This window comes from Microtus pennsylvanicus, chromosome 18, assembly GCF_037038515.1.
Source record: "Microtus pennsylvanicus isolate mMicPen1 chromosome 18, mMicPen1.hap1, whole genome shotgun sequence".
Classification (NCBI taxonomy): Eukaryota; Metazoa; Chordata; class Mammalia; order Rodentia; family Cricetidae; genus Microtus; species Microtus pennsylvanicus.
Window position 1 is genome coordinate 33,844,173 of NC_134596.1, and position 72,089 is coordinate 33,916,261.

Genomic DNA, 72,089 nt, shown 5'->3' on the forward strand with positions numbered 1-72,089 from the left:
CTCACTGGAACTCCCTCCCGATGCCATTTTATTTATTTCTCCATTTTAATGTTTTCATTCACGTCTTCATATTATTTGCTATATTTCTAAATCCCCACATCTCTACCCTGGTGAGAGGTATTTTTGTCGAGGCTGGTCCCCGACAGGAATTTAATGGAATTCTCATATGCCAACAAACAAGACAAGGCTTCACATGCTTTCCTTTGGATTAAAGGCCTGGGATTATTGCCAGTCTGAGCTTTCATCACATTAGCACGTCAACAGTGATCTATGAGAATCCACGATGAAACAGAAGATACAGCCATCGGAGATACTATAGTGACTTTATTCCGTTTTCACACTATACCTGGGGAAATACACGTGTGATCAAGATCAAAATTAAAGTCTGCGCAAAATATGCTGAGGAAGAGATGCTCAACAAGAGGCTAGCTGCCTAAGAATATAATTTATTGCTGGGCAGTGGTGGCACATGCTTTTAATCCCAGTACCTGGGAGGCGGAGGTAGTCGGATCTCTGTGAGATCGAGGCCAGCCTGGTCTACAAGAGCCAGTTCTAGGATAGTTAGGACTGTCACACAGAGAAACCCTAAGTATAAATCCTTATATATACACTCTTAGAAAGCCATTGGGAATCCACCTGAACTAACAAAACCAAAACAAAAGATAATGATTCATTTTCTAAATGTAAAGAACGTCTTTGTAAGTTCTTCCATCACGATGGCCCCCCATTAACCCCCATGGCTTGTACAATCCCTCCTTCATGTCTTCAGAAGGACTCGCAGAGCTAGGCCCAGTGCTTGGTTTTGGATCACTTCATCTGCTTCCATCGGTTACTAAATGTAGGTTCAATGGTGATAATTAGGGTAGTTATCAATCTGATTAAGGTAGATGGCCAGTTCAGGGATCCTCTCCACTATTGCTAGGAGTCTTACCAGGGGTCATCCTTGTAGATTTCTGGGAGTTTCCAGGCACCAGGTTTCCCCTGACCCTGAAATACTCTCCACATCAAGAGGTCTCTTTGCTTACTCCGCACAACTCTCAGTTCTGCCCCCAACCCACCTCCCATGCCCAGCCCACCCAACAGGCTCCTCTGCCATTTTTAATGAGTAAAAATGACTATTTTTATTCTCACACAGATTTTTAAATATTGAAAAGTAGCAGAAAAGTGAGGTAGATCCTTGTACAAGTGTGCAAAAGACTGCATTACTGAATAAAATAAATTACAAAATTATAAGTAAAAAGAAATATACAACCTCCTACAAATCAAAAAGGAAGGGAAAATACTCAATAGAAAATGCAAAAAAGCAAAAACAGAAACAAAACAGTTAATATAGAAAAGAGGATTTCAAATGAATAGTAGACTTTGGAAATCTCCTCAATTATAAGTGAAAGGGGAGTTCTTTGACAAGGGTATGGAGAGGCAAGACTTTCGTTAACCTGGACTGTGAACATTGTGCACAACACTTCATGCGGTTGACTAAAATTTTTCAAGAGAGAATTTATACCTAGCTATGACTTCAAGATATATATCCTGAAATGTAAATACATGTAAACTCCAGATGATAGGGATAGAAAACTTCGAGGCAGCACAATTACTAAGGATTAAGAACTAGAGATATTAGACAACACTTACTAGAGGAGGAGGGGAGAGAGAGAGAGAGAGAGAGAGAGAGAGAGAGAGAGAGAGAGAGGAAGAGAGAGAGAGAGAGAGGAAGAGAGAGAGAAAGAGAGAGAGAGGAGAGGAAGAGAGAGAGAGAGAGATCTAGTGTTTAACACATTGTATGGTATCTCCCAAACAAAATTCTGGAGAAAAAGCCATATAGTATCATAAGTATTGGATGATTCAATTATATAGTCTTTGAAACTCTACAATATTAAATAAACTTTGGCAACAGAATTAGAAGAGGAAAACAGCTGATATTTTTCATTATGAACGTAGTGAGAGTAAGATAGAGGTGTTCTGGAGGTCTTTGAATATCCTGTTTTAACCTTGATTTTGAATGAGCAATGTGTTTATTTATCACTCTTTTAATCATGTTAGTTATATATGTGTACAATAAAATATATATTTTAACTCATTGTTATTGCTATATATTATAAAATAAATGTTTAAAGAAACATAAGAAGTAAAAATCACTGCTCTTTTTGGCGTATTGTAACTCCCTCCAGAGATAGGTTTCACATTCATTGAGATTATTTCTATTCCTATACAACAATTTGTAAGTACAAAATATCATGCTATACTAATATTAATTAGTATTTTAAGAAAATTTTTATTGTACACCCTCATCACCACTCTTGGGGTTCAAAAGCCTGTGGTGGACATGGTGTCCTGGAAGCCAGCTACTCGAAGTCTGGTTCCTGCTCCACAGTCCAGTCATCCAGATCCCAGAAGCTTCTGTGACTTTGCGAAGCTCCCCTCACTACAAGTAGCATTCCATGAAACAATTAAAGCCCAATATGGTCTCTGTTGGAGTGTAGATTGGAACAAACATCCATTCATCTTTTACTGCCATGTGGGAGGCTACTCCTGGCATGTGGGGACTGGATCCAAGACCTTGAAGACCAGAACTAGACAATCCAAGAACCAGTGCCCACAGAAGGATCACTGCCACCCAAGGACACTTAGAAGGTTAATGGCTGGGCTATGTGTGGGGCCAGCACTCTTCTCTGTATCAGAATATTCTAAAAGGACAAGGACATGCCTCATCTCTTTGCCAATGAACCAGAGTCCTTATTTCCCATGTTCTCCCACAGGTTTTTCTAGTGATCACTGCCTCTTCCTTCCTAACACAGGGATGCTCAATGCCAAAAGCACCAGGTGGCACCACTGATGGTCTCTGACTCCAGGCTTAGTGCCTGGGCTTGGCAGCTGTCTATGCTGTGCCCATAGCAGCTGAAGGCTCTGCTGGTACCTTTTTCTACCAGTAAAAACTGGGCAACACCATAACCCAGTACTCAGGACATCGTGCCTCAATTTTCTAATCAGAAATGATGATATAAAGTCCACGCCTTTCTGGAGTAAAAGTATTTTTCTTTATTATGTTAAACTGTTTTCAGGAGCAAATTTCCTTCTGAAAGAATAGAGATAAGACACAGTGAGTTCAGTTTGTCCTTTTCTCCAAGAACGGAACAACACAGAGGATAATCCCTTGCCTTAACTAAGTAACGTGTGTACAAAGATTTTCATTTCAGCTGATGCCATCTCTTTGAATTTGTGTGTATCTATTGCATTTTGTTGTTTGGAATGTATTTCTTCATTGTTCTCACGACAATTGCTTTCATTCAAGGTTGGTGAACATAATGTAGTTTGTTGGTTTTAAACAAAGGCCACTACTAGATATATATGTGAAGCTGAATTTGAAAAGACTTGAATGGTAAATAGTAATATTTTTTGAAAGAGGAGGATGCAGCATGCTCCATCCAGATTCATTTCTAGGGGGTCAGAATCCTATACTAAGCCTCTGACACCAGTATTAGACAGAATCTATTATTATTCCTGTTGTCTGAGTGAATTGAATGGGTGAGGGTAAAGAAGCAGCAGCCAAGTGCATGGCAGTTAATGGAAGAGCTCCTGGGAAGAGCCTAAAATACAGACAACTTTCGTGTGTTGTCCAAGAAGTTATACTCATCCCACCGTTAACTGGGAACCACTGTAGTTTCCGAATTGGGAGATTGAGAACCCAAAGCAGAATTTTTGAGAATTATTTTGACAGTAGTACGCTTTTATGTCTTCAAGTCTTCTGAGTCCTGTTATAAGTCTAATTCCAAGATTTCCTGAAGAAAAATCATTTTAAGACCAGACACAGCAGCACATGACTTTAATCAGTATGAGGAGACAGAGATTCTCCAGAGTTTCTCTGTAAGGTTCATACCAGTCAGAACTACACAGTGAGGGTGAGAATCCATTTCAAAAAGACTTTTAAACCATTTCATCTGAAGAGCATATTTACCAACTCCCAAATGCTGGTTAGCTAATATAATTGCCCCCTTTTCATTTCTGTTTAGTCAGTGCAAAGCAGGACCAGAAGGGGATTGTATTTCCTACTAAGTAATGTTTTGTATATAACATTATAGTCTCAACAGTCAGAAAAGCCAACTCAGAAAGGCTTGGGAAAATAAAGACTTGGACATGTGTGAGTTACTTGCCAGTGTTTGGTGTTAAGACTAGATCCCACACTAGATAAAATAAATAGGAAAATACTTTCTGCTAAAGGACGGTGTGATTTATCTCCTCATGGGTCAGGATACTCAGCACGCAGTATGGGAAGGAGATATGCTACAGTATGGTTATGTCTCTTACCAGCTGAGAACTGAGAGTTATTACCCAATTAGAAATCGCTGTCAAGGTTGCAGTCAGTGGAGAGGAGATTTCTTTCGTATAGAGTTTGTATGTTTATAGGTATTTACTATTGAGTGACAATGAACCAGGCTAAGGCCTAAAGAGGTAAGGCTTTATTCTATAGTCTGTTATTTTCTGCAACTCTCACAAGCAAGATGAGTAACTTTGTTTACAATGAAGATATTCTAAGTTCCTATATCCTACTGATCTGTGCTTTAACTTTATCAATCATAATTCTGTCAGGTGGATGACAAAAACAGTCCTATTATATCTTTTATGTGTGTTAGCAACACTCTGAAGTTTATAACTTCTAAATCCACTCAAAATCAATCAGAAATGACATATAATGCAATGGAAAGGAAGAATTGGCATTCTTTTAAAGAAGCCAAATCTACGCTGGGGCGTTACTTCCTTCTGTAGATCCTCCATTGTCTTATTCCTGGTGATTAAAAGCATATATTGAGACTGCCCTTTAATAAACTTGAATTATGCCTTATACTGGCTTATTCTTAAAAGTCTTTTCTGTGTAAAAGCCAAAGATACAGCTTTACTGGGGTCTCACTTTGTAAAGGACTAAGGAACTCTTCAGGAAGCTGTGGGCTCCTGCATGGAACTGTCTCTTGTTTCTGTTACAGGTGAAAATGACCAAATTAAGTCTCTATATTTTTGTTATCAGTGGTCAGTGTCTTATTTCCAGATCTTTGTCTCCTATCCAAAATACTGAAAATAAGATCCCACACCTGTTTGCGAAGTAATCAAGATAACTTTATTCAGATTACTGACTCTATACTGTCAAGAATAACAGTAGCTCACATGAGTGAGGATACCCAAAGGTCAGAATGTCTACCCTGGTGTTCTTTAATGGAATCTAAAAGGTGGGAAGGCATGTAGTTTGAGTGTTCTCTATTTTGACTGATTGATGATGTCATATATTTTTCTATTACTTATGTTTCTTCCTACTATATATTTCAGTTGAGCTATATGCATACCCAATTACACATAGGCACAGAATGATATTCTTTATAAAAGCTATTATGGGAACTAATTTTGCTTTACAGAGCATTCTTCCAAAACCAGCTTAAACTGGTTCCACTTCTAATCTTCATATTTAGGAACATTGGGAATACACTGTAGTAATATGAGCAGCGGGGCTGGGTCCCCAAAACCCCAGCCGCCTGGCTCGGCTCGGCTAGCTTATGCCCCGAAATAATTACACAGACACTGTATTCTTTTCATCACTGCTTGGCCCTTAGCTCTGGCCCTTACTGGCTAATTCTGATATCCCAATCAACCCATCTCTAATAATCTGTGTAGCGCCCCTAGGTGCGCTTACCGGGAAGATTCTAGCCTAAGTCCATCCTGGGTCGGAGCTCCATAGCGTGCGTCTTCCCTGGAGCAGGTAGCATGGCGTCTCTCTGAAGGCTTCTGCTCTGGAGAGGAGAGCTGTCGAGTCTGACCTCACTTCCTCTTCCTCCCAGCGTTCTGTTCTGTTTACTCCACCCACCTAAGGGTGGGCCTATCCAATGGGCCTAGCAGTTTCTTTATTGCTTAGTCAATGAAATCAACAGATTGACATATGACACTCCCACATCACTTCCCCTTTTTCTGTTTAAACAAAAAAAGGAAGGCTTTAACCTTAACATAGCGAAATTAATATAACAAAAGTTATCAAGTAAAAGTTACATCAGAAACATTTATACATATAACAAAATTGACAGTAAATCTCTATCAATAAAGCAAAATCTATACTAATGCAAATTATTCATATCTATATCATATCCCCCTTTAAATGTAAAAGAACATTTATAAACTATATTTGGGAACATGGGCGCAGTTTTTTCTCTCCAAACTGCTTCCTGCTGAATGGGGGCGTCGTTAATTAGGTCTTTCATGGTATAACCTGTGTGCTAGTTTCATCTCAGCTGGCAGTTGAGCGAAGCAATTTTCTGAAGATGTTCACAGCAACCCTTCAGGAGGACGTGGTCCATCATACCAAATCGGGATAAATGCAATCCACAAGGTCTGATCCTCTGTGAAAACAAAAGCAGAATCTCTTTTCCAAAGTATCATATCCTTAGATCCAAATTTTGAAATCATACCCTCATGATATCCGTTCTGGTTCCATTGGGCAGCCCATATAATGAAATGTCTCTCTGTACTTAGCTCCTTCACAGTCAAAAATTTTAAAGAAAACACAATAATACAAAGAATCCAGATTCTCTGTGAATTTTTCATTTTTACGCGGCTTATTTTTCTTTATTTCTTTTAATCTCTTAACTATCTGTACTCTGTCTCTTTAAAGACTTTACTTTTACTTTTTTCTTTTTAAATCATTAACTTTATTCTCTATATTCTTTTTCTTCTCTCTCCCAAGCCAACGTACATTCATCCAACAGTGTGACTCATTTAGTAGTCTGAATCTGTCCTATTGTAAGTCTGCAATTTTTTACTATCCAGGAGCACTTTTGATTTACGCCTTTAAATCACTAGGCGCTTAAGAATCTAAGCTGTGACATTTCTAGGTTAACTTTTTGCTTTTTGAGAGCACATCTTTGACCAGGCTGTCTTTGAACTCTCAGAGATCCGCCCGTCTCTGCCTCCCAGGCATTGGGATTAAAGGTGTTTGCAACTACACCTTGAACTCACAGAGATCTGTTCGTCTCTGCCTTCTAGGCACTGGGATTAAAGGCATGTGCTACCACACCTCGAAGTCACAGAGGTCTATCTCCCTCTGCCTCCCAAGTGTTGGGATTAAAGGTGTGTACTAGGACACAAAACAACTCTCTTCCTTTTTTGTTTTTTGCTTTAAGAACTTCAACTTTCAGCTTCCATATATTTTTAACACACAGTAAATCATTTGAAATTTTGCTTTGTCTTTGACGCTCTCTTTACTGTATATCTCTCTTTTTCTGACCACAAGAGCCTTTAAATTACTGAGCAATATCAGTAGGACTAAAGGCGTGGCTTTGCCGGCTGGATCCTTAGCTTTCCAGCCTCACGGCTGAGGTACTGGCTGTAGCCGTGTTTATAGCCATACCTCTATGGCATTTCAAGGTCCCTGCCAGCCAGCAAGCTACAACAAACAACACTCAAGTCCTCTCTCAGTAGCCGGCCCTCCTGCCTCAAATAGTCAGAGTTTGCCCTGGCAGGACAGCCCAGAAAGCCGGCATTTTAAAACAACACAGGTTTGTTCCTGCTGCTGAGTCAGGAAAATTTCAAAATGGAGGACGTACCATTTTGTGCTAGCTCTGGGGCCGCCAGGTAGGAGCGGCACTCAGCACTTTAATTCTGAGACTGAGCATGCAGCACAGAAATTCTTTTCATCCAAGTTACATCCAAATCTGACACGCAGAGCACTATGCAGTCTGAAAACACGTCTCTGTATGGCAGCAGGAATCCGCCATGCTCTTCCGCCTGCCTAAGCCTGATTCTGCCTTCTTCCCAGGAGCAGGCGGGGAGCTCTGAGTCATCTTCAAGGTCTCAGAGCACTCTCCTTCCTATCCCAAGCGGGAACACAAACATAAAGCCAGAGTTTGCACTGGCAGCACAGCCCCAAGGAGCTGTGCTTTAAAATGACACAGCGTTTTTTCTGCTGCTGTTGCCGAATCAGGAAATCTCTCTACAGCACGCCACCAACAAACAGCAAAAATCTGTGTTAAACTCTCTCTCCATTATTTTTAAGCCTTCTCAGGTTTTTTAAGTGGGTTTAGTCCATCACGTGGGGCGCCATTTGTAGTAATATGAGCAGCGGGGCTGGGTCCCCAAAACCCCAGCCGCCTGGCTCGGCTCGGCTAGCTTATGCCCCGAAATAATTACACAGACACTGTATTCTTTTCATCACTGCTTGGCCCTTAGCTCTGGCCCTTACTGGCTAATTCTGATATCCCAATCAACCCATCTCTAATAATCTGTGTAGCGCCCCTAGGTGCGCTTACCGGGAAGATTCTAGCCTAAGTCCATCCTGGGTCGGAGCTCCATAGCGTGCGTCTTCCCTGGAGCAGGTAGCATGGCGTCTCTCTGAAGGCTTCTGCTCTGGAGAGGAGAGCTGTCGAGTCTGACCTCACTTCCTCTTCCTCCCAGCGTTCTGTTCTGTTTACTCCACCCACCTAAGGGTGGGCCTATCCAATGGGCCTAGCAGTTTCTTTATTGCTTAGTCAATGAAATCAACAGATTGACATATGACACTCCCACATCAATACACTTGAATAGAAAGTGTCTAAATACGGTTGGTACTAGGAGCACAGAAATCTAGACTTACTGCTTAACCATGTGAGTACATGTGTTCTGCTACCGGTGGGGGCTCAGTGAATTTTGAGGTTTCAGTGTGCATTGGTTGAATGGACTGTGCGTACATTTTTTTACATGGATGTGAAGGAACTGGCACACCAATTGCATTATTACAAAAAGTGTGTGTTGTAAGTAACCAAAGCCAAACTGGGTCCCAGGGTAAACCATCTCATGTGCGTGCCTGCCTGGCTTTTACCCTGCATGATTTGCTTTATTACCATTTAATTATTTATTTATTTTGATTTTTCAAGACAGGGTTTCTCTATAGCTTTGGGACCTGTCCTGGAACTAGCTCTTGTAGACCAGGCTCGTCTTGAACTCCACGTGGCTCTGCCTCCCGAGTGCTGGGATTAGAGGCATTGCATCATCATACCCGGCTTTTATTACTTTTTAAAGATATCTGTATTACTATTATTCTTGGGCAGCAAAAGTAGCTCTGTACGGTTGATTCACCTCTCTGTGTCACGTGCATATTGATATTGTTTGCCAATACTTGCCAGGAGCAATCCTCATCTAATAGGAGCTTTTGTGGAGTCCTCTAGGTACTGATGACCAGGAGCTAATAAAACCATCTATTCTTTACTCGTTGTTTCTATTTGAATTTATGACTCCTTCACTAAGAAAAGAATGATGATATTCAAGTCAGAGTTTAATGTACCTACCTAACCAAAAATAACGTGGTGTGTGTGTGTGTGTGTGTGTGTGTGTGTGTGTGTGTGTGTGTGTGTGTGTATTTAGGAGGGCAAAAATATTAAGGAGAGGGGGGCTGGAGAGATGGCTCAGAGGTTAAGAGCATTGACTGCTCTTCCAAAGGTTCTGAGTTCAATTCCCAGCAACCACATGGTGGCTAACAACCATCTATAATGAGATCTGGTGCCCTCTTCTGGCATGCAGGCAGGCATGGAAGGAATGTTGTATACATAATAAATAAATAAATATTAAAAAAATATTAAGGAGAGTTGGAGTTTATCAGGAAGATAATTTAACATAGACATAAGCACAGGGTTAAAAGAAAGAGAAGTTCTTAGGGAAAGACCAGTGCACACTCATGTGTGCAAATGTTGGCCTTTCAGGATGAAGTCTCTCCCATCCCTCAAACAAGGTTTATTGTGGTTAATACGGATCGTTAAGCAAGAATAAGGAGTCCTTAATACTTTTCTGAATACAGGCTGTGTTATTTGGCACATTATCTTTCCTTGCCGGTGTTGTTTATCTCTCTAAGTAGCCTGTCAGTAAAGTTTCAAAGAGAACCGCAAAGTATCACTCAAAAGAGGCCAAGTTTTCTTTTTAGGAGGTAGACATTCCCTTAGCGTAACTACAATTGGTTTAGAGCAAAAGAGAAATATATGGGGGAGGAGAGAGTCTTGGGAACAACTTCTATTCCCCAGGGCAGTAGTGGGAGGAAATTTTGGCCAGCAGAGGCGCTGCTGTGGGGCCACAAGAAACCCGAAGAGCGAGCAAGCCCACAGTTGCCCGAGATGTGGAACCCGCTGCAGGACAGCGACTCTGTGGTGGATCCGGGACGCCGCCAGCGCTGGCTCTGCGCCGGGACACTGGTGCTGGCTTTCTCCGGAATCTTCATCATTGGCTTTGTCTTTGGTAGGATGATCGCGGGGCAAACCATAGGATCCCGACTCGTCCACCTCCCTTTCCTTCCCTTCTCTACTCTGCAGCTCTGTCTGCACCCAGAGGCGATCTTGTTGTGGGTCTCCCCCAATGTCCTGATTGGGGGCGGTGGGAGGAGGAGGGAGTAATCCCTATGGGTTAAGCGGTGATTTGCTGGCCTCTGTACCAGACTGAGTTTTGAATAAACTGCTTGTAGGATTGCGCTGCACAGATTAAAGTCAGATTTAAAAAACAAAAAAGCGGAACCTGAGCTAGGTTTGAGCCACTGGAACCCTGCAAGACGCCACACTTCTTAGAAGAGCTCCCCAGTGGCGGCTGATGCAGATCAACCAGCAGGACTGGCATGGAGTTGCTTTTGCCTGCTTGGGATTTCTTCTAGCTGGTTCCTGGGCCGGTTTCTTGGGGGGGGGGGGGGGGGGGTACCACCGCGTTCAGGGCATGGCTCTGAAAGGAGTTCCTTTCAGTTGGCATTCTTCCTTAGGCCTAACAGTGGCAAATGCTGAAATGTTAATTGCTGTCAGCACTTTCTCACCGTATTCTTACCAGGTCTTTGAGCTTAGTTCAGATTGAGCCCAACTCCAAAAGAAAACTTGAGCAACACAAGCTAACACACTTATGCATTCAGAAATGCATCACGAATCCTCGCTGTGAAATAGTCACTGTGCCTCTTTTCGCCTTAGATTCTCTATCTTTACGATGCAGCTAATATGACCAACTTACAGAGAATAGAACACGAAACAGCATGTGAAGCTGTCCTAGAACAACGCTCAGGTCTTCTTTGTAACAGATTTTAGCACACAGGCTGGTCTAAGATGTTATCCAAGTCGGCCCTCTTGGCTGTGAATTCGGAGTATCCTTCGTAAAACAGGTTATGGAGCAGTTGGGTAGCATTAATTCATACCCTCCCATCTTAACTAATATAAAGATATCAGTAACCACCTATGATTGTTGTGGGACTTCAGTGAGGTATTTGCTTAGAAAGACGACTTAAATTGATTTTCCCTTATTTCAGTTTAAAAGTGAGAAACGAGACTTGGGAAGGCTAGCTGGGGATTAAAAGGCTGTGTGTCCTAAAGGCAATTCATTGTTTCTGCTTTGTAACTCTCACTGTAATCCTTGGTTTCACTGCTCAGTGAGTGAGTTTGTTTGTGTTCTGTCTCCCCCACAGGACTCTATCTTCTTCCTGTCGAATTCTCTTCAGACCTTGGTTCTAATCTATCATTCTCGGGGTGTTCTCCACTAATCTCACACTCATCTCCAGGTCCCTTAGTTTTATACACAGGGAGGATAATATATTCCTTTCGGTCCATCCGTGTGTCTCCACGTGCTTATTTATGTGCTTCCGTGTTTGTGCATATGTGATCAAAAACATGAAAAGTTCCATGAAGGTTGTCTGGGTAACCTTCTATATTCCCCGACCAGGTACTCAGCAAACCCTGAAATGATGCCCTATTCCTTTCAGATTAAAATAGACTCATGGGACCAGGGGCTAAGGAGCTGGTTATAAAGTGTCTCTAGTTTTCTGGGCATTGGATTTCTTACAGGGCTATGGAGTACATTGTAGTGCATTGTGGTTTCCCACCTTTGAGTTCTCAAGTCTGTTTCAATGGGAAACAAAAATGTCAGTACATGTTGCTCTAGTTTCAAATTCAAAGCAGACTAAAAGTTTGGGTTTTATTTAATGCCTTGAAATAATTTAAACACTTGAAATATAGTCATCATCAAGATTCTCCTTTTGAGTATCTGCAAATGTTCACATATGTGGGGATGTCCATGTATAGGATGAGAGAACGAGGTGTCCACAGAGTTAAATAGAGGGAGTTACTTCTTTCCTGGGAGCTTAAGTTACAGATAATTGTGAGCTGCCAGATCTTGGAGCTGGGAATCAAACTTGGACTGCAAGAACAATATATGCCCTTAACTGCTGAGCAATCTCTCTAGTCAGTGTACTCATAATTAATTCATTATAATCATTTGTTAAATGCTTATTCTATTCTAGCTCTATAGAAAAGCAAGCAATTATGGGCAAAAAGAAGATAATGTAGAAAAGGATACATTCTCAAAACATCTTATCTACAATAGTTTGCACAATACTACCAAATCAATCTCCTTATTAGACTTTTCTGAGAAGTAACAGCAATGCACATAAACTGAAATTTGGTTAAAATACATTGTGCTTGCTTTGAAATTAAAAAAAGTATATACTGATATGCTCTTTCCCACATAGAAGCAAGCAAGGGAAAGAAAACATCAAAATTCTAGCTAGTACAGAAGATAATTAACTGTGACTGACATAAAAATAAGACCCAACCCTAAGTTCATATCTCATTCATATCTTTGTATTTTTCAGGATGGTTTATAAAAGCTTCCAGTGAATCTACTGGTATTGTTTCCAATGCTGGCATGAAGAAGTTATTTTTACAAGAATTGAAGGCTGAGAACATCAAAAACTTTTTATAGTAAGCATGTACTTAAAAGTTGGACATTATATAAAAAAACATTGTTCTGTTTAGATGGTTTGTTACAGCATTTCATATACAAAATTTTCGCTTTTTTCAATGTTTTGTTTATTGAGGATCTTGTATTCCATTTCATAGAGGAATATTACAGCTTCAACTTTAACTGCAGATCATTAGAAAGCTTCCGGAGTGGAGTCAACAAATATTCCATGTAAAAAGACTAGCCATGGGGCTGGAGAGATGGCTCAGCGGTTAAGAGCACTGCCTGCTCTTCCAAAGGTCCTGAGTTCAATTCCCAGCACCCACATCGTGGCTCACAACCATCTGTGATGATGTCTGGTGCCCTCTTCTGGCATTCAGGCATACACACAGAAAGAATATTGTATACATAATAAATAAATAAATAAATAAATAAATAAATAAATAAATAAATAAATAATGTTTATTATAAAAAATAAAGACTAGCCATTGCAAGCCAGCAAATATCTGTCACAACTGCTTAATCTTGCTCCTGCAGCGCAAAAGAAGCCAAAGGAAGCATGAGGCAACTAGCTACATGTGCCAGTTCATGAGCACTGAAATTTGATTCTTATATGTTGATGCATTGCAAAGTCCGTGTGTTTACTCAACTACTTAAAATGCAAAGCTGTTCTTTGCCTATGGGCTGCACAAAAACAGGTCGTGACCTAATTTGGACTGAAGAACTTACTTTGTAGATTCGTCCTTTAAAGAAAGATAGTGTGTTTTAATCAAGAAAAAGTTGACTTTAAAACTGCACAGTTGTTCAAACTCCATCGTGGCTCATTGATAGGGCAGTAACTTTTAGTGAATAATGAACCTTCTTAAGCTTTTATTCTCATATCTATGAAGATAAGAGTAAAGATACTGTGATAAGGATGAAATTGGAAAGCAGATGTTTTGAAAATTTACAGACAAATTCTATTCTTATTGAAATAGTTTAAAGCAAAAGAGATAAATAAACTTAAAAGTATTGTGCCTTGCACATTCTAGACAAGACCTCTACCACTGAACATATACAAGGCCCTGGTTTGATCCTCAACAATGCAAGAAATTAAAAGCTAAAAGTTGTCACAAAGTTAAATGTATACTTAGTTAAAAATAAAATGTGTGAATGTATATTTAGTGTATCCAACTACTACTAATGGTTTATAGTTTTCAGCGTTTAAAATAAGGTGTCAAAATTGTTTGTAAACCCCCTAATGATTGAAGGATTTCCTAATGAATACAAAGCGATTTGATATAAAAATACGATTAAATATTCACATATGGATTGAGTTTTATATTAGTAGGCATATGCATATGTGCCTGTATCAATTACAATGAGTTAAAAACCATAAAAACCATTGCTTCCACTGATTTCAGAAGGACCCTGTTAAATGAGAGGCTTGGGTTTAAACTTCTTTATGGAAAACCCTCTGCAGATTGTATTTACTCCACTATATTCTGCATTGGAGGCGTGATAATAGTAGTTTTGTATTGTTCCTTATTGGAGATTAAAACAAAATAAACATTAATGTTTAAACATTTCCAATGTTTCTTCAACAGTAATTTTACACGCACACCACATTTGGCTGGAACAGAACACAATTTTGAGCTTGCAAAGCAAATTTATGCCCAGTGGAAAGAATTTGGCCTGGATTCGGTTGAGCTGTCCCATTACGATGTGCTGCTGTCTTTCCCAAATGAGACTCGTCCTAACTACATCTCAATAATTGATGGAGACAGAAATGAGGTAAGAAAAGGAGAGAATATAGGAAACATTCCACCGTAATCTTGTATCATGTTCACATATATATCAAACTCAATATTATTGACTTTTGAGATTTGCCTTTAAAATCTCCTTATCAATGTCAGTTTATTTCTTAGAGTATTTGAACTTAGTGTGATTTAGGGAAGATTGTTTTTTTTATGAATGCTTTATTATAGTTACTTTCTATTTTTTAGTATTATATGCCAATTTCAAATACAATATATAGTTAAGATTCTGAGCAGGTAAACAGACTCTCATGGGTTTAAAGTATAAAGATATCACACAGATTTAGTGTTAGCCGGGATATTTACAGAGCCAGTGTGGGTTTGAGCTAGCAAGGGTCTGTTAGGGTGACAGAAGGGAGAGAGGAGGGGAGGGCATAGGAGGAGAAGAGGGAGGGAAAACTGTGATTGGGATGTAAAATAAATAAAAAATTTGAATTGATTAAAACATTCTCTGCAAAGTTATATATTCAAAAACTGTATTATTCTTTAATATTTCAAACTCAGTGAAAACCAGTTGGTCTTGATAAATTGATTGCATAGAAGAACTAAAACAAGTAGTATAGCTTTTAATTGCCATAAGGCAATTAATACTTTTAAAATATGTATTCTTTATATCAACTTTCACCTTTTAAATCATACTTTTATTTAGTTTTGATAGTGTCTGTCTCTAATCCCAGCATTAGGGAACCTGAGTAAGAAAGATAAGAGATTCAAGGCCAGTGTGGACTCGTGAATTCTTGACCAGCTTGGATTACATACTGAAACTTTTGTCTCAAAAAATAATAATGTTACAGCAGTGGTGGTGGTATAATGAGAAGTTATATCTTACTGATAATATAACTATGGGCTGGTGCACTGATGTTTTGTTGACAAAGTACTGCAGTGAGATACAGGAATACAAACTTAAAAGACTAAAAAATAAGCATTTTTCTACTTTGAATTTCAAGGTTTTTTAACCCCCATTATTCTTTACATATTGCCACATTTTAAAATTTATATAATATCTAAATATATACCTAATATTGATTTTGCTATTTTGTCCTTATTGGTTTTGTCAGAGATATGTCATGTTTGCTAATGTATTCAAATAACTAAGCTTTGTCTTTAGCAGTCTTCTGTAACTTCATGTTTTATTAATTACTTTCTAACTTTAGATTTTCTTTATTACTGTCTTTGTGTTGACTTTGCTATTCCTTGCAGCGTGTTCTGAAGAATACTCAACTTACTGCTATCCAGTCTTTAATAAATTGTGAGATTCATGTTCTCTTACAACTGCTTTAACTAACTCTCACAAGTTTGGATAAGAGGTATTTCAGTAATCACTGATGTGTAATTGCTTTCTAATTTCCATTTTTATTCTTAAATTATTTTTATTTGTTTGCCATTTTTGGAGGTTTTTAATATCCTTGATATTCCAATTCAATGATGACATTCTCAAATAGATACACAGATTCGTATTTTGGTTAGTGTTTTTTTTTATTTTTTCAAGTATGAATGTTGGGGTCATTGTCTCTGAGTACTATTGAGGATGGATCTCTCAACTATGTAACCTTTTTGTTAAAGTAAATTTGATATTCAAATTGTTATAGCCTTATTTTAATAGTTTACTCCCTTTAATATAGCAAGGCTATATTTCTCTTTGAGGACTTTAAAGCAATGTCTGTGGACATTATCTCCTTAAGCAGAAATTGCTGCTTAGAAGCTTTTATAGACCCCTCAAGAGGCTGAATCTCTACTAGCCTACTGTGGAGCACCTGAGTGTCTGGCCTGCTGTTTTCTGGGATGCTCATGAGGCTGAATTTCTTCTAGCGTATTGAGGAGCACCCGTGTATCTGGGATGTTGTTATTAGGAATCCTCGTGAGGCTGAATCTCTACTAGCCTACTGTGGAGCACCTGTGTATAACCAGTGTGATTACTGGCAGGCGAGATGGAAGCATTTTCTGGCTTGTTTGCTTGTGATAAACTTTAACTGATTTGCTCTTCATTTTCTTGTTTGTTTCTCTAGATTTTCAACACATCATTGTCTGAACAGTCACCTCCAGGGTATGAGAACATCTCAGATGTTGTGCCTCCTTTCAGTGCCTTCTCTGCACAAGGGACACCAGAGGTAACAATATAGCACACTACAATACAAATGTCGAGCAGGAGTCCCATTTTCTCATACATTCAGGCAATAATTAAACTGTAATAAGAAGGATTTACAGATAATTCAAATTTATTCCTTTTCCACACATAACAAACTAGGCTATCTGAGTAAGAGAGAAGTATAGAATTCTTTTGTTGTTGTTCATGGTGCTTTTAAGAATAAAATTTGCTTTAATTAGATGTGCAAACTTACATATTTTTGAATTTTGACAAATACACATTTCTGTGTAACCAAAATCCTATTGATGTACATAGTGTTGCCATTAGTTCAGAAAATTTCCTTAAGCCTCTTCTCAATTTTACACATCATGAAGGCAATCCTTGCTCATCTGTGCGTGTGGGCGTGTGTGAGAGAGAATGTGTTTGTGTGTGTGTGTGTGTGAATGTGTGTGTATTTGTGTGTGTTTATATGTGTTGTGTATCTCTGCATATTTCATTACTATGTCAAAATTAAAATGCTTAAAATAAGCAACTGGAAAGATAGAGGATTTATTTTGATTTGAAATTTTAGAGGGCTGGGTTCATGGTCACTCAAGGCCCATAAGGTAGGCCATTATGATAAAAAGACATGTTTTAGTAACACCATCATTGTGACTGGGAAAGAGAGGACAGGGAAAAGAAGATCCCCAGGGATAATATATGCTTCTAAGGGTCCCAGGGGCCCATTTCCTCCAGTCACATTTACCTTCCAGTTTTCCCACCTCCCAATAGTCCATTTCATTGTGAACTCATTTGTGACTTATTTTATTCTTTTTTATTTTGAGGCAAAAATCCTCTGGAATTGTCTGAGCCAAGTTCCCTAAATGTTTGAAGGAACTCATATTTGGCCTACTGGGGAGACAGGATGGAGCTATGCCTCCACCATGTACCACTGATCCCTGAACCAGCCCAGAAGTCCTTAGCAAAAACACAACACCAACCAGTTTGGTGAGAACAGAAAACATGAAAGAGCCCTCTCTGATCTAATTGAAGTATTTAAGTTAAAGGGAAAAATCACTGATTTCTGTTTCAGTGTCTCTGTTTATTCCACACTGTTCCCAGATTTTTTTTATTTTTTATTTAGTCTCTCTCTCTCTCTCTCTCTCTCTCTCTCTCTCTCTCTCTCTCTCTCTCTCTCTCTCTCTCTCTCCTCTTCTCTCTCTCATGTGATTTTCCTTTAAAAATCTTTTGGATGATTCTTTCTTTTTCCATTTCTCAGGCTTTCCTTTTATTGCATTTTAGTATTTTGTTATTATATTCCCTTTATTGCATTTAAATCTCTTAATGTATTCTGTCTGTACCTTTGTTCCTTTCTATGACCATCATTTTACAGTTAACTACATTTTACTGTATTCCTACATATGACTTGATTTAGTGGTGTTGCTATGGCTTGTTTGTTATCTTGAGTGGTACTGGGTATTGAGCCCTAAAGAGGTGACTACTGCCTGAGAAAACCCTTGTTTATAAGTGGAAGAGGTGCTGGAGAGATAACTCAGTGGTTAAGAGCCTTGGTTTCTCTTCCAGAGAGGACCTGAGTTCAGTTTCTTGTACCTACACGTGACTTACAAATGTCTGAGAGATCAGTTGTCATAGTCATTTGGGCAGTTAGTTGTGGTGTTCATTATGGTCATCTGTGGTTGACAGCTATATTGGTTGGTTGTAGTAGCCACTATGGATGTTAGTTGTCTTGCTCACTGTGGTGAAAAGCCATGGTGAACACTATGGAGGTCAGTTGTAACAGCAAACTATAATGTTACTATTGTGGTCGGTTGTGGTCGTCACCGACAGTCATAGTGTTCAACATGATGACCTGTTGTCACGGTAACTGTGGTGCTCTCTTACAGTGTTCATTACAATGGTCCGTTGCGTTGGTTAGTCCTCATGAGTCCTCATGGGCTCTCAGCAAGTTAACTACCCAGTATTTTAGTGTCAAACACATAATTTGTTACTTACTCCACATGTTTTGCAGCAATGTCATACTGTCTTTGAGTGTTTCTTTGTGTACAGTAAACAAAGAGATTGCTACATTGTAGCAAATAGAGAATCTTTCAAGATCTATCCTGTAGCAGTTTATATGCCTATTTTTAATGTGTGCATGCCCCTCTTCCCTCAAATTTTCATAAACATTCAAAATTATATAATTTTGTTTATTTTAATTTGCTTAAACTGGAGTTTTTCTCCATTACCAGAGAGGTCATTCATACATATTCATTATGAAATCTGGGCTTTCACTTTGCAAATGACTAACTATAGCCATTTTCCTTTTCTGGAAAATTTCTGACATTTTTTCCTATTAAGTTTTATCAATTTCTTCAGTCTTTTAAGTATAACATACAACCCCAACAATTTTAGATGTCACAAATATCTTCTAAGTTTCCAATTATTGGATCTTTTTGCCTGTATTTTGCTTTTTACAAAAAATTCCAAATTTTGATTTTTTTTCAATTATTTCTTTATATTTTTTACTATGAACATTTAAATAGTTGTCATCATTATTTATAATATTTCTCTATAAAGAGAAGTATATGACATACAAGATGCATAGCATACAAGACACTGACTAATAGAACTTCATTTCAAACAAATGATTAATTTGCCTTATCAGAGTCCAATATATGGACAAATTCCATGAGATAATAGTACTTGTAGAAATGAAATGTAGTTTAAAATTACTTAAAAAACATAAATTACTTAAAACTACTAAAAAAAATCTTAGAGCATTAGCTTAGTGTGTGTCAGTTGGAGAGCACTGTGAAATGTACTGTCGTTAAAAGATTTTTATGTCAAAACAGATTATACTTCCAAATATGATGAAGAGAAAATTATAACCATACCCAGCTAGTTTGTATATAGATTCAAGAATTAATGATGGAGAAATGTACTACATACACGTAAGAAACCTATATAATTAGTAGAGAATTAATTCTACTCATAAGAAAGTACCCCCAGAACTCTGAAGAATGAGGCAGGGATATTGCTGTGAGTTTGAGGCTAGTCTGCACTACATAGTTTTTTCCCTTCTCTTAAAGGAAATCATAACCTTCATTATTTTTATTTCCTTCAAACATGCTTAAATTATTCTGCAATATAGAAGGTTTCATTCTCTGTGCTATCACTATTTGCATTAAAATAGAAGGCCATGTGCTGACTATAGTGATTTGCTGGGTGATCTGTAACCCAATCACGAGAGTATTAATTCTCTACTAATTATATAGGTTGCTTACGTGTATGTAGTACATTTCTCCATCATTAATTCTTGAATCTATATACTCTGAATCCTGTGGAAATTATAACACTGGCTCATACACTGGGCTATTTTAATTAACTATTGCATGTCTATAAACCTACTGTAGCATTTCTCAGGTTTTAAGATTGGTCATAAGTGGAGATTTTGAAAAGCCCAGATTCTGGATTTTAGCCCATGAGTTTCAGCAGGTCTGAGGATGTACCAACGAGCTCGTGGGTGTTTCTTTGAGAACCACTGTTTTTTGACCCAAATTCTCGTATTGATAAGGGCAAACAAAAAGAAGCCTGAAGGAATCAGGAAAAATTCCAAGCCAAGGACGAGATTATTTTGCAACCAGAACAACAGCACAGTGTGAGTCCTACAAGAAAGCCATTGTTGAAGACAAAATGGTTTTTCAACTGAGAGTACAGCTTGCCTAGAGAGTGTATCTATTGGTTACTTTTGTTTGCAAAGATTTTTAAACTTATTTGATTTTTATACCAATCCCAGTTTCCCCTCCCTCCCCTCCTCCTGCTCCCCCATCTTCACCCCATCCCCCATCCTTATACACAGGGGATAGGGCCTTGGTCCTGCCTCAATGTGAGGTGACAGACTTTGTTTGCAAATTTTTAAGTCAATTCCTTCCCCAGTCTGTTCTCTAGAATAGTTTATCTTATGATGATTGGCAGTTGATCAAAAGATAGCTGTCATTTTGCAATATTTAAGGGGGGAATCTCCCCAAAATTGTGAGTTTCTCCCAAGTGAGAACTTACTAGTAAAATCAAGAAATGTGAGAAGAGCAATTTAATCTCTTCTCTCCCTCTCTCCCTTCCCCCTCTCCCCCTCTCTCTTTGTCTATCTCATCTCAGTCTCTGTCTGAGACTCTGACTTTCTCCTCTCTTTCTTTACCTTTTTGCTCTTGGATGGTAACTCTAGTTAGTTCTGCCCATACATGTATGGTTATGAGGCCATCTACTGACGTATAGGGAAACCTACCAGTGGCCACTCCATGAAAGGATGATTCTCCCTCTTCTAGCAGTTAACAATTGCCAATTTTCTAAGTAAGGAATGGGTCCTCACCCATCTGTGCAGGAATTTTGATTGGCTTGATCTTCTGGTAATCACTGGGCTCTGAGATCCTGAATGCAATAGCCACTGTGTCTAGGAGACAGCGTTTCACAGTTCTTATCCCATCCTTTGCTCTTACATTCTTTTGAAAAGCCTTCCTTGAACTTAAAGCTGATCATTCACTGAAGAACAACCTAGGCAGTGTATCTTTGTGCCAGACCATCACAAAGGTTTCTAAGTTAATGCTTAAGGAAAAGAGAAACTGAAAAAAAATTGTAAAAGTACAGAAAATACAGTCATAAGTAGATTTGAGGTTTTGTACATAATCAATATTTTTGTGGTATTGTTCATTGAGCCTGGTAATTCTAAGTACATATTATTCCATGATGCTACATTCTCAGACTGTGTTCATATATTTTTTTTAAACGGAAGAAGTTAAGTGGTATAAATGTACAAGTATTTAAATCCTTCAGATATAAATTAATAGCTGTTCATTGCTTCTGAAATGTTGCCATTTATAATATGTTGGAATTTATATTCCTTGTAGACACTTGGTATCATAAAGGTATGATAAACCTGTTTTAGATGCCTGTGTAAATAAATAATGTATACATTTCTTTTCAGAATTTGTTTAGATACTAGATTAGAGGAGGAAACATTTCAGAAAATGACTTTACAAATGACAGTGTTGAGACTTAGGAAGGGGAATGCGCTTGATTGTGATCATACAAACGACTGCAACTAAACCTTCTGTTGATGACATTTTTTGGTCTCTGATGTTTGTGAAGTCCTGTTATGCTCCTATTTGATTGTGCAGTCTAAAGGATAGAAAGCCTTCTTTCACCAAGGGTTTGTCAACCTATGGTGACTGAACTTTTTCAGATTTCAGCAACTTGTATATCGAAGCAGTTAGGTGGATATTTCCACATTTTATTGTTACTTAGTAACGGATTAAAATTTGTCTTTTAATCCATATGTTTCTCTTCACCTGTCTAATTATGTTTTCAATTTAAGTTAACTTCTCTGTTGTCTCATTTGAGACTCATCTGTCCCGGGGCTCTTGGAGGTTCTTGCTTTATCTGCATCTCTTTCGGTGTCACACGTCCATCATTTGTAGATGCCTCCATATGCTACGTCTTCTAGCTAATTGCTCTTGATCTCAACAGGGGGATCTAGTGTATGTTAACTATGCACGTACTGAAGACTTCTTTAAGCTGGAAAGGGACATGAAGATTAATTGTTCTGGGAAGATTGTGATCGCCAGATACGGGAAAGTGTTCAGAGGAAATAAGGTAAGAAAATGATGTCCATACAGGAAAGTAGAGGAACTGGAGATCATCATATTAAGATAAATAAGACAAATACTGCATTTTTTCTCATAAGTGGGATCTAGATTCAGAAAAGCAAGATCAAAATTACAGATGGAAATAGAAGGGAGGTGATTGATTTGTAAGTAAGAAGGAGAGGACCAGGAAGGATGATGGGAGAAAGAAGAGTGTGAGAGGAGGAGGAATGCAGCGCATGCGATGCCCGTGTGTGCATTTGCTCTAATGAATCAGCTGCATTGTGTGATGCATAGGTGCCGAGGTCACCTGCTTCCCTCATCTAAAACGTGGGTGGTATATATTTACATGTGTAGAACCATCTCCTTAAAATTTCCGAGATTATGATTCTCTTGCCTTCATAAATTCTTGCCTTATAAGGAAAGACGCTCTCACATATAGAAAGTGTTTTTGATTTGTGTTCTTGGACTTCTGAACTTATTGGCACAAGCGAATGCACCAGGTTTTTCTGTTCCTGCAAGTTTCTGTGACTTAAAAAGAAGCATAAAAAAAACCGACTAATTTTTAGTAACTTTATTTTAATTATTATCTCCAAAGACCTACTGGAATTAATTTAATGTGGATTGTTATTATAGGTAATGAGAAAAGTCCAAAACTTCCATTTCTGACGTAGATTTAATAATTTGGCTTGGGGATTCTACTTGGTTATTATGTTTCTAGAAAGCCAGAGGGATGAACAAATCCTTGCTCCCACTGTGATGGGAATATTCCAGGTCTGCCATTCTGCAAACCCATCACTTTTCAGATTGTGAATTAGGATCTAAGCCTAGGATCACGTAGTTGTAACCCCTTGAGAGGCCAAGGCAGGGGAATTACAAGTTCAATGCCTTTGTGGGCTATAGTGTAGATTCAAATTCAGCCTTGAAAATGTAGTGAAACCTGATCTTTAAAACAGAAGATAAAGTTTGGCTATTCATTTAATGTAATCTTGGTGTCTGCAATTACTAAGTCTGGAGCAACTCAGCCTAAACTGAGAAGAGAAACACCATGTCTTCTAGGTTAAAAATGCTCAGCTGGCAGGCGCGAAAGGAGTCATTCTCTACTCAGACCCTGCTGACTACGTTGTTCCAGGGGTGAAGTCCTATCCAGATGGCTGGAACCTCCCTGGAGGTGGTGTCCAGCGTGGGAATGTCTTAAATCTTAATGGTGCAGGTGACCCCCTCACACCGGGTTACCCAGCCAATGGTGAGTGATTAGACACAAACCATAATAAGAAACTGACCATTTCAAGTGATTTTTGCAAAAGTTTTTATGACAAAATGACTAAGGGTTAATTTTTTTCTCATTCTTTTTGAATCATAGAAATAAGAACGTTTCAAATTCTGAAAAATCAATGTTCCTTATGTCATATTTTAAAGCTTGGACCTGAGGGGTTTGGGGCTCAGACTTTTTTTAAGATACTGAAATGTAATATGGTTTGTGTATAATATAATGCATGACACATAAGGATATAGACACAATACAACAAAAATAACTCTGCAGCAAATTGTGTGATTAACAACAATGAACATGTGTTAAAAGGAATATAAGTAGATTCATGTCTGTTCTATTCTGTCTTTTTCTGCTCATGTGTTTGGCCAGGTTGGCTTTTCTTGTCATGGAAATTTACTCAAAACCTATAATTCTCATAAATATAGGTTTTACTTTTCTAGTAGTGAGCAGAAGAGCAAAATGTCTTATTAAGTAGTTTGATAGTACACTAAGGATACAGATACAGAGCCCAGACAGTGCACTAAGGACACAGCAACTTTTACTGCTTTGTAAAGATAAGTAATCACACTAAGTAGTGTTTCCTAATTGATAGCTTCTGCAAACCTTAGCAATCTTATAGGAACCAGAGTATTATGGTCTCTGGCTTGGAAGAAAATGTGTAAGATGCAAACCATCTGCCCACAATCATCATAGCACTAAGTAGGCTACTGGAGTTCAAAGTCCCAGGGTGGCCTCAGAGTCCACATTCTTGTCTTTTGCTGACATGTAGCCTGGTCAAACATTAATTAAACAGATAAATTGTTTTCGATGCATTCAACTATCAGATGTTGTCTACAAGTTCTGTGTTCATTTAGTTTGCATAGTTTGGAACAGAGTGAGTTGTTCTCTTAACTTCGATAAAGGAGTTTGTCAAAGTACCCATGACACTTACATATTTATTTTTGACCTCTGCTTCAATGAATCTTGTATTTCTCTAAAACTAATGTGTCTGGAGGGTATAAAAACCTTCTTTAAAACATAAGGAACTGCCATCACTGTTTTCATTCTTTAAAACCACTTTATATTACTCTACCATAAATAGAGTCATGTTGTTGATGCATAGTCATTGTTAGGTTTATCATGCTCCAGTATATGACCCCAAACCCAAATCTAGATATGAACAGTATTAATTAGGCTTAGTGGATTTTTTTTTCTTTTTTTTTTATTTGTATAAACTTAAAAATAATTAAATTTACAAATTTCCACCTCCTCCCACCAGCCTCCCATTTCCCTCCCCCTCCTCCCACCCCTCTCCCCTTCCCCCCACTCCTCTCCCCCTCCCTTTCCAGTCCCAAGAGCTGTCAGGGTTCCCTGCCCTGTGGTACGTCCTAGGTCCTCCCCCCTCCATCCATATCTAGGAAGGTGAACATCCAGACTGGCTAGGCTCCCACCAAGCCAGCACATTGCATAGGATCAAAACCGCGTGCCATTGTCCTTGGCGTCTCATCAGCCCTCATTGTTCGCCATGTTCCGAGAGTCCAGTTTTATCCCATGCTTTTTCTGGTAACAGTCCAGCTGGCCTTGGTGAGCTCGCAGTAGATCATCTCCACTGTCTCAGTGGGTGGGTGCACTCCTCGTGGTCCCGACATCTTTGCTCATGTTCTCACTCCTTCTGCTCCTCATTGGGACCTTGGGAGCTCAGTCCAGTGCTCCAGTGTGGGTCTCTGTCTCTATCTCCATCCATCGCCAGATGCAAGTTCTAGGATGGTATGCAATATATTCGTCAGTATTGCTCTAGGGTAGGGTCATTTCAGGTTCCCTATCCTCAGCTGCCCAGGGAACTAACTGGGGACCTCAGCTTGGGCACCTGGGAGCCCCTCTAGGGTCAAGTCTCCTGCCCACCCTAAAGTGGGTCCCTTAACTAAGAATTGTGGTTCCGTGCTCCCCTATCCAACCTTCCTTTATCCCGATCCTCCTGTTTCCCCAAGTCCACCCTCCTTCCCTTCTACCTTTTCTCTCCCCATCTCCCCTAACCCCCATCCCACCCCACCCCCAAGATCCCACTTTTCCCCCCGGCAATTTTGTCTACTTCCCTTATCCAAGAGGATAACTATGTGTTTTTCCTTGGGTTCACCTTCTTACTTAGTTTCTTTAGATTCGCCTTAGTGGATTTTTAACAAAATACATAAAATAGGTATAGCAATGTGTGTGGAGGGTTCACGGGGAGCTGGAGAGAGCAGGGATGGATATGATCAAGATACATTGTGTATATGTATGAAAATTTCAAATAATATAAGAAAGAAAAATCCTCAAATTTTACACAGAATATTCATCATATAAATGGAAATAAAATCCACAAATCTGCCCTGCATGACTTTTATTTACTCTTGCCTTTCCATTTCCATATTAAAAAAACATAAACCTCTTCCAACTCATGTTCATGCTAATTTAATATGGTGAAAATACAATTTAAATTAGCTGGAACTTCTGTTCACGGTAAGACCTCCTGAAACTGAAAAGCTTCTATAAAGCAAAAGACACAGTCAACAAGACAAAACAGAAGCCTATAGAATGGGGAAAGAACTTCACCAAACCCATATCAGACAGTGGTCAGATCTCTAAAATATGCAAAGAATTCAAGAAATTGGTCATCAAAAGAACAAAAAAAATTCAATAGAAAAAATGGAGTACAGACCTAAACAGAGAACACTCAACAGAGGAATCTAAAATGACTGAAAAACACCTATAAGGGAATGCTTAACGTCTTTAGCCATCAGGGAAATGCAAATCAAAACAACTCTGGCCAAGATCAAAAACACTGATGACAATTTATGCTGGAGAGAAAGTGAGGTAAAGGGTGCGCTCCTGCATTGCTGGTGGGAGTGCATATTGCTACAGCCCCTTTGAATATCAGTATAGTGATTTCTCAGAAAATTAGGAAACAACCTTCCTCAATACCACACTTCTAGCAATAGCACACTTGGGTATATATGCAAAGGATGCTCAATTGTTCCACAAGGACATGTGCTCAACTATGTTCATAGCAGCATTGTTTCTTATAGCCAGAACCTGGAAAACCTTAATGTCCCTTGACCGAAGAATGAATAAGGAAAATACAATGGAGTATTACAAGCAGAAAAAAATTAATGACATCTCGTGATTTGAAGGCAAATGGATGGAGCTAGAAAACATCATATTGAGTGAGGTAACCCAGAGCTAGAAAGACAAATTTCATATGTACTTACTCATAAGTGACTTTTAGTCATAAAGCAAAGAAAACCATCCTATAATTCACAATCCTAGAGAACCTAGAAAATAATGAGGACCCTAAGAGAGACATACATAGATCTAATCTACATAGGAAGTAAAAAAATATAAGATCTCCTGAGTAAATTGGGAGCATGGGAACCATGGAAGAGGGTAGGAGAGGAGAGAGGAAGGGAGGAGAGCAGAGAAAAATGTATAGCTCAATAAAATCAATAAAAAAATAAAATAAAATGATTGACTCTTAGGGAAAGGGCATGCAATCTCTACAGATAACATTTATTACTTCGTATGCCTTATCATTTGTTTTAGTGACAAATAAGCTCTTTATTTTTCTCAGAATATGCTTATAGGTATGATTTGACAGAGGCTGTTGGACTTCCAAGTATTCCTGTCCATCCAATTGGATACGATGATGCACAGAAACTCTTAGAGTAAGTTTGTCAGAAAAAAAGATAACTGTTTTTGTATTTCTCATTCTTGAGAATTTTCAAATGTTTTATCGTAGTCTTCAAGTTTTGATACTCTATACTCAGTGATGGGTGCAATCTAGAATGTTTTCACAATTTTAAAGAATTCTGTTTCAGATTCTGGAATTTATTTTGTGCTCTCTTTGTCTTTTACCCTGTTTCAAAATAACTCCGAACCTGTGGATACTTTCCCAAACTCCTCTAGCTTCCTAGAGATAATCTTAATGATATTTTATTGACTGAAAATTCCATGCATCCAAATACTGTTTTTGGTGAAATCCACCCTCCCATTCCTTTCCCTTTAGATCCTCCTCTATCTCACCACCACTTCCCCTCTAAACTTCAGGTGATTTTTTTCTTATTTTATTTTCTTTGAATCCCCAGAGCCCCGATTAGGGCTCTCTGTATGTGCATAAAGTATATGAGCACACATAGACTTTCTGGAGTCACATTCCTAAGGAATACGGACTCTACCTCCCCCAGCAATCTACTACAATAATTCCTGAGCAAATAGGGCACTCTTCTCCCTTTCACTAGATCCTGTGTAGGTTTACTGCATGTAGTCACAATTGCTGTTAGTTCTTTGATATAGCTGTCAAATTATGCCCAGAGATGAATTTATTTTATTTGTAATGTTTTTAAATTTTATGTACAATATTTTTACTTGAATTATGTATGTGCACCATCTGCTTACCTGGTGTTCACAGAGGTCAGAAGAGGGCATTCAGTTCCTTAAAACTACAGTTGCAGATGTTTGTAAGTCGTTATGTGGCCCTCTGCAAGAAGAACAAGTTCTCTTAACTAATAAACTATCTCTCTATCTCCCTGAGTTATATTTCTTTCCTACTGAATTTTTTTTCTTGCAGTATATGGTTATCATGGTTTCCCCTCCATAATTCTTCTCCCAGATCATCTCCAACTCCAAACCCATCCATCAAATTCCATGTCTTTTTCTCACTTTTTAGCAAAAAGACTGAACAAGAGATGGCTCAGAGGTTAAGAGCACTGACTGTTCTTCCAGAGGTTCTGAGTTCAATTCCCAACAAAAGCATGGTGGCTCACAAACATCTATAATGAGATCTGATGCCCTCTTCTGGCCTCCAGGAAGGCAAACAGGCAGAACACTACACATAATAAATGATAGATAGATGATAGATGATAGATAGATAGATAGATAGATAGATAGATAGATAGATAGATAGATGATAGATTGATAGATAGATGATAGATAGATAGATAGATAGATAGATAGATAGATAGATAGATAGATAGATAGACAAAAAGAAGAGAAAACCTATAAAAAGAAATTAAAAAAAGAATCAAACAAAAATCAGAGAAATACATGACTTAGCTTTGTATAGTTAGTTATACTTTTTTGGGGTTCTTGAAGTAATTAGAATAATATCAACTGTATCTCTTAGTACCATAACTTTGGCCATTGCTATGAGTTCACTTTGTCTTCAAGTTTCTCATATGCAGAGTAGAATGGATAGTGGACACTGCCTTACAGGAATGGCAGAAAGGCTCAGTGGGTATTACATGCAAAGCACTTTGCTCTGTCGTTCATTCATAGAAACTCTCATGAGAAGATGCTCTAGACAGTAGATTACTTGGTGTTTTAACTTGCTATATTAAAGTTTACCCAACTAATCATTTTTTCATGTTTAACAGACACATGGGTGGCCCAGCACCCCCTGATAGCAGTTGGAAGGGAGGCCTCAAAGTGCCTTATAATGTGGGACCTGGCTTTGCTGGAAACTTTTCAACACAGTTAAGTTATTATTATAATCCTTTTATACAGACGGGTTTGAAAGAAGACATTTATAGACGAAGAAAAACATGTAAGGCCTAGTTAGTACCATCAAAAAATCAAACTAAAAGTTGAATAGGACAATGATTTCATATTATTAAAATTAGTAATTAGCAAATGTTCTTTTCTTCCTCTGTACAACTAAAAATATTTGTACCTAATGATGAAAGAGTTAGGAAGTGTGGGTGTTAAATCCGTAACCACCATTCTCAAAGAATGTGTTCTTTGTCTTTGAATTAGAAAAGTCAAGCTCCACATACACTCCTACAGTAAAGTGACAAGAATCTATAATGTGATTGGCACCCTCAAAGGAGCTACTGAACCAGGTAAAAGGAGCATTTGTTTGGCATATACTGGTCAATCAAATATCATGTATGTCTACTACTCTGGGTGCAGAATGAACTAAGAATTCAAGTTGCTGTCCTAATGAAAGTCACCTAAACAAAAAGTAAGACATTATGGGTATAGTATATCATCATATACATCACAAGAAAAGAAACATGAACGTCTGAGGATAGATGAGAGTAATAAACTGCACTGTTTACTTGTAGAAACAATAATTTATACAATATATTTTAATCACATTTCCCCTTTCTAATTTCTTACTAGATTCTCCCCCACCTTCCTATCCATCCAACTTCATGCATTCTTTCTTTCTTCCTTTATAAAACAAACAGGCAAGCAATCAAAATAAAACAAAAAAGGAATAAAACAAAATAAACAGAGTAAAGAAGAAGTCAAAGAAGAAGCATGAGCAGTACGTTTGCACACACACACACACACACACACACACAGGTAGGCACACACACATATACACACACCAAAACACCACAAAATCAGAAATAGTGATATATAAGGAAACAATCAGAAAAGTTTAAAAAATGCACAAACAAAACACTATGAGACAAAACAGTCACAAAACTACCAACAAGTTTGTTTTTGTTATCTATTTACTGCCAGGAATGGGGCCTTCCTTAAGTGTGATTTGTATACATTGTGATTGAGAGTAGGTTGGTGAATTCCACCTATTTCATTATATCTTTTGATTCTTTAAAATTTAGGTTTTGATTACTTACGATTTAGTTGATTATTATTATTTTAACATAAACAGTAAAATTAAATCAAATTAATTTTTTCACAAACATGCTGCTTATTTTTTTTCTGAACAAGATCTCAGAGTAGAAAGATTAGGCTGGGTTTAGGCTCAGTTTTATGTTATCTCCTCCCAAATTCTGAAATCGTCATTATGTTCTGTTCTATGCTAAGAGTAAACACGGGCTCTTCTTTAAGAACCAAGAGTTTTATAAAATTAAGTCTTGTAAGTACTAAACCACATATTCATGTGGATACAAACATCAAAGATTTATTGAATCTTACTAGATGATTATTTTGTGCCAGGACTGTGGTAAACTTTGGATTTGTGGGAGGTGGTCAAAACACACAGAAACTAGCGACAAGGAGATTATGATTTAAAAGAAAAGCTCAACATTTAAGGATGATGAATATCTAATCAAATATGAAATGGTTGCTACCAAAACTTTCAATACAAGCAGTTTCTTCTTCCTATAGTAGACAGAAAATGTCATAGAAGAAGAACACTAATTGATTGGGTTATAGACTAGAACTAGGAAGTGGAGGGCTGTGTTCTCTGTGGTGGACACAGAGAGGTAACAGATATTAGAAAATTTTGAGGAGGTAAACAGAGATAATTTCATATCTTCCTGTTATCCATATGCTTATTACTTTAATAATATATTGAATTAATTTTTTTTAATTCTTTTTTTCTTTTTTTTATTGTTAAAAGGAGAATAAAAAAAAACAAATTTCCACCTCCTCCCAGCCTCCCATTTTCCTCCCCCTCCTCCCACTCTTCTCCCCCTCCTCCCACCCCTCTCCCCTTCCCCCCACTCCTCTCCAATTTTTAAGTCACATTTATAATTTCATCAGATAGTAGAAACCAATACTAAAATCTGAGCAGAGACTCTAAGCCTTAGGAAAGCTGGTATTTTTATTTTGAGTTGTGAATGCCTTTGAGTAAATTTCACTTTGCTCTGTTTGTGACCCCTGTGCTGCTGTTGTATAGACAGATATGTCATTCTTGGAGGTCACCGAGATGCCTGGGTCTTTGGTGGCATTGACCCTCAGAGTGGAGCAGCTGTTGTTCATGAAATTGTGAGGAGCTTTGGAGCACTGAAGAAGAAGGAAGGTAAGAGAAACATGAGTGAAAAACCAAATTCTAGAAATTTCAGTGTAATCTTTTGAAATGTGACTGTGAAAATATTTTAGGGGCTGTGAAGTTGCTCCATGTTAGTGTACCTTGTGTACAAGAAGCCCTCTTCTCAATCTGCAATACACAATAGAAAACCAAATAAATTAATATGGACTCAATAATGTCAATAAATTAATAACAATAGCAGCGCAAGCATTAAGGATGGCTTATTTTTTATTATTTTTAATTACATATATATTCTGACAATCTGAAGTAAATTACAGGATTACTTATTGCTCTGTCAAGGATTGCCTTGCTAAGTGTTTGCTGGACAAAGAAACAGAAAGAACATTGCTAAATTCTTTTTATGTGTCCACAGTCATGCTGATGCCCAAACCACACTAAGACTAAGAATCATCAAAGAAAGAGAATTACAGACCAGTTTCCCTCATGAACATTGATGTAAAACTTCTCAATAAAATATTCACAAACCAAATTCAAGACCACATCAAAAAGATGTAGGTTGTGTTTGACCTCATTAGAAAAGATTTCGTAATTTCGTAAGAAGATTTCTACAGTGAATGCAAACCAGCATTGTCATAACTAAGGGGTGCGCTCAAAAATGAAATGATAAGGAATGAATGAAGATGGGATTTGATTAATACCATAACACATCAGACGAAAAAGAAAGCATGGATCCAACAGTTATAGGGAAAGCATACTTAATCAGTACATCTGAAATATTTATCAGCATTACAAGGACTTTACAGCATTTACTAACTTTCATTTAATGCTCCTGACAATCAAACAGTGTCTCTTCTTTATTCTGCTATGCTGTCTGTTAGATGAAGACATGAAGAATTAGTGTGTGTGGCACAGACTTATTAGAATATAGGAAGTGAGGAAAAATTACTCACTTTAAAACTTTGTCTTTCTTCAACTCCATAGGCTGTGTTTATTACCTTCAAGCCATAAGACCTACTTACCAAACTGCATGGTTTGCAGTATCAGTACCTGATGCTATCTCAAAGTGAGCCACTAGTAACAAATTTTAGAAGACAATGGAGGAGAAATCACAGAGTCAGATGGCCTTTATTCACAGAATAAAGATGTGATTTGAGGACATCTTGGCAGAGTTCTATCTAGTTTCCACAGTGCTCCCTGCCACTGCAGCACTGGCTGTACCTATGCTATCTCTTTCTGTATCAGTCACCTGCCAATCAGAGTGGTTTCCTACTATGGCCAGTTGTAAAATATTTGGAATATCTCATGACTTCTCTTGGCTTTCATTTCTACATTCTTCCTTTTGTACTATTTGATTTTTAGCAAAACTCTTTTTTAAAATATACCAAAAAGAAATTGTGGAAGTAAGGATGTAAGCCACGTTACTACTTTTTAAGTTGAAAAAAAAAATGACAACAGCACTTTAGGTTTTCCTATCTTGTAGACTTTTCCATGTCTTGGGTGTGTGATATACTTTATCAGAATTTATGTGTTATCCACCTGTATTTTAGGATGGAGGCCTAGAAGAACGATTCTGTTTGCAAGCTGGGATGCAGAAGAATTTGGCCTTCTTGGTTCTACTGAGTGGGCAGAGGTAGGTTGACAATTTGCTTCCATATGAATTTTTCCAAATGGCAAAGCAGTTGAGAATTTTTTTTTCATGCAGTTTGGAGAAATAACAAGTGATCCCAGTCAGGCAATGCTTCCAGTGTTTCTAAACGTCTCTCGTGTGGGTTCAACCTTTTGATATTGGGACATAATGTCCTGTAGGCAAAATTCATCCCAAGGAATGACACACCAAGTTATTCTTAAAAACCACTGAATGAAAACCGTCTCATAAGTTTTTAAGTATGTAGACAACATTGTGTTGGGATTCATTCATACCTATACTTGGCCGCACATGACTCATAGGTACACGTTGGACACGCCTAATTATTCTAAATGATTGTAGCATTGTTCAAATGTCTACAAGAGGGCAACAAGACCACTCAGCTGGGAAAGGCACTTACTTGCTGCCAAGCTGATGATTTGAGTCCAATTCTTGGGACCAGATGGTGGGAGGCGAGAACCGACAGCTGCAATCTGTCCTCAGATGACTACATATGTGTCAGGGCATGCGGGCTTACATAACATGCAAACAAGCACTGAGTCAATCAATCGATACGATTTTTTAAAAAAAAACAGCAAAATTATCTTAAGAATTTGCATTCATTTGATTTTTTTTTGAGAAACATCTAATGTCAACTATTGAAATTAATTTACTTTTATGACAATGAAATACAGTTAACAAATCAATGTACTGGAAACCAAATTCAAAATAAAACTACATGGAAGTTTCTGTTGTGTTTCTCCCTCATCACCCAAAATAGCTGCAAGTGGTACTTCCACTGAACTCTCAGTTTCTACAGTAAGCCCCGGTTTGCATTTATCTTCTTATCCCTGTGGTCTCCGCTATATTAAATATGGTAGACAGTGAGGCAGACAGAGTACTTACCAGGAGTCCTGAATAATAACCCCACTGGAATTACTGGCTTGGTGTGAACGAGAAGTAAATCCGTGCAGCATTGGTATCTGCTCCGTCAGCTTTCCCTTGCTGCCCTGAATGCTCACGTGACTCGTGTTAAACACAGGTATTACAGGTTTCTCTGGAAACCTGCTGTATTCCTGTTGACCAAGGTGAAGTTTTTCTCCACAAGAAAGTTTCATCCTGGTGTCAGGCAAACCTATGAGTATTCAGGAAGCAGTTTGTCTCTATACGATTATTATTGTTGTTAATATTGTTTTCTTGGTTGGCAGCCTCTTTATTTAGCGCAGGCTGCCTCGGAACTCCCACCTTCTTCTGTCTGAACCCCCTTACTATGATCATATTGTATTTTATAACTCAGACTGGCATATGCTTTTCTGATTTTTTTCTTACAACCAAAATTCTCAAGAAATGTGCTGTTTTAGAGACCCAAAATATCTCAGCAGCGCTTTTTGCTACACTTTAGTTAAAAATGTGCAATTAGTGAAAGTTACCAGTAGGGGGTAATATACTACAAGAGAAATTGGCTTTATGGACAGATTTCCTTCGTAAATTTCCCAGCCAGTACACTGGAAACAGCTGGTTTACTAGATTTGTGAATCTAGCAAAACACCTTTGCTTAAATAATGATAGTATTTTTTAAAAGTATGTTTATACTGAAAAGACTCCTAAAGTGATGTTTACCAAGAAAAATTATGATGGACAGGTGTGTATGTTCAAAAATCCCAACTCCCTTTTCATCTACTTTGTCTGAGCAGTCCATCCTCTCAGATGAGTTCATCAGACATTGCTCTTGTTTCTCAGTGGCGACAAAATCAACATGTTCTCAGCCCAAGAATCTTTTGAGACTTTTATGTGCCAAACTTGCGGAACACATGGTCTAACTTCATTTAAACATCTATATCTGAGAAAGGCAGATGTACCTTGGGTGGGAAGGAGTTATATTACACTTAAAATCTTAATGATTTTTTTAAATATCTTGTTATAGGAACATTCCAGACTCCTCCAAGAACGTGGTGTGGCTTACATAAACGCCGACTCTTCCATAGAAGGTGAATATTGTTGCCCTTGATAGAGAACATCTGGTTACTCTGGAGTTCACAATTTAGTTGAAGAATTGCATCCCAGCACAGAAGGCAGACAGACCATTAACATGGAGTTAGGATACCTCTGGGTGTTTCCACACCTCTCCCCTTGATTCAGAGCTGACTGCATAAATAACTCAGAGATATTTTCCCCACTCTGTATTGCGGTGCCGGTCCAGAAAGACAGTGTTTCTTACTTTGCCTCCTCTATCAGATTCTCTTACACATGGTGACAGTTACCCATTGAGTGTCTAAGTCGTGAACCTTAAGAATCTTTTGTTTTTGAATGCCATATTTAAGTATAGAGATTACAGAGATGCCAAAGCCAGCAAGGCACTTTTAGGCAAGACTGACAAACTAAGTTGTATTCTAGAAACCCATTTAAAGATGGATAGTGAGAACTGACATTAGCACACATACACAAACACACATGCACACATGCTTGCACGCACGCTTGCACACACGCAATGTAAATTCTCCATACCAACAACACAGTGCATTGATGGTATCACATTGACGTTTGCATCTTCTTCTTCATCTGAATTTCTATTTTTGAGCACTATTGTTTCAAAGTTTAGCCATTCTGGTGCAAGTCAATTCTTCTTCCTCCTATCATTTAATGGTCAAAGGCATTGCAGTTCACAACAGATTCCCATCTCCTTCCTTTGTGATTCTTTACCTCTAAAAAGGTACCTGTCTCAAAGGTTCTTATCATGTTTTTAAAAGGAGTTGGTGTTTCCAAACTCCATGATATCTGACTTGCATTCAGTGACTATTCAAAAATCACCAATGTGATCATCACTCTTCCCTTGCTTAAATCATAGGCTTGGGGGAGTTGGAGATGTAGCTCAGGGACAGAGAAGTTACCTAGCATGCCCCATTTATTCCCCAACGTTGCAAAAATACAAGTACAGATGTGATCATACTGCACATGTGTGCCTTATATAATAAAAACTACAAATAAACAAATTTCAAATGGTGCAAAAATGATGCTGTTATTCTTATTGATTATTTCAAATGTTATATATCTTTGGTGTTTTAGTATATCACTGAGTTTAGATAACTATGTTATATTTGGAATTTTTTAATTTTTAGGATCAAGAACAAATACACATAGGTACAATGTGATTGAGATACCATATTCCTCACTTTATTGCATTTTTGGGTTAGATGTTCATTACTAACAAGATGAAATAAACCACATGTTTATGAATTTATGTAAAATGCAATCACATACATAAAACAAACAACAAATATGTTTTTTTAATGTTTTTGTAAATAATAAAATTTATTATATTAAAAGAAAGTTGAAAGCAATACGCAAGTAGCTCTTATTGTTCTCTCCAAAAGAACTGTCATCTTCTGTTTAGAGTGTTTTTATTATGTGAACTCTGAGACTATTTAGCTGATACATGCTCCAGAAGTGATTTAGATGCTGTCTTAATCGCTTTCCTTCTAATCTGTATGCAGTGTAACCATCATATGCTGTAAGTACTTATATTATCTCTATTGTACAAAGGGAAGCTGTGATTTAGAGAAATCAAATATCTTCCCATAAGTTACCTTCTAGGGAAGGGTTGAGATGAGAGCCATCCTAACCATTATACTTTTTACCTCCTGTTAGATCCGACAGGACTTTGGTTTAATATCACACATATATGGTTCTAGATCCCACTTTTCACTCAGAAAACATTATATAAAACTTCTGTATGTGGAATATACATTGTCTTACTAGACTTATAGAGCAAGAACCACAGTAAATCCCAATGCCAAAAAAGACAAAAATAAAATGATAGAGCCACCTTTGTAGTGTATTCAGTAGAACAGGTACAGTTTAGTTCTGTAGCTGATCCTGCAGCAAGGGTCCTTTAATGTATACACACTTTTCTAAAAGAAGTTTGAAGTGAACATAGAGCTACAAGTGTAATTCTTTGGTACAAAAAATAGCGCATTTAAATGGCAACAAATGCCTTCAAACCATCTCCCTTCAGGTCGCCTTTATATAAATGCATGTGAGTATCCAAAATTATATTTTCTATTTATATATGTAGTCTATGTTTACTGAGTTAAAGTTCTTACTTTGTAGTCTTGTCTGGCATAGAGCTCATGAACATCCCGCTTCAGCTTCCTGAATGTTGGGATTGCATGTCTGTACCATTTAGCCTTCGGTGACATGGGTCTTTTAATTTGAGAGTAAAAGATACATAACATTCTTGGAAGGAATCTCATGATGCGGACACATATGTGAAGGCTCTTCTTTTGTAACAATGCATTTGGAGGAAAGAAATGATAAGACAGTTAGGCAATGTGTGAGGGAGGTGAGTGGTGTGAAAAACAGACCAAGGGCAAGTGTTGACGACAGTAGCTTGTCTGGGGTGGAGGCAGCGTGCAGTGTCACATAGAGGAGTGAGGGAGGTCGCGCAGAAAATGTAACCTGAATCCAAAGGGTGAAGAAGTCATGCAGATATGACGTAGAACACTGATCCGTACTGAGGTAACAGGGTTTGTCAGGTCCTTAACGCTTTAAGTCTTGGGTAGAGCCAGGTGAAGATTTGGAGAGCTGATTGTCAATTTAGTTCTCTCCCCAACCTCAGGCCTACTTTCAACCATGTCAATGCCAAAGATGTTGGATTTTATAGTTTAAGGTGGAGAGCATTGACGAGATCATGCTATGTAAAGTTTAGCAGCGGTCTTTGAAAAAAGTAACAAACAAAACAAGCTATTCTATCCTTTCTGTTACAGGAAACTACACCCTAAGAGTCGATTGCACACCCCTGCTGCACAGCTTAGTCTACAACTTAACAAAAGAGGTAAGGAGAAAGGCAACCCATCTCGGGAACTCTGCAAATGATATTGCCTGGGGTGCAATTATTATGCGACACATTGTATTGTTTATAGCCAACCTTATTTTCATCTGATACATTTTCCCTTCCCTGAACCGTCACAGTTAACCAACTCTTTCTCTATATACTATCTCCCATCTCCTAACTTCTGTGAGGCAGCCTTTAGGCTGCTTTCTGCCTACAATTCCCACTTTCTCATTGAGGGACACACTTTAGCTTATGCATCAGATTTGTGAGTATTTTATTCTTTTTAACTTGTGTAGCTCCAAAGCCCAGATGAAGGCTTTGAAGGCAAATCTCTTTACGACAGCTGGAGAGAAAAGAATCCTTCACCAGAATCCAATGAAGTGCCCAGGTACAGAAACACCCCAGCCATTCTAACCAGTTTGGTTGTTTTGTGGATTGTGTTGGAAATAAAAGAGTACTTTAAAAAAAATTTTGTAAAAAGGAACTTTCAAAATTCTCTGACATCTGACAAATGAATTTAGTGCTTAGATTTACAATAAAATATTACCCTGTGGCTTGAAATTAAATCTGTGTGTTTCAAATGCTGATTTTTGGACAATCGATATGCAAGAGGCAGCTGCCAAGCTTTTAATGACATGCTCCCTACAAAGTATACTGTGAAAATCAATTTTAATATTTTTAGAGGAAAGGGAAAATAATGGTGCTTATTAGGATACATGATGCTCATACGTGGTTCATGTAAAAGGTCACAATGGAGAAAATGGAACACGATTCATGACAAATATCTATCCCACCTCAGTCTACAGTTAATCATTTTCCTGAGCATCATGCAGGTGACACATATTTTGTTTGCTCTGATACATTAAAACTATGACTGCATGATTGTATCTTTACATGCAAGAGAAGGGAAATAAGTATCTCAATAGTTTGTAAATGAAGATCTCTATAATATGAATAAATTAAAATTTTCAGGCAGAATTTATATTCTAATTATCTGAATATGTCTGATTCCTTTCATTAGCATATATTACAGACACAGATGAAACAGATAGTTTGAATGAAAGTATTCTCCAACCTTCAGAATGCTCAAATTAAACAGTGACTTATAGAAGTACCACTCCATAAAATTGTATTACACAGTAAGCATATTTTCAGAACCAGAATAAGTATCTTACTTTAACTGTATATCTAAGGCTATCACATTTTTAATACTTTAACTATAATTTAGTAATTGACCTTTGATCTTTATAGAATGAACATAATACTTTGAACTAATTGTGCTAATTTTAAATCTGAAAGGATTAGCAAGCTGGGGTCTGGCAATGATTTTGAAGTGTTTTTCCAAAGACTTGGAATTGCTTCAGGCAGAGCACGGTACACTAAAAATTGGGTAAGTCTAAATTAATGAGTTCTTAAGTATTAAGTATGGGTACATTTAACTAAATTAATGTTTTACTTCAGTAAATACCTCTGGCACTAGAGGAACAATTGGAAAGCCAAACAGCGATGTCCTATTGGTTGTCTGTCACTGTTTTTATGGGCATGCATTCACAGCCCACTTGGCACTCATACTGCTTTCTGCAGTCTAGAACTTCCAAGATAACCATTAAGTGTATTCTGTTTTACTGATTTGGTGACTTAATATTCACTTCATCATTAAAGTTAATGAGAATTATCTTGGACTCATCTTTCTCTAGTTTCTCTCAAAATTCATCCAAATCAGCAAGACCTGACAAATATTTGGATTTTTGCCTGTTATATTGTAGTTCAGATCATTAAATAAACATCAGATCACTGAAAAATTGGCATAATACAACAAAACCGTAAATAATTTTCCATACCCTTCCTTGTTGTGAAAGATAAATTTTTAGTTTTAGGTTTTAAATGTGTTTTTTATAAAATCTCAAGTAGTTTTATGAAAGCTCATAGCTAGAGATTTTTGATTCTTATGTTCAAACTACCATTAAGTTCTGTTTTACAGTCAAGTCTTTTGTATATTTGTTTCCTAATCCTTACTTTCTTCAATACTTGTAAGTAATAAATTACATTTCTCATATTTTGTTTTTCAGATTTGTATTAGTAAGAGAAAGTGTCAGAGTTATTTTCTTATTTAGGTTTGATTGCTGTGATGAAACACCATGACCAAATCAACTTGGGCAGGACTGTACAATATTGAAGGAAGCCAGGGCAGGGACCTCTAGGCAGGAGCTGATTTAGAGGCCATTGAGCAACGCTGCTTTCTGACTTGCTTGTTCTGACTTGCTCAGTCCAAGGATGGCACCACCCACAATGGTTTGGACCCTTGCCCAATAATCACTAATTAATAAAATGCCTTACAGATTTGTTTACCAACTCTGACTTCCTATTGTGCACCAATCCTTAAGCCACCCAGCATTGAACTTTTGTATAATTTTTTACTCATTCCTAAGTTATTTGCCCCCAGCCAGGGATCTTTCGGGGTTAAGAAGTTATATGGGTTCATGCGGGGATTTTGATGAAAATGGATACATTTGACATATAAGAAACTAAAACAGCCAAAGTTCAGATGACTACCAAACATTCTTGGTAATGAATTTTGGACTAAGAATGAAACTCTTCTCTCGTTAATAATGCCCGAGTCTCCGTCCCTTCATCATGATAATAAATAGCATGTTCTTTATATCAGTGACAGAGGAGCATATTGAGAAAAGGTGAGAAGACATTAGTCAGCAGCTCACTGTGTGAAAAGTCCTTGGTTTGCACATATGTGGCTTTCTTGTACCTCAATGAGCATCACTTCTCTCTCATTATGTTTCTCAGTTCTCCACTGTGGTCCTTGCTGCTTTGTTTCTCCACTCTGCAGCAGGCTGCTTCTCAGATGTTTTTCTGTGGAATTTTCAGTGGTAAATTTGACATAGTCACCTACATTCTAGGCTGTACTATTGCTTCAATTGTCTAATAATTTCCCATCTCTCTTCTTGAATCATTTCTCTTCTAACGCAACATTGTATATAGTCTAGTCTATTCTTTGGATTCTCAACACATCTGACAACTCTCTTTACTGTCTCCCAAAGAATATTTTCAGGTTTTTTTTTGTAGCATGTCTACACGTGTTTTCATTTGCCCATAGCTAAAGTAGCAGAATTCTAAGTTCCCAAGTTTACATGGTTCCTGTTCACCAGTGATCAACCTTAATAATGTGCAGAGTAAATGCCGTGTTGTGGGTCTTATGGACTATCTTACAAGAGATGTATTTTATTTCTTCCTCCTAGAAAACAGACAAAGTCAGAAGCTATCCACTCTACCACAGTGTCTATGAAACATATGAGTTAGTGGAAAAATTTTATGATCCAGCCTTTAAATATCACCTCGCTGTGGCCCAGGTTCGAGGAGGGATGGTGTTTGAACTGGCCAATTCTCTAGTGCTTCCTTTTGACTGTCAAGATTATGCAATAGCTCTGAAAAAGTATGCTGAAAATATCTACAACATTTCAATGAACCACCCCCAAGAGATGAAGGAATACTCGGTATCATTTGGTAGGTTGCAATTTATCTTTCACATTCAGTCTTGTGCTTTTTAATGATTTCTCATCATTGTTTCTATTGCACTTGATAAGTCTTTTTTCCTAAAATACCTTTTAAAAGCATAGATGTGTTAAAATATAAAAAGACCTCATAAAATACAAAATGGCTTCCTGTGTTGTTTGCACATTTTGAACTGTACAGAAGCCATGCATTTTTCTTTTACTGAAGTGGGGTTTGCATACCTTGCACTGGCTGATGTTAGACTCTCGAATGGAGGTGCCGCACCTGCTCTAGCTTTCTGAGTACTGAGACTGTAGGCATTGCCAACTTACTTGCTTTAGAAACCATGTTCTCAAAGCTTTTGCTAATTTGAATTTCCATTTCAGAGTCCCTGTTTTCTGCAGTAAATAGTTTTACAGAGATTGCATCTGAGTTCAACAAAAAACTTCAAGGCTTGGATAAAAGCAAGTATGTCATATATTAAATTATATCCATATGAGATAATTATGTCTAATATATGTGCATAAGTATACAATAAAAATAACACTACTTTACATTTTTGTCGGAGAAATAGCTTTGGAAATTCTTTCCTGTTTTCTGTCTTCACTCGAATGCATCTTGTTGAGGGTTCTGTAGCATCCAGAGATTTTAGTTCTTACATGAGTTGGAACTGGACCGTAGTGCCTCCTTCCTGCCATGTAGTAATAAGAGTGGTGGGGCTGAGTTCCTAGCACCCGTGCTGCCTGCTCGGCTAGCTTATGCCCCGAAATAATTACACGGACACTGTATTCTTTTAATCACTGCTTGGCCCCTTAGCTCTAGCCCTTACTGGCTAATTCTGATATCCCGATCAACCCATCTCTAATAATCTGTGAGCACCGGTCTTACCGGGAAGATTCTAGCCTAAGTCCATCCTGGGTCGGAGCTGGGGCATGGCATCTCTCTGAGGCGTCTGCTCCGGAAAAGAGAGCTGTGGAGTCTGAGCCCACTTCCTCTTCCTCCCAGCGTTCTGTTCTGTTTACTCCACCCACCTATGTTCTAAGCTATGAGCCCAAGCAGTTTGTTTATTACTTAACCAATGAAATCAACAGATTGATATATGACACTCCCACATCACTGCCAGCCTATTACATACCACTTTCCTACTTTAGTACTGACTCCAACATGTTTTGGTTTCTCTTGTTCTTTATTTCATCCCCTGTGCATCATAATCCAACTAGATTCTTTTGTTCTTGGAGCAATCTTTTCTTTACTTATGCTCAAAGTCATTATATGCATACCCATATGATCCTTTCCAATTCCAGTAAAAAAAGAAAATAGTTTCAGGAATAATAAATACTGATAAATCATTGTTTTCAGAAGTGCTGAACAAATAGGAATAATTCTGTGTAAAGCCAATACCATAAGCCAAATTTGATAAATGCTGCAATGTTTACTATTTAATTGTAAAATTATAACCTTTGCCAAACAAATCCTTATTTTATGAAATGGAGTCATAACCCTGTATAATGTTCAGGATTTCTCTGAAGTTAAACTACTATAAAAGCATTTACAAGAGTGAGGAACTATAATTATTATTAAAACTAATATAAAATGAAAATCTTGATAAATTAATGGATAAAACTATTTATTAAAACTATAACATTCACTAATTATATCATAACATAGTTAGAATACTGTATTCCATAATTAATGATTGAGCTATTTGGGGGTTGATGGTAGATTTTTAATTGCATTAACTCACTTTTATTAACAATGATAACTTCCTATATCAACCCTATAATCTCCCTTAAGAATATGAACTCCGTAATAGTGTGTTTGCTACATGATGTTTGAATACTGAAAAAAATACAAATTAAGAATTATATATTTGACAAATTTATTTCAAACAATAAGGATATTATATATTGTCACTTATTTAATATTTTTAATTTTCATAAAGTTAATTATATTAGTAGATTTTCACATTTCAATGTTTTTGTTAATTTCTTGAGTATACTGTTAGGTTCTCTAAGGTGAAAAAGAACTTGACAATAATTATAAACACAGGGTTATTAATTCTCATCTTCCTGTGCATCAAAGTTATTGTCATGTGTTACCACCAGTGTCTTACTGTTTCACAACTCATGTTTTATTTGGGTATTATTATACTAATATCTGTTTTATTCCTTTTATTTTTTTATTTTATAATGTGATTAAATCATTCCTACCCTCTCATTCCTCTCTCCAATCCCTTTATACCCCTCTTTTTCTCTTTCAGATTCATGCTTTCATTTTTCACTGATTGTTGTTTACAATAGTTCTGAATAAATAAGTACAACCTGTTCAGTCTGTGTAATGTTTCTGGTATTCTTAATTTGCATATTACAATGATTTAAAATGCATTAGTGAGTTTGATTTTATTACAGACTTATAGTTTGCCAGGTAGTATTCATAGCTTCCTGAAGGTATAACTTTATCAATTTCTGTTTTAGCCCCATGTCACTGAGAATTATGAATGACCAGCTGATGTATCTGGAACGTGCATTCATTGATCCTTTAGGGTTACCAGGCAGGCCTTTCTACAGGTGAGGAAAAAATATTTTCTAGTATAGTATCACTTTGTGTAAAAAAATCATGGCTTATTTATTTTAATGTTCAAAATACTTTTAGTGAGTTAATTTTACTGTACACAGATTTAGGTTCTGTAAAATATGTTTGTTTCAAGTATGAACATTTTGTCCTTCATCCCTGTTTCATTCATTGCTCTAAGAACACAGTCCGCTTGTCCTCTCTAACTGGCTTTCTTCATTCCTCCAGTGTCCTTTCTGTACTTTACTGGTCTTTAAGGAGTTCTAGGCCCCACAATTAAAGCGAGTGTAACTTATCCTTCTGTGTACAGTTGGTTTTGATTAACGTGATGATCTCTAGTTGCATCCTTTTTCTAGCAAACAGCATAATTACATTCTTCTTGGTTGCTGGACAAAATGCCATTGTTTTTCATACATACACACATATATACACATGTTCATGAATATATATATTCATGAATATATATATATACCACTTTTATATGAATTCACTGACAGCTAACTAGGCTAGTCCTATGAGCTGTAATAAAATAGTGCTACAATAAGCACTAGAATGCATTTTTCTCAGACATAGATAGAGAGTCCTTCAGGCTTACACCCAGAAGTGGGATAGATGAGTCATATGGTAACTCTGTTTGTAGTTTTATTGAGGCACGTTCATATTTATCCTTATAGTAATTGTTCTAAGTACACCGCAACCGTTACTGTATAAATGTTCCCTTCCCCATACTTTCTCATCTGCATTTGTTTGTGTTTGTTGGTTACTGGGGAGAGATGGAATACCAAGGTATTTTAATTGAAATTTTCATGATAAATATCCAATAAACATATAAAAATTATTTTTTATATGTTTAAATTACCAATAAACATAAAAATTTCTTTTTTATATGTTTATTGGATATTTATGTTTTATCTTATGAGACCAGTGTGTTTATTTCATTTGCTCATTTGTTGACTGTGCTGTTTGGGTTTGGAAGTTAAATGAGTGTATTCTTTATATATTCTAGATAAAAATCCTCTGCCAGATGTTTAACTAAGAAAGGCATTCTCCAATTTCATCAATATTTCCTTCATTAGGATTTTCTCTACTGCACAGAACCTTTAAATTTTCCTTAATTCATATTTGGCAATTCTTGGCATTATTTATTAGCAACTGGAGTCCTTTTCAAATATCCTTGTCTATACCTATACCTTGAAATATTTTTATATATTTATCATTATCAAGGTTTCAGGTCATACATTATGGTTGTTGATTCATTATAAAATGCTTCTTCTGTAGGGTGAGAGACAGAGATATAGTTTTATTCTTTTTATCTAGTTTACTTAACCATTTGCTTTTTCTCAGTGAATATTTTTGACATATTTTTAAATGTGAGGTTTTATTTCTGATTCATCTCTTATATCCCATTTATCCATGGATTGTTTTGTGGGCTCTGTAGTGTGACCTGAAATTAAGTACTATGATACCTTGAGAATTATTCTTTTTACTCAGAATCATTCTGAATTGTTGAAAACTGTGGTAGTTAATCTTAGAGTTGAGTTGATGAGCTTTAGAATCACCTGAGAGAAAAACCTCTGGGTGTGAGGTTGTTAACAGAGATGTTTAGCCAATTCAAGAGCACACATACTTAGCTTAGGTATCATCATGACACAGGGTCTGGATGGAATGAAGGGGGACTGTAATTGGACCATCAGCATTCATCTCTCTGTTTCCTGACTATGAATGCAATATGCTCAGCTGTCCCACACTTCTGTTGTCATGTGTCCTCCACCATAGCAGACTTTGTTAGCATTCAGGCATTATGCTGGTCTGCCCCCTGTCACCTGGCTGCATGCACTTGCTAGTACTCAGGCAGTACTCTGACGTGCTCAGGGTCCTGACAACATCAGCTGCATCACTACAGCTATGCTCACTTTTAAAAGGTCGGTCACCTGCCTCCTCTCTCTCTGCCCCTCTCTGTCTCTCTGCCTTGCTGACTCTCTCTGTCTCTCAGCTACTCTGTCTCTGTCTACTTTGTCTCTCTGTCTTTCTCTCTCTCTCTGCTTCCATCTCTCTTTGTGTCTCTTTACTCTCTTCTGCTGCCCCTTTCTGCAGAAGTAAGTCTCCCCTTTCCCCTCCCTTTTTTCCCATTCTTTTCCTCTAATAAAAAAACTCTCCAAGTGAGCTCTGTTACATGATGACTTCCCTCCCTCTTCCTCTCTCTCTCTCTCTCTCTTTGTTTTTTAAATTATAACACACTGTAATCTTAAATTGTGAGACAAAATATTCCATTCTTTCCTTATGCTGATTTTGGGAGGTATTTTGTCACAGCAAGGAAAATGTGAGTAATACAGGAAACCTGTGTTGAGCGTGGGTTGCTGTTGTGATAATCTCACTGAGGCTCACGGTTCTTTGGCATTAGTTTGAAGGTTGAATGTGGGAGAGTTTGGTAATCAAGCCTTAAAGTAAGCACACTTTATTGAGTTTTAAAACCCTATCTGATAAGGGTTGGGAATACTAGAATGCTGGGGGGAATATGGAGACTAGCTGTTTAGCTCACCAGTTTTAGGGGAGCAAGAAGACTCTACTAGAACCTGGGCCAAGTGTATTTGTGTTTATTCTAATAAAGAATGAGAAGAATCTGACATTATTCTGATAGGCCAGTAGTTCTCAACCTGAGTCCTGACCACTTTGGAGTGTGAAGGATCCTTTCATTGGGACCACTTATCAGATATCCTGCATATGAGATATTTACATTTTGATTCATAAGAGAATGTTATGTTAACCCTTATAAAGTATGGATCCATCTTACCAAAAGAATAAAAAGTTGAACCTAGTGTACAGTAGGCTGGTTACAAGCATGATGTCATGATGTGTCTTAACAAGGAGGATAATGTAAAGTTCATCACTTACTGGCAGTGCACTTGGAGACTACTTCATTTATCAATTATTTTCTTCTCAGATAACTTTCCTCCTCTGAGAACACTGTTATCCACATTATACAGTTTATTTTCAGTGCTTGTAAAAGGTGTACATCATCATTTTAAAACCTTAAAACAGTTCTCAATGGCTATCCTTACTGTTATTTGTTTAGCTCTGAAGCACTTTGAGTTGTCCATTAAAAGTAAAAATCAATGTGCCTGAGGATTATAAAAGTTTAGGTAACAAGTGAATAAGTAAGAAAATAAGGAGTATGCAGTTTGAATATAATGCCCTCATTCTCTTGCATATTGTTTGTGCAACGAATGGACAGAAATCTGTTTTTTTTTTCAACAGGCATATCATCTACGCTCCAAGCAGCCACAACAAATATGCAGGAGAGTCATTCCCAGGCATTTATGATGCTCTTTTTGATATCGAGAGCAAAGCAGACCCTTCTAAAGCCTGGAGAGAAGTGAAGAGACAGATTTCTATTGCAGCCTTCACGGTGCAAGCTGCAGCAGAGACTTTGAGAGAAGTAGCCTAAGGGTACTTCAGAGAGTCCATATTTGGTAGGTATGATATTATTGGAAGAACCTATATAGAAAAATAAATATATGACATTTTATGATTATGTGTAATATCTGTATGTGTATATATGCATATATTTCTTTTATTTTTCCTTATGGATCAAAAAAGAAAAATGGAAATTTTTATTTTATAATTGTGGAATTTATTTATGAAATTTGAAGTTCAATGGTTAAGTGATTAAAACTAAGGTGAACAACTGAATATAACAACTCATTTACCTGGCATCATCAGATAATTATTAGAAATCTAATTCAGCATCTAACTCAGTCATTTCAATGTAAACCAGCACCAGTTCATGTCACACCTGTGACAGTGTACAAGGGTGCTCTGCCCCATAGGCTTAGGTGGTGCCTGGCCACCAAACCTCAAAGGTTCATTTAAGACATAGTAGCTGAAATCATACCACAAGGGCATGTGCTCAACTATGTTCATATCAGCATTATTTGTCATAACTGGAACCTGGAAACCACCTAAATGCCCCCTACCAAAGAACGGATAAGGAAAATGTGGTACATTTGCACAATGGAGTACTACACAGCAGAAAAAAATAATGACATCTTGTAATTTGCAGGCAAATGGATGGATCTAGGAAACATCATATTGAATGAGGTAAACCAGAGCCCGAAAGACAAATATAATATGTACTCACTCATAAGTGTCTTTTAGATATCCTACAATTCATAATCACAGAGAACCTGGACAACAAAGAGAACCCTAAGAGAGACATACATGGATCTAATCTAAGTGGGAAGTAGAAAAATGCAAGATCTCTTGAGTAAATTGGGGGCATGGGGACCATGGGAGAGGGTTGAAGGGTAGGGGAGAGGAAAGGAGGGAAGCAGTGAAAAATATATAGCTCAATAAAAGCAATTTACAAAAAGACACAGTAACTGATGATTTCTTGTCTTTTCATAGTTCTAGTAAACCTCATTACTCTGTATTATTAAACATAACTATTTATAGACTTAAAAACATTTTATTTTTACTAATACTATGTACAGCATACATGTACAATTATTAATCAGACATTTGTATTTTGCAGTGCCCGTCTTTTCTATTTGCCTTTGAATTATTCCTGTAATTCATCAGATTTCCTATGGCACTACACAAACTGGAGTAATGTCATATTTATCAGTAAGGGTTGAACAAAGAAACAAATCGCATAGTTATCTGAACAAGCAGAGACATCAGAAAGAATCACAAGTTATGTCAGTATTGATTCTTTGTATCACTGGCATCAGAAAAGTAAAGGGACGTTTAGATATGTATACAAGCTATAAGAAACGGTCACTATACTGACTATCTCTATCTTCCCAGATACTCATCACCTTTCTACCCATCCAACTTCATGGATGCTCTCTTTCTCAAAAAAAAAAATAGAAATAAATTCCCAAACCAAAATTCAAAACAAACAAACAAGCAAAAATACTAATAAGGCAAAAATGTGGAATTGTGTTAGCATGCAAAAGCCCTGCACATGTTCAAGGCAAACATCTCCCAGATGGGAACAAAGACCCATCTGTAACCAAGGAGATATTTATTTGCAATTGATACCTGCTAGGAAGGAAAAATCAGTTTGCTCCAATACCATGTCACTGAGTCTATCAATCACACTCCACGGCAGGCCACAGGTCCAGGAGTAGTTGGCCAAAACAATCAGAGTCCATGTTTTCCTTTGTCTGTTTTTCGCTTTGATTTTAATTATTTTTCCTATTGAAGGCAATTCTAAGAGACAAGGTACCCATATTAGAGAGAGAGAGAGCGAGTGAGAAAGAGAGAGAGAAGAGAGAGAGAGAGAGAGAGAGAGAGAGAGAGAGAGAGAGAGAGAGAGAGAGAGATCATTCTAGTAACTTAACAGCACACCTGAAAAGTTCTAGGACAAAAGAGAGTCACACACCAAAAGGAGTAGATGGCAAGAAATAATCAAAATTGGGGTTTAAATCAACAAAATAAAGGAATACAAAGAATCAATGAAACAAACAATTTTTTGAGAAAATCAATAGGATTGACAAATTTTCACTCAAATTACCTAAAGTCCATAATATACAAATTAGCAAAATCAGAAATGAGAATTAGAAAAGACACTGAGAGAATCATAGGACATCCTTTAAAAACCTGTATTCCACCAAGCCAAAAAAATCTAAAAGAAATGGATAATTTTCTTTATAGGTAACATTTACCATAGATAAATCAGTATCATATAAGCAACTTAAACATATCCATAACCCCTACTGAATAAGAAGTAGACATTAAAATCATAGAAAGTCAACTAAATCCAGGACCAGGTGATTTTATTGCCTTATTCTACCACACTTTCAAAGAAGATATTTGCCAAGTTAGGTCACAAAATAGAAAAAGAAGGACCATTGTTCAATTTGTTTTACAAAGACTACAGCTTCCCAGACATGGGAACCAAATAAAGAACAAATAAAGAAAGAAAGTAACAGACCAGTTTCCCTTATCAATATTGATTCAAATATTCTCAATAAAATACTAACAAACTAAATCTAAGAGCACATCTAAAAGGTAATCTACCATAATTAAATAGGCTTTATTCTAGAGATGCAGGGATGGTTCAACATATGTACATTAATAATTGTAACATCATATAAGCAGACTGAAAGGCAAAACATACATGATCATCTCATTAAGTGCAGAAAAGGACTTTGAAGAAATGGCTTTTAAATGATAAAAGTTCTGGAGTGAGTAGGAATACAAAGAACATACCTCAATATACTAAAGATTGTTTCCAAGTAGTCTAAAGCCAGCATCAGATTACATGAAGAGAAATTCAAAGCAATTCCACTTAAGTAAGGAACAAGACAATGTTGTCCACACTCTCCTTATCTATTTAATGTATTACTTGAAGTCTGAACTAGATCAAAAACACAGCTAAAGTTGAACAAATATATACAAATTGGAAGAAAAAATCAAAGTATAATCATTTATATATGATAAGATAGTATACGTAAGTGACCCTAAGGATTCTGTTTGGAAACCCCTATTGCTGGTACACACTTCAGCAATGTGGCTGACACAGAATTAACTCACAAAAATCAATAATATTTCTCACCTTTCACTGAAGGTGGAGAACTCATACTGGTGTCTACAGAGTGCCTTATCTCTTATATTCTATTGTGCTTGTACAAGAAAATTCTTTACATGTAGAAATGTAAACCCCAATCTAGCCACAAATGCTTAGATATACAGTTGTGTCCTGACCTGTAGAATACTAGCACAGTGATGACTCGAAGTTTGTCTGGTTTGAGTTAAGATCTACACCTCAAGCTGGAACCCATATACACCACTGCATGGGTGACCAAGACCCTGAGACTACATAGCCCTAGGACCTAGAGAAAACCCAAATGCTACTGTTTTAAATAAATTAAATTTAAAAACTTAAAAACAACCAGTGTCTTGTTCAATTACCATTAGAGAAATTTCCTCCTGTAGTAAATGGGACCAAATGCAAAGACTCACTGCCAGACATTATGCAGAGAGTGAAAGCACAGAGACCTCAGAGCAGTCCGCCCTAAATGGGATGCCTCCTAAAAATCCTTGCCCTATGGGCTCAAGTAGCCTTGTACAAAGGAATCTGGGAGAGTATGAATCAGAGATGAATGAGGAAAGCAAGAAAACAAGGTCCTCTAAGTCATCACAATCTGTGCACATATGAAGTCACAGAGACTGAGGCAGCATGCACAGGCCTACATGTGTCTCATTAGATGGAGTACTCGAGCTGAAAGAAGAAGTGGACACATACCCCTTCCTCTAATTCAGAAACAATCTCTATTTGATAACCACGTTCAAGTGCAAATTTAGTTTCATCCAAAGGAGTCTCACTGGGTAAACAAACTATTCTTAAGAGTAGACTGCACATCCAGCCGTAAATGGTCAGGAGAAAACAAACTCAATGATTTAATTAGAGAATCCTTGCCTCATAATTTCATTTCAGGGCTTTTTTTTAATTTATTTATTTATTAAAGATTTCTGTCTCTTCCCCGCCACCGCCTCCCATTTCCCTCCCCCTCCCCCAATTAAGTCTCCCCCCAGCCCGAAAAGCAATCAGGGTTCCCTGTCCTGTGGGAAGTCCAAGGAACCCCCACCTCCATCCAGGTCTAGTAAGTTGAGCATCCAAACTGCCTAGGCTCCCACAAAGCCAGTGCGTGCAGTAGGATCAGAAACCCATTGCCATTGTTCTTGAGTTCTCAGTAGTCCTCATTGTCCGCTATGTTCAGAGAGTCCGGTTTTATCCCAGGCTTTTCCAGACCCAGGCCAGCTGGCCTTGGTGAGTTCCCGATAGAACATCCCCATTCCCTTGTCCCACACACTGAGACAAGGGCTATTTTTTAAATCTTAAATTTTCAATATATATTATATAGATTTCTTTCTCCCTCTTTTTACTATACAAGTCTTCTGCATATATATCATTGCTTTCAATTTAGTATTTTTATGGGCTTTTTCAGTGTTTGAATGAGTGGGACTCTACATCTATTTTTTGGGCTTTTTCTTCATCACTTTTCCATCTGTTTTTTCATTTTGGGTTGTTCTGATGTACTGGCTTTGTTTTATCTTATAATACTTTATTTCATTTTATTTTATTATTAAATTTAGAAGCCTTTTTGTTTTCTAATGAGCGATAGGAAGGGGGTGAATCCAGATGGAAGGACAGGTGAGGAGGAACTAGGAGGAGAAGAAGGAGGAATAACTATAATCAGAATATATTATGTAAAAACAATTTCTTTTTAGTATGTGTGTGTTTGTTTATTTTTCTCTAGAAAACCCTGACCTTCATAATTTCTTTTTATGTTCAACTCTGAAAAAATATCTTTAATGTTATTTTCCTCACAGCCTCCTTTATCTGTTTGTTTCTAAGACAATAGATAATAGGGTTTAAGAAGGGTGGAACAATGGAATATAATACAGAAAGAGTCATCTCCTGAACTACTTCTGAGGTTACTGGAGTTCTTAGATACACATAGGCACCAGAAGTAAGGAACAAAGACACCACCACAATATGAGGGACACAGGTGGAAAAGGCCTTACCTCGCTCCCCTTTAACAGGAACCCTCAACACAGTTGATAATATGTGAATGTATGATACAGCAATTAAGACAAAGCAGCTGCCACTGATCCCAATAGCAGACAGAAGAATTAAGAGTTTGTTATTAAAGGTGTCTGAACAGGAAAGTCTCAGTAAAGAAGGGATATCACAGAAGAACTGTGGGATCAAATTAGACTGACAGAAAGACAACTGGATGGTTTTGACAGTGTGTACACCTGCAACGACAAGAGAACTAAGTAGGGAAGCCAGTGTCATCTGAACACAGACTTGGTGGTTCATGATCACAGGATAGAGGAGAGGCTTACAGATGGCCACATAGCGGTCATGAGCCATGACAGCAAGAAAGAGAATCTCTACACATGCGCAAAAGAAGACCAAAAAGATCTGCGCTGCACAGCCAAGCACAGAGATATTTCTGTGGCCAGTGAGAGAGTTGACACAGGCATTGGGGACAGTGACAGAAACGTAGCACACGTCTAAGATGGACAAATTCCTTAGAAAGTAGTGCATGGTGTGTTCAGGGCCTGGTCAACTGTGTCTAAGATGGACAAATTCCTTAGAAAGTAGTACATGGTGTGTTCAGGGCCTGGTCAACTGTGTCTAAGATGGACAAATTCCTTAGAAAGTAGTACATGGGTGTGTTCAGGGCCTGGTCAACGGTAGTAACAATGATGATGATCAGGTTCCCTAACAGGCTGCCCAGGTACACCAGCAGGAACAGGACACTGAGTAGGAGCCTGAGCTCATAAGTTTCAGCAAAAACCTCCAGGAGAAACTCAGTCACCAGGGTGGAATTGGTCATGGTCTCAAAGTACAGGTTTATCTGTAAAAGAAAAGCAATGACAGAGAGTAACCCAAAATAATTGATAGATCACTAACATTTCTTATAATGCCCTTTACTTCTATTTTCTAAAACTGACTTTATGCATTAAAAGTCAAGTATTTATTTCTTTGATTTGCGTATGTTTTTATCATGCATATTTGTTAACACACAAAGATAGCACAGTCTGCCTAGTTTTACAGTATGATGCTAAGTACTTTGAATTAGTTTCCATAATAATGTTTCCTAACTCTATTAACAACAAATATTAAATCAATTACATATGGCAAGTTTCTATTCCAGGTAAACTACCTGTATTTTTAGGAATGGCAAGAGAAAATCAACGCGTGGGATATATTTTTAAAATGGTGTTTTTATATTTATTGTCATATATTTATTTACATATAAAGTGCGTTTATATTCTATGATTATCTATATACATACACATAAACACACACACACACATATATATCAGGAGGAATGGGGAATGTGAGTGGAGGTGAGATACGTGGACATAAGAGAACAGGTTGCAAGAGAGAGAGAATGAACACCGAAGAAGAGAATGTTTAAGAAAATATCTCACTTTTTAGAATGTCTGAGACCTTCAGAATAGGTCATTTGCCTGGAAACTCAGGCACAGTTTAACTTTCCGGCTTAAGGAAGAATTTTCTCTTCTTGGTGAAACCTTAGGTTTTCGTGAGATTCGCTCATACTAAAGATGATAATCTCAATTTCTTAACACAAAGTATTTAGAATGTGAACAATATCTATATACATATCCACACCAACGTTTGGAATATTATTTGGCTAGCTGGGTCCTGGAGCAAACACAAATTTATACATAAAACTAAACATGATACAATGCATGAAAGCTTTTATGTCCATGGGAGTTGGGCTCCAAGCTTGATTGGGCAGCGATCTACAGAATTAAATGTCATACCATGTTCTTCCAATAGTGATCAGCATACTGTTATATTCCCTAAATAATGTACAATATGAAAAATTAAGTTCTAAATTTTATACTTGTGTACAGGGGTGTTAAAGTGCATAATTTTATGCCCATGTCATTAAAGGTAAGCTTTTCTCAGATTAATAAAATAATGTAACAAGTTTTATCAAATGTCATGGTGACCACCAAAGATACTACTTAGATATAAAACATTAATTAATTAAAAACAAAACAGCAAGAAAACAGACATGAAGCAGGTAACAAAGGAATGGCAAGTGGTGAATTAGCTATAGATCACTTTTTCTTTAAAGTATATGACGCATTAGAAATGTCAAAATACTAACAGCATCTCATCAGCCCTCATTGATCACCATGTTCAGAGAGTCCAGTTTTATCCCATGCTTTTTCAGTCACAGTCCAGCTGGCCTTGGTGATCTCTGAACATGGCGATCAATGAGGGCTGATGAGAAGCCAAGGACAATGGCACGGGGTTTTGATCCTGCTTAATGTGCTGGCTTTGTGGGAGCCTAGCCAGTTTGGATGTTCACCTTCCTAGATATGGACGGAGGGGGGAGGACCTAGGACTTACCACAGGGCAGGGAACCCTGACTGCTCTTTGGACTGGAGAGGGAGGGGGAGAGGAGTGGGGGGAGGGGGAGAAAGGTGGGAGGAGGGGAGAAGGGTGGGAGGAGGGGGAGGGAAATAGGAGGATGGGAGGAGGCAGAAACTTGTTTTTTTTCCTTTTCTCAATAAAAAAATATAAAAAAAATACTAACAGCATGAAATGTACAAAAGTTACATTTACTTAGTGACAGTAGTGAACATTAACTACTTTAAGCATTATTTACATAATTTATTTCTTTTCCCAAAATCGTAGTAAATCATTTCTTTAAGATGCAAAGACAGAAAAACTATTCTTCCAAAATATATATTTTTATGACATCTATTGAATGTATCAGCATATCTCTATTATATGTAACAAGTGTCTATCAAGATGGTAGTCTAAAATCCCCACAAATTAGTTTAGAGCAATAGTAAAGCGAGCATTGAAATTAAAACCTAAGACTCAGTTAAAGAATACAACAGCTAACAAATCACTGACTGAAATGCAAAAGATACCAGATGCAGGTTTTATCAGAAGATGACCCACCTTGCAATGGATGAACAAAACTGGAGTCTATGGTGTGTTCAGTGTCACCTTTGGCAGAAGAGCAAGATGGCAATTCGGAAGGAGTAACTCAGCATCAGATCAGTCAGGAATTATGGCTACAGAAAAGGAAAACTGGTCACCTACAAAGTTAATTCTTTCACAAAGGTCCACGATGGCCACTCAGGATAATTATATAGCATCATATTTTGGACAAAGTACAGGGTGATATTATGTTGAAACTCCACAAGTTATTGAGAAGCTAGACCTAGCTGTTGTTACCAGGTGTAGCCTACAAGTATAAATGTAAATTGTCAATATCTTCGCAGGGATTTTAAAAACTCTATTCATATACTTTAAATATAAAAACAATGTTGGAATTTAAATGGCAATATAGTAAGAAGAAGCAATGCACAAGGTAATATTGTATGACATCTTTGCCAAGATTGCAAGACATCCCATCTGTAAAAAAAAAAAAAATCATACAACTGCAGCTGAGGTGAATGGCCAGAAGGAGCAAGTATAGCTACACAAGACTACCTTGCTTGGGGATCTATTACAATCGCTCTAAAAAGTTGCCTAAAAGAAGTCAAACATCATTAAGTTACAGATACCTGTGCTTCACATATGAGTATATCTCAATATAAAATGCAAACTAAAAGTTTTTTAAATAAATGCCACAATAGAAAGATAAGATTTTAATAATCAGCCTTCAAAATGCCCAATAGCTCACATTGCAAATAGATGTTAAAAATGGCAGATGTGCACACCATGTACCAAAAGGATCTCACAGAAATATATGGAACATTCACCACAAAAGTGTTGATATAGTTATGCGCTGAATATTCTCCAGCTATAAGATTCATGAATTCTTTAGCCTGATAATCACTGATTTTGAACACAACCACATTCCGCCTTTCATCCATTTGAAGCAGCATGGATTGTCCTGTATGACACTCTTATTTCATATCTTCCACTGAACATACTAGTGGGAAATTTTCCATAGCATGTAGTCCAAAAAATAATAAGTAAAATTAAGGAACCTGGACTACTTTATTTAGATTCAGTGTGATTTGTTATTGTGTTTATTTTTGGTTTTGGATAATAATATAATTACATTTCTCCTTTATGTTTTCTCCCTTTAAACCTGTCCATAAATCTCTCTGTGTTCTTCAGATTCATGACCTGTTTTCCAGCTGTTATAGCCCTCATAAATGTATTCATATGTACATATTTATTCCTAAGTAAACTTGTTCATTTGGTATATAATGAATTGACCATTTATCACTAAATGACCAATTTAAAACTTCACTTTAGAAACCAGTAAGCATTAATATAATTTAAATAATACAGTTTATGTTTTTCAAAATTAAATATTCATGTTTGAAAAAATAAGGTGATAATACTTAATATCTGCAGAAGTATGGAAACTATCTTACTACATCCTGAGGTTCATAATGGGTTTTTCAAAGCTGAATATTCATAATTGTTCATTTTCAGAACGGATAAACCAATACACATGCATTCAATAACATTTCTTCACTCAAACTATTAAAAAACTGAAAAGATATTCAAGAGTATTTTGTCAACATAATATGTAGCAATGTGTTAAAATACTAATGGCAATGAATACATATCCCCTTTTGATGAAATATGCCAAGTTTTTTATAAGCCTAGAGCAAAGAATTAATCCTCTGGGAAGAATATAATATATTGACATGAATATAATTAAAGACATATTTATTTATAATTACATATTTTTAATACATAAATATATTTTAAACTTCCAGTGAGATCTGAAGACAGGTTGAAAGTCTTTCTTAAAGGTTACCATTTAACTTTTATATATAATAAGTTTATTTAATGTTTATAAATGATTTTATATATCTATTTTAAATTATATTTCTTTGATTTTAAAATGGTTTATTCTTAAGTTTTTGCTAAAAGTTATGCACAGTTGAAATGGAGCTTAAAGAGTTAAGGTTAGAGAGAATGAACACTTTCTTTATCAGGTAAGTATTTTTAAGAGTTGTATCTTATACAATATGCGTTAAGCATTTTTATCACTTTTACAAATAAACTGTTTACGATTTCAATATAATAAAAATAAATTTCAAGTAAAATAATATTATCAAAACACACTAAAGAAAGTCTTCATAATTGGTTCATGGAAAATCTTTACAAATATGGGAAGAGGGACTTAATAGCTGGCTCAGCAGTAGTTAGGGGCATTGGCTGGTCATGCGGAGGACCTGGATTCAGAATCAGCATCGCATGGTGGCTAATAACTGTTCGACAATTCCAGCTCTAAGGGTTCCTGCAGTCTTGTCTGGCCTTCTCTAAAGACAGTTCATACAGGTGGTATGCATGCATTCTTGCAAGCAAGACACCCATACACATATAGTTAGGAATATATACTATATGAGTTTATATACATCTGAATATGTACCAATGAAAAAAGAGAATGTGATACTGAAAGAGAGAAAGAAGGGTGTGTGGGATTGTTTGGAGGAAGAAAAGGGAAGGGAGAAAAAATATAATTATATAACTTCAAAAAATCTTTTTAAATGTTTTCAAAAAAAGTTTACAAAATTTTTTAACGCCAGGTACGTATGCATCTGCTACATGGATAATGCATACATAAATATCTTAATATAGCAAACATTTTAAATATAATATGAATATATTATATTATAAAAATTATATTATAAAAAATGCTTCAATCCTATGTCTTTCTTTCCTGGGATTGTTTTATATACAGTTGTGTATCATTTTGTAAATACTGAATAAAAGGATATTGTAAGTAGAAAGTATTAGTCAGGTGGCATAGAAACACATTGATCAGCTGTAACATTTTATGTATGACACTTTTGTCTACCACACTCCATGATAGTGCTGTCATACTTATAAGGAAACTTCTACAAAATAATAAGGTCTTTCTGCGATTACTTTTCTCTAAAAGTAAAGGATGCCGTCTTCACTCATTCTCTTAATGAAATTACTGGCTGTTTCACAGGTGAAAAATATGAGTTTTCTCAAACATTCAGGACTTGTAATTTAACTGCCTTTTCCCTTTTAAAAGCTTTCAATCTGAAGTGAGGGAAATTCTGGGAAATCCCCTCGTATGTAAATAAGAGGGACGATGCAGGACACTCACCAGGCGTTGCTCGTCATTCAAAAATGAGACTGAAACTCTCTGTTGTTAATTTTTTCAAATAAATTCTTAAAGATAGTTCATGCTATCTATAATAGGATACAACAAGTCTCCAAATGAGTAAAAGACCACTCTTGTCTTTTAAAAATTGGCTATTTATGTCCTCTTTTATTGAAAATGTAGGCATCCTCCTGAGTGCAAAGGTTCTAAGAACACAGGCTTTAATTGGGACAAAATGTCTAGAGGATTAAGGTAGGTGATTATTTATAGAGAACTGATGAAACTGGACCCAATTAAAATACAGGACTAGACACCAGCAGAAGAACAGGATCAGATGTCTCCTGAGTCACTTGAAAGTGTGGCAATGGTGATTAAGATAATGGAATAGAGTGGATAGCACATGGGTAGTCTCTAACCTCTGAAATATGTGGCAGGTTCCTGCATGGACCTCAGGACAATATTCTCTGTGGCTTTCACATCCCAAACCAATCAGATATTCTCTCTCTCTCTCTCTCTCTCTCTCTCTCTCTCTCTCTCTCTCTCTCTCTCTCTCTCTCTCTCTCCTTTTTCTCCCCTCATCCCCCTTTGCCTTTTCTCTCTCTCTCTCCATCTCTTTCCTCTACATTTTGATATGCTCATCTATGAGAGATACTGAAAGAAGAGAATGAAATCATCCCTTTTAAAACCAAAAACAGACATGTAAAGTTTGATAGCTAAGGATTGCAACAAGGAATTAGGTCTTTGAATATCCATTAACCATAACATCAAGACCAATAGCAGCATGCTCTGTGCTCAAAAACTGCATTAAAACCCAAATGGCACTTTTCAGTTTCATGGGTTTTCAAAAAAAATTTAAGTCTTTCAACTCCTTTTTTTTAGTTTTTTTGCAGATAAAAAAATATGTAAAAATGTATATTATGAATTACACTTTGAAGTGTTAAATGAAGTGAACCCTTTGGGTAAAGATTTTGCTGTAACCTCCTCAGAGCACACTTGACATCATTGTTTCTCAGACTGTAGATCAAAGGATTTATTGCTGGAGATGAAACAGTGTAGATCACAGAAAAAAAGCCTGTCTGTGATTGAAGGTTCTTCTGCGGGAGCTTTCAGAAATACAAAGCAAGTAGTAGCAATAAAAATAGTGAAAACCGTAAGGTGTGGTAGGGTAGATCTCGCAGGTTACGGTGTCCATTTGGTAGGAGTGGTGGTGTAGCAGTCTGCCAGCAGGATTCTTACCTGCTAACTGGATGATGGGGTTCAGGTGGGAGGTAGAAGGGCATGGGGATTAGGGCCTAGGGATTGGGTCAGTTTAGCTGGGACCTCAGTCACTCACCTCTTCCTTCAATTGGTGCAGGCATGCCTGTGTCTCTAGGGGCTGTTGCTCTTGTAGGGGGAATTTGGTCAGGGGAAAGGTTATGGGTTTTCTATTTCTTACTTTTTATGTTGCAGAATACTCTATATTTTACATATCCCTCCAGAAATACTTAATTTTATATCTATTATTTTAGAAAAACACTAAATCTGAATATTATATATAGACATATATCTGTAATTTTAGACATAACAGATACACACAGAGAGAGAGAGTATGGTTTTTTTTAAGTACAATTATTTGTCTAAGAGAAAATACATTAGAATTTCAAATAGACTGAGAAGATGAATCAATTGGTAAAATTATTTCCTTACAAGTAAACCTTGATTATCTTAAGTTGTGTTTTGTTTTTCATGTTTTTATTATAGTGATGATAAAATAACTAATAACATGAATATGTGGCAAGAGTCCTTAGAGAAATTTTCAGCATATAGTTTAATATTTACTAAAAACTAAAATAACCTTTTTCATTATAATTTAGAGTATATGTGTTTGGTTTAATATAATCCTGGGAAAAGTGTGAGCTATGTTTTTCATGATCTATTCTGGTGTATTTTCAGGGGACTGATCAGTTCTTCCTATAAAAAGCACCAATTCTTATAACTAATTAAGAGAAAAGTAAATAATAAGTAAGGCTATTCATAAAGGTTTTCCCTTGGGTAATGTTAAGGTTGTAGCCAAGTGCCTTAAAGATCTATCAGAGCCCTTTGGATTACACAGTGCTTCAAAGGAAATCTAAGCAAAATTTATAAGACGGTAAATGATTTTCTTATTTGCTTTATTCTGTACTAGGAAATGATTACAACTTTGGATAGACTTTTGAATCTTTTCAGGTGCCTAAATCATAACTAGATGTTATGATTACAGAGTTTGCAAATCTTTAGTTGATACATCAATAATCCAGATGCTAATGTCTATAAGAAATTTTGACTCCTCATTTGGACCTCTTGGAAAATATTCCTATAAAATTGAATGACTAATCCCTTTGCCAGGAATCTGAGGCATCTGAATTGCTTTAAAGTACATATTGCAAATTTCTGGTGATAAAATATTAAAATACATTGCTCTGAATAAATGATTATATTATATATAATATGTAATATATAAAAGATATTATGAGAATTAGAATAGTTATCAAAAGCAATGCAAATTATAAGTGATTTCTTCACTATTTTTGAATTTTTTTCCATGTTTCTTCTTCCTGATGGTTACAATGAGCTGGCAAACATCATCATGATTCTTAGCTCCCTGCCACACTTCCTTCCTGCTTACCACTGCTTTTTCTGAAATGATCTAAACAAGACTTACCTTTATTTTATAGTAGAACTATTCTTTTTAAAGTATCTTCTGTGGCAATATCTATCCTGTTCAATTGTCCTCTGCATTTGGTGTGAATTGAAAGCCTTTAAAAAAAAATTTAGCAGCCACACAGCTAATCTATAAACTTTGCCATGTCACTGTCATAGGATTTGTTTTTGTGTACTATTTTGACCTCCTCCTTCGGAAAATAAGCTTTCCACTGCCCCACAAAATTCTTTTTGTCACTACCATTTAGTACCATGTGTAATATATGTAACATTGTATCATTTTTTTCAATGATACTAGTCTATACCTAAACCTAAGTAACCAGTAATATACCAATATAAATTATATAAAATATCATAGTATACTGGATCTTACTAAAAGCTATTTTCAGAAAACATGATGTGATAAGAGAAATATGGGGGAACTAAAGAAGGAAGTATTTTGATGTATTCATTTTTCAAGACTCCTTTATAAACAAAACACCCTGACATCCTGACATGTCTCTACTACAAATGTGTGTAGCTGAACAACTCAAATTTTTAAATTATATCCTTTCTTTAAGATATATCTAATATTTTTATTTCCTGTGAATTTATGGGATTTATTTGCATTTGTTTTTGTGTTCATTTGTGCCTGTCTGGAGGCTACAAACAATCCAGTAGGTGTTAGGAACTGGAGTTACAGTCAATTTTGAGCCATCAACTAGGTCTTGGAAGCTGAAATAACAGTTTTCAGTGGCTGGGCCAAGTTTCCTGCCTCTCACTTTTTTCTTTAATTTTCTCTTCTAATTTGTTTTTAATTTTTGAGAATATAATTCGATTACAATATTTCTCTTTTGCCCTACCTTATTCCAAAGCCACACATACGACTCTATTCCTTCTGTCAAATCCATAACCTCTTTTTTGTTGTTGTTGCTTTGTTTTACTAAGAGATTTTGCAATGTATTTGTGAATAATAGTGAATAATCTCGCAATGTGTGCACTTCACCAGGAAAGCAACCTCTCCCATTTTCCAGGAGGCCCCAACTTTCATCTCTTAACAAAGTCAGTGATATATTCAGTATTTTAGGATTGGATCAGTTTAAGATGGTATAAATACTGAACAAAAACTATGTTCATATGACCTTGTTTACATTCACGAGGACAGGGATATATGTTTGTATATAGTATTTTAGACTATTTAATATAACAATAACTGAGAGTTATAACTACAACACTTGGCTACTTTTACACATAAATGTAATGTGATAGATAATATTATTTTCTTAAGTAAGGGCACTTGCTTTGCTTTGTTTTGGAAATCTTATGCCACACGAAACCTCACTTTAGAGAGTTTGAGCAATTAAGGTGTGGTTGATCACCACAGAAAATAAACAAAAATCAAATGTGAAAGTTAGGGAAAGAGGCTGATAATATAAACATATAGGGTAACCAAGTATTTTAAAATAGTAAGAAGACCTCAGAGATTACAGGAATGAATTATAAGAGCTATGAATTCTCAAGCACTCCTTTTCAAATTGTGGCCTGGTTGTTAGTTATCTCTCTTATCAACATACAGAATTTTATCTGTAAGCAGAAATTTGATGAGGCTGAATTGAGGATGATCCCTATTTGATTCAGCTATTTGCATTACAAGGAGTTTATGTATTAGACATGTAATCTGGAGACAAATTCGTCCCTAGGAGATGATTGTTTCTCCTTATGGGGCACAGGCTCACCTTTGAGGGATGTGTGAGAAGAAAGCTTCTCTTCAATAAAGATTTAGCCAATGAATGTAAGCATCCATGTGCTATTCAAAGGGTCCCGAACACATTGTCAATGGTGGAATTTGGCAATCTCTTTAAAGTATTACAGGTACAAGAAAGACACTAACTTTGTTGAACAACTTTGAATGGTAAATGTGGCTATGAAAAGTTGAGCAGAGATCTCACCCAAGATTAAGATGAAGGAAGTAAAATACAGAAGAGAGAGAATCTAAGGTTTTATCCTGTTGTTTCTTGCACACTAGATTACTGCAGTCTCAGGTGAAGAGCCATTTCTATTAGGAAAAGCACCATATATTTCTGTTAAGATTTTTCTCAAATTTGTGACAAAGCATGGTACAATAAATTGGTATAAATGATAACTCAATAAAATTTATGTAATAAGTGAAAGTATTACTTTATGGAAAGATAAGATGTGGACTATTAAAAATAGGGAACAACCTATGTAGTGTTCTGGATCCATTTTTGTACATCAGTTGTAAATATTTTAGACTGTATCAATTTTTGTTCATTTATCATACTTGACAGGTCATTTGAAGACTATAGAATGCCCAATCTCACGAGAATAACAGGATTCATCCTTACGGGGCTTTCAGACACCCAGGAGCTACAGACTGTCTGTGGAGTATTCTTCCTGGTAGTGTACCTAACAATCCTGATGAGTAACTTCCTTATCATCACTCTCATCACGCTGGATCTGAGGCTCCAAACACCCATGTACTTCTTCCTGAAGAATTTGTCCTTGTTTGACATCTTCTTTGTGTCTGTCCCAATCCCAAGTTTCTTTGTCAACAGTCTAACTCACAACAATTTTATTTCCATTCCTGGTTGTGCCTTCCAGATACTTTTTATGACTTCTTTTTCAGCAAGTGAGACAATTGTCCTGACTGCCATGTCCTATGACCGCTATGTTGCCATCTGCTGTCCCCTGCATTATGAGGTCATTATGAGTAGTCGAACCTGTATGCTGATGGTGGCTGTTTCCTGGGCTACTGGAGTACTCTTTGGAGCCATATATACAGCTGGAACATTTTCCATGCCTCTCTGTGGCTCCAATGTGATCCCACAGTTTTTCTGTGATGTCCCCTCATTGCTAAGGATTTCCTGCTCTGAAACACTTGTGGTCGTTTATACAAGTCATGGAATTGGTCTGTGTCTAGGCATGTCTTGCTTTACATGTGTGATGATCTCTTACTATCACATATTATCCACTGTGCTTAAGATTCCTACTACTAAGGGTCAGTCCAAAGCATTTGCCACATGCATCCCCCACCTCACTGTTTTCACTGTTTTCATTGCCACTGCTTGCTTTGTCTATCTGAAGGCTCCCTCAGATGTACCGTCAGTCACAGACAAGCTTTTTTCTGTTCTCTACACCGTATTACCTCCAGCACTTAATCCTTTGATCTACAGCCTGAGGAACAGGGATGTCAAGTGTGCTCTGAGGAGGTTACTTCAAAATCTCTGCCCAAGGGGTTCACTTCATTTAACACTTCAAATTATCTTGTCACAAGTTACAAGAAAGTTTTTATAATTTTTGACTTTAGAAAGACAAGTGTAGATACTCATGCTTGTCCTTAAAAATACACATTCAAAATAAGGCTAATACTATCTATGATCAGAAAATTAAGTTATATCTGGTTTGTTTCTGCTCCTCTATGATAAAACTGTCATCATTTGGGGAATATAACTTTCTAAAAGTATTAGTCTTTTTTTGGTAATTTTCAGTATCTGTCTATTGATACTTCTTATCTGGTTCATTTAGAAACAAAATTAATAACCACCACAACCAAAAAAATTTAGATGGTGGAAGTATATGATCAATCACACAGTTAACACATGATTTCTCTGTTAGTCTTTCTTCTGTTTGAAAAAAAAAAAAACAGTCAGGATTCGAAGCCATAAGCCCAGCGAATTCTGGAGATTTAACTCAAGCCTCAAAGTATTTTTAATGCGAAGACAAACTTGGAGAATGATTATATAAGGCAAGTTCTAAAAGAGAAATCGTAGCCAAGCAGATTGAAAGTGCTATCAGAGGGACACGGGAGAGACAGACACTTGTGTGACTATTTTCTACAGTTTCTCCTGAATAGAAGCATTCCTTACAGATGACGGAAGGCTGGCTTTTGAGTCTAAGGAACACAATATATGCCTTAAATAACCTTACAAGTTCTTGAGAATCTAAAGAACACAAGTCCCTTTCTGTTATTACAGAAGTGTTAAACAAGGGTTGGGGAGAAAGACTCTCTGACAATCCTTAGAGCCGGATGCAGCTCTGTGATCTATAAATCTATTTGAATTTCATGCATTCAGCAGCAGGACTGCAGTTTCTGTGAGTTTTCACCAAAACTGGATATGAAAACATTTTGTTGATGCAACTGCTTTTGAGTCCTCCAGGCTGCTGTAAGTAAGTAATCCCAATAAGCACATTAACTCAAAAAGTTGTATTTGCGTAGAATTGCTTTGGTTGTCTGTCTGGTATGCGTAGGTGTTGTTTCTCCACAGGATATGTTAGCATAGCAATGGGCAAGGTGTGTTTGTCAGCCTGCCTGTAGTCCAGTAAAGCATTCCATGTAACTGCATGAATATCATTGTTCTATCATCTGCTCAAAGAAGATATGGAACCAAATAAAATTATAATAGAAATCACATGTTTATGAAAAATTTCTCTAGATGAATTTCCTAATAAACCAAGCAGTGTTTTAATTAATGCAGTTTCTGTGTGCTTATTGTGGGTCTGGGAAGCCAGGAACAAACAAGCAGCCTCTGCCTACAAAGTACAATGATAATAAATACAATTTGTAAGAAAGTGACCCTAATATGCTTCACTCCACTTCAAACTGTAGCTATACATGATTTTGGTTAATTGCAACTGAATGTATTTTGAAGACCTAATTTACAACAAAAAAGGAGACAAATAAGACACATCACAATGGATACACCCATTAACATTAACTAATTTATGTAGAGAAAATAATTCTACCTGCCTTAACATGGTCCCCACAAATCACTCTCTCCAAGGTTTTATGTTCAGACCTCAGATGTTTTTATTATACAGATAAATGTTTATTTGCTAAAGTTTTGTGTCTGGTTATTGATTAGTTAATTGATGAGGCCAAGAATGTGGAAAGTCCTCTCTTTCCTTGCCAAACTTCCACACAAAATCTGTGATCTTGATTAAAACGCTCTTGTCTGTTTCTATATGACTGAGAATAGCCTAAGCACACATTTGAGAAATTTTGGTCCTAAATCAAATGTCCTGGTAAGCCAAATTTAATTTTCTTTTCTTTTTTTTTTAAAGGTTTGTTTGTTTATTTATTTATTTATTATGTATGGTGTTCTGTCTGTCTGTATGCTTGCTGGCCAGAAGAGGGCACCAGATCTCATTACAGATGGTTGTGAGCCACCATGTGGTTGCTGGGAATTGAACTCAGGACCTCTGAAAAAGCAGTCAGTGCTCTTAACCTCTGAGCCATCTCTCCAGCCCCAAATTTAATTTTCTAGTTTCTGTTTTTTTTCTTTTGTCTTGTCTGCCTTTTCTTGTCACACATTATGGCCTCTTTTTTTCTGTGTTTAAGCTCAAATAACATTAATTGTAAGCATACACAATGGTGCCAGAAGCCATTGCCTTATAAAACTTCTGGTGCAAGGGAAAAAGATGAAAAGAATGTTCAGGAAACATCAAAATAGGGTACAAAATCCTCTCAACCATAGGTGACATGTAACAAAAGAGAACACTTGTAGAAACATGTTCACTATATTGATAATTCATGAAGAGGTACACATTTTTAGGCACATGACTATCTAGACTTTCACTTTTTTCCAGAAACAATAAAAATTCAGAAAGAAATTATGATTTTTTAAACAAAGAAATTTAATAAATATCCTAGAATTTAAAAGTCACTATTTCTAATAGAAAACCAATAAACAGCAGGATCACCAAATCCAAGGAAGCAAAAAAGAAATGTTGATGATGAGAAGAGGATTACTTTTTTAAAGATTCAAAGACTTCACTATAAGATCCAAAACTTTGAACCTGCTACAGAAAACACTTCAAGATAAAGGCAGAGGCAAATATATATTTTTTCAGACTAATTTTTCACACTTATTTTTTAATTTTCTAGAAGTTTATACATGGGTACTACATTTGTATCATATCTACTACATCGTCTCTGCTTTTCAATTCCATCAATATCATGTCTTCACTTTCTCTCAACTTTATGGCCTACTTTTAATTATTACTATTGTTAGAGAGAAAGAGAGAGAGAGAGAGAGAGAGAGAGAGAGAGAGAGAGAGAGAAAGAGAGAGAGAAGCATGTTCTATTCCCACCACCTAAATCCCTCTGAAATATTCTACTATTGTGGAATAAAGGAAAATTCTGAATGTTCTGTTTCCTGCACACATCATGCTATTAGTAAAGAATTAAAGAGTTAAACATACGACATAATAGCGTGTTATATAATAAGAAATCATGTATTAATTTTCTATTTGGAAATAAGGCAGCAAAACTTAAAACTGCTGCTGCAATATAGCCATTTCATTGAACACAATATTTTCATTTAATTTTTACTTTGAAGACACATGTTTTGGTAATTATCAAAAATGTGTCAAAAAAGATATTACACAGAGAGTACTTTTAAATTGATACAAATTAGGATAAATGAAATAACTGACTCTAGTTAAACACATAACCGTGTGAAAGAGAAAAATGAAACATAGATAAGTATTAAGCAAGATACTTTAGCCTATATGTCTAAAATAAGGGCGGGAATATAAAGAAATCTTCAGCAAGTATATGAAGGATTCTTAAAGGGATGGTATGATCACATAAGTGTTATGCATACTTTAGAATTTGCTAGAGGAAATAAATGCCTAATATTTCTGAGATCTCAGAATTTCAGGAAAGAAGAATGATTTAAAAAAAAAAAAAGAAAAGCCACCAACAAGCCAGTGGGAATCCATATGAGTACGCTTCTCATTGCTGTGGCAGAATAACTGACAGCAAGGTCATACGGTGGGAGAGGAAGACACTCAGTTTGGTTCCTTTACAAAATCTATCTGAACTCATAAAATGGGTTTTTGTTTTTTCATATGAAGTTGATTATTGTTCTTTCAAGGTCTGTGTTGGGATTTTGATGGGGATTGCATGGAATCTATAGGTTGCTTTTGGTAGGATTGTCATTTTTACTATGTTGATCCTCCCTCTCCAAGAACATGGGAGATCTTTCCATTTTCTGGTATCTTTTTCAATTTCTTTCTTTAAAGCCTTAAAGTTCTTGTCAAATAGGTCTTTCACTTCGTTGGTTAGTGCTACTCCAAGATACTTCATGTTATTTGAGGCTATTGTGAAAGGAGATTATTTCTCTGATTTTTTTCTCAGCTTCTGAATCATTTATGTATAGGAGGGCTACCGACTTTTTTTTTTTTTGAGTTGATCTTGTATCCTGCCACATCACTGAAGGCATTTATCAGCTATAAAAGTTCTCTGGTAGAGTTTTTGGTGTCACTTATATATACTATCACATCATCTGCAAATAATCCTTTCTCCCAAGGATGCACATCCAGAAAATAAAGTCACCCACCCATCTTCCTACTAAGGTCAGTCCTCTCTGAAAGTGCCTTTAGAAAAATACACAAATTATTTTTCTTAGTTTATAATAAATCTCATCAAATTTATAAGAAACATTAGCCCCCTCAAATTTATGTCTTGACTACTTGCTGCCTGAAAGCATTACTTTTAACATTAGACCAAACTTCTTAAGTATGCATATTCACTTCATGAAGTCAAATTAATTTAATAAACCTCTAAAATTCCTATAGCCTTAACACTTACAACATTGCACAAATGTCTCTGGTCCAGAATCTTAGAGTGATGACGCACCTTTTAAGAGTGGATATTCATCCTGCTGAGAGGTTAGGTTTTGTTTCCAGTGTTTACATTAGGCTCTGCAGAATTGCACAAAACTCTACTCCATGATCTGTTCTGGCATTTGATATCATCGTTTTTTCACATGTATTAAGTCAAAAATATATGACATAATTTGAAATTAAATGACTATTTTTAAGTATATGATCAAATTTTCCCCTGAAACTCAAAGACATAGTATATCTGGGCTTAAAAACATTCTGTACTTCAAATATGTATACATAACTTCAAGAACTACTGGGTAGTGTTATGCTTTAAGTTATGCCGTTGAGTATCAAGTTGACAGGAGATAGTGTAGAGATGGCTAGTATTGATTGTCAATTTGATGAGATTAAGTTTTAGAGACCAACAGTCTGTAAGTGCAGAGATAGCCAGCGAGGTGTAAGCTTGGTGAAAGGATGTTCTGGGTGTGGGTAGCTCTATGCTCTATGTTTAATTCTTGGACATAAAATAAAACTGTGTAGGATATAATTTGAAGATATACTCTGTAATTTTGTTCCTTCTCATTGTATGTCCATGGTGACCAGATAATTCAGGATCCCACAACTATTATTTCTCTACCATGAAGTGCTACACCTGCAAGCCATGAATTAAAGTTAGTCCTTCCTTCCTCATGTCGACTTTTAGCCTCATATATTTTGACACATCTTTGAGAAAAGTAACTTACACAGGTGGTATGACAGGAGTTTTTAAACACAGTTCATAATATTTGTGTTTTGTAACATTTTTAAAGATATAATGTTGTCTCCAACATCATGCATTTTTTAACTGAAGAGATACGTAATTAATTGTGGGGAATATATGAGCATGTTCTTTATGATCTAACACAGTGTGTTTTCTTGTGAATAGGTGATGTGTTCTGTATGAAGTACCAATTATTACAACACTAATTGTCTTAAGACATAGATTCTTAATAAGGCTGTCCAAGATTTTCCTTTGGGGACTCTCAAGTAGTAGCCAAGTGACATTCAAAGGTCTGTTATAAATACTTTGACTATATAAGGTTTTAAATGAATCCATACCAAAGGTTACAAAATGGTAAAATATTTTTCTTATATTTGTATACTTATTATGAAAAATGATCACAGTTTATTATTTGAGTTTCCTTGCAACATTAGAGATGCAAAATATTATAGGATTTTGGATTTTCCAAATGAGATTTACATTTTCTATTTTCCCTTCAGGTGATCCACTGACAGAGGGAGCCCTAAGGTTTATGGAAAAAATTTTCCTCTTCAAATTAAAGTTACTGGAACATCTTCCTACAGTATCTAAAGAGTAACTCTTCTCAAGTAATGTAAAGAATCTGAATAATTTTAAGGTAAAAATTTCAATGTTATATAAATAAAATGTAAAACTATGCTCTCTAAAACAATTTTTAATGTATTGTAGTGTTGAGGAAATTGTAACATATATGGATAGCAATGTAACTTAGCAGAGATTTATGCACCCTTATTTCTCCTATTTACCATTTTTCAGTATTTTTCCAGCATTTTGGTTGGTATTGCTGAAATTCAGCTCTCTACCACATCTCCTTCCTGAGCACACAGAGATTTTTATCTCTAAATTGTCCAAATTGTATTTATCCTTATGTTACACTAGAGCTGTGTTTTCCTAAATGTCCTGGAAACTTTCATGGAATTCCCTTCAGCTTAAGCAGCCACCTGAACAATCTGTACATTATAATCATTTATTGACATAAAATAAGACATCTTAAGATTTTTGTTGTTTAGCAGAATATCTTGTATATTCTTATCTTTGCCTCCTCCAATGGAGAATAAGATGCCCCCGTACTCTCTACATAAGTCTCTATCACTTAGTCTTCTCTCTCTCTCTCTCTCTCTCTCTCTCTCTCTCTCTCTCACACACACACACACACACACACACACACACACACACACACAAACCTCCCTCCCACAGAGTTCTGTAATTAATTTTGACCCTGTAAATAATATAGTTTTAACATAAGGCATTTTATTTCCATCAGAACATATCAGATAATATTTAAAAGCAAATAATAAACACTATGACATGACAAAAATATTCAAGAAAACAAGAAGTCCTTTGCAACTGGGATTCTAGCTTTAGAAAGTCACAACTCATTAGAAATAACTGACTTTCACAGAAACCAAACACTGAACATATTAGTGAAAGATGGAAAAGGAACTTAGTAAATACAATTGCATTGAATAGCTTTCTCTTTAAAAATACTGATAAGAAGTCCACAATTAAACAGAGAAAAAGCATAAGAACCACTGTGTCAGATTGTACTATTTCATCACTGTTTGTCTGAGCACACAGTGTCTCAACTGTATCTTCAACATTACAGTTGACTCAGCTTAGAAAGACACACCCTTTTCAATCTAAATGGGAGTATTGTCAGATCTTTTATTTGTTTTGCAAAGTGATTATATATCAGATGTATCATTTAGAAGACTTGATATTTGTTCCCAGTAATTTTTCTTAATTCTCCTAGGGTCAGCCTCATCAGCGACTCACCTGCCTACAATCCTCTACTGTTCAAGCAAGAATTAGGGGAATGAGTGTTTATATATGTGGCCCTTTTGTAGTATGGAATACATGATGTAAAATATGGCCGTTAATAAGTTGGAAATAGTCTGGGTTCTTTTCTTTACTTCAGCCTTTAAAAGAGATTATACTGGCTTGAGGAAAACAACATACTTGTCCTCAATGTTGAGCAAGAATTTATTTAAAGTTTATGACAGTCAAAAACAAGGAAAATCATGGTAGCAATGTCAAGCTTTTCTCTTATCATTAGCATTTCATTGGGTACTTACTGTGGTTTTAGGTAAAGCAGCATCTAAAACACTATTATTATTTCATTAATATCTCTTATGAAAACTGTTAAGAAAAGAGTTGACATATAAGTTCAGCGAACTGATTCAACTTCTGTTACCCAAACTCATAGCCATATTATACAAATGCAAGTATGTGGTTACAGAACTAAATGAAACCCACATGTTTTATTTTTAGATTTTAGGTATTTTATTTTATTTTTCTGTACTTTTACTTTGTTTATTTCTGTGCTTTAATGCATAATGCCAATATTATATATGATAATGTTATCTTTTTATACATTCGTACTTACCACATCAAGGTAATTTTTAGACTTATCTTTACGTTCATCTATCATTTCTCTATGGTCCAAACATTCAAAGTTATTTCTTATACCTAGATGAAATACACTCAATATTCATAAAAAACCCTGATTACCACTTAAATGGAAACAAGGCCTCTTGAAAACACAAAGATTCCTGCTAGAATAATTGTGACTATACAAATTAAACAAAATAAGGCTGATGTATACCACACCTGCTTGTGCTGCTCAGGCTTAATTTTAAAACGGTGAGGAGCTATGACTCTGTAGCTCAATTATAGAATGTGGT

The 72,089-nt window shown here is 36.6% G+C and overlaps 3 protein-coding genes across 3 annotated transcripts; 2 read left to right on the plus strand and 1 right to left on the minus strand.

The window, feature by feature from the left end:
- Positions 1-10,075: 10,075 nt before the first annotated feature.
- Folh1 (folate hydrolase 1) lies at positions 10,076-47,137 on the plus strand. Its single transcript, XM_075952581.1, has 19 exons — positions 10,076-10,227; positions 12,605-12,713; positions 14,280-14,466; positions 16,496-16,597; positions 22,075-22,200; positions 23,250-23,436; positions 27,047-27,140; positions 28,848-28,946; positions 29,227-29,312; positions 31,070-31,192; positions 32,710-32,792; positions 34,711-34,774; positions 37,550-37,617; positions 37,914-38,005; positions 38,917-39,007; positions 40,869-41,133; positions 41,508-41,589; positions 43,596-43,688; positions 46,948-47,137. The coding sequence occupies exons 1-19, from the start codon at positions 10,107-10,109 to the stop codon at positions 47,135-47,137; spliced, it is 2,262 nt and encodes a 753-aa protein (XP_075808696.1). The 5' UTR covers positions 10,076-10,106.
- A 4,854-nt stretch (positions 47,138-51,991) lies between these two features.
- LOC142837459 (olfactory receptor 14C36-like) lies at positions 51,992-53,048 on the minus strand. Its single transcript, XM_075952542.1, has 2 exons — positions 52,858-53,048; positions 51,992-52,739 (listed from the first exon to the last, which is right to left on the minus strand). The coding sequence occupies exons 1-2, from the start codon at positions 53,046-53,048 to the stop codon at positions 51,992-51,994; spliced, it is 939 nt and encodes a 312-aa protein (XP_075808657.1).
- Positions 53,049-63,302: 10,254 nt separating this feature from the next.
- Positions 63,303-64,289, plus strand: LOC142837492 (olfactory receptor 14A2-like). Its single transcript, XM_075952582.1, has one exon. It carries the CDS (start codon positions 63,303-63,305, stop codon positions 64,287-64,289), a length of 987 nt encoding a protein of 328 aa, XP_075808697.1.
- The last annotated feature ends 7,800 nt before the right edge of the window (positions 64,290-72,089 follow it).

Excerpts from the sequence above, each read along its gene's own strand:
- Folh1 (XM_075952581.1), top strand. The coding sequence starts at position 10,107 with ATGTGGAACCCGCTGCAGGACAGCGACTCTGTGGTGGATCCGGGACGC. Across the intron at positions 27,141-28,847 it reads GATGCACAGAAACTCTTAGA|ACACATGGGTGGCCCAGCAC; the intron begins GTAAGTTTGTCA and ends CATGTTTAACAG. Across the intron at positions 28,947-29,226 it reads GCTGGAAACTTTTCAACACA|AAAAGTCAAGCTCCACATAC; the intron begins GTTAAGTTATTA and ends TCTTTGAATTAG.
- LOC142837459 (XM_075952542.1), bottom strand. The coding sequence starts at position 53,048 with ATGACCAATTCCACCCTGGTGACTGAGTTTCTCCTGGAGGTTTTTGCT. Across the intron at positions 52,740-52,857 it reads TACTACTTTCTAAGGAATTT|GAATTTGTCCATCTTAGACG; the intron begins GTCCATCTTAGA and ends CTACTTTCTAAG.
- LOC142837492 (XM_075952582.1), top strand. The coding sequence starts at position 63,303 with ATGCCCAATCTCACGAGAATAACAGGATTCATCCTTACGGGGCTTTCA.